Genomic DNA, 58,583 nt, shown 5'->3' with positions numbered 1-58,583 from the left:
ATACAACCAGCCAAAGCCAAACATTTGTATGTATGTGTTTTTATGATTTAAACCTGCATTAACTGATTTTAAACAAGGTTTAAACACAACATTGACATATTACAGTGCAACTATGGCCAACCTTTTAGCAAGCACTTGTATTTTCGCATCCAGCAGACATGGGGCTACAATAGCATTCCAATAGCATTAATTTGTCCTGTTTCTGGCCACCTATTGAATTGGGTCTCCACCAACTCCTGACCAAAATATCCGGTCCTTTAGCTGCTAATCGCTCCACGTGTTCACCAGCTAGCCGCTAACTTTGCCTACCAGGTAGTTTCATGGATTTCGCTCAAAAGCTGCCTGCTGCGGCTGAAAATGACACAGATGAGAGTGAACCAAAACAGTAAGTTGCTGGTCATAAAAACCAAAACAAAGTGCTGAAAGAGACTGAAAGGGAGCTGAGGGGAAAAGCAGAGTATAAAACTATTGATTAAAGACTGTACATTTTGTTGGGGAGTGCCAAGAAATGTCAATTACACAATAATGCACAAACGAAAACTATCCTGAACATCATTGTCTTCAGGATCAAAGGAAACTTGCACAAGCTATGTTGATGAATATCAACATAAATAACCATGATATAGTCATGTTTTATTTTGTTTAAACATCCTTGTGACATCTTTGACTTGACCAAATAAGTGAGAACTGTTTTCTTAAATATCTTGGTAAATGTCTTACCTTGGCAGCTCCAGGAATTAGACAGAAGTTAATCTACTGAAAATGTAGCAGCATTCTGTGATGATAGACTACTTTTAGTTTCTGACTTAGACCGCTGAATAGGAGGTTTGACAACTGCAAACCACACTTACAAGTTCAAGTTCACCTTACGGAGAATGAGACTGACTGAAGGACTGAGTTCAATAGTTCCCCTATGAAGACTCACATGTGAAAGCAGGACAAAGCACATATGCAAACCATCATTTCTCACAAGGAGATGGCATTTTCACCTGAAGACCCAGCTGCTCAAGTAGTTTATCCCTCTGATGAGTCCATGTTAGAGTTTTATACATATATGCTAATATGATAGCAGGTGAAACTGTTACGACTGCTGTCATTTTGAATATTCATCTCTACAAGGTTCTATAAAGAAACACACAGGAGAAATAAAGAATTCAAAGATAATAAGTATGCAGATGAAAAAAAGTCAGAAACGAATAACTTCAAGCTCACAAGAGTGCTCGTCCCTCTGGGTTAGTGGGCATGACAGCAAGTTGGCTGCGCTAAAGTTTAGAGAGACCAGCCATCAAAAGTAAAAAATAAAAACAATAACTCAACTGATAAAATAATTGATGAACATCTGAAACTATTTCAGCAGGTAAATCCCTGCTGTTAGATAAATCATGCTTAAATTATGTCATAAAAATGGGAACTCATTCAGCTTCACATTCACTCCTTTCCCAGTTATGTAGCTGGACTTATTTAATATCAGCACTTTTTACACAAAAAAAACATCAAACGCATAAAATGAACTTCTTTAAAAAAGGTGTGAAATAAGGTTTGCTACAGTAACACAGAAACCTCATGGGCTACAAGCGATCACGTCACATCAATGAGGCCCCAGCGCCACCTGCTGACACCAGGTGAAGATGACAAGCACCTGCAGATAACTCTGCAAACATGACGGAGCTACTTAATTCCCAGGATCAACACTTTCAAAAGGGTCTCAGTCACTGGATTAGTTCAACCAACTTCTGGACAAACAGCATGACAGATGATCGATTAGCCTTTTTCACAAAACACTATTTGACTTGCCAGAGTATGGCAAATGTGGCTGAATTCCATTTCGCTGCTTCAGTTTCAGGGTCCTGATATTGTTCTTGCTGGTTCACCGTCACACCGCCATGGTTTACTGGGGCATGTGAATGGAACAGAGCCATTGTTATAACACCTGTGCTTCTCCTACTAACAAGTCAAAATGCCTCTAAGGAATGATGAACACATCATACATTCAAAACAGTTGGAAGATACAGAATACTACTACTTTAAATATTCATTTTCATTGTTATTGGCTGAGTCATTTTAACTATTATATTAAAATGTGCTGAGGGTACTTGGCCTAAAAACAGCATTGAAAGGAACATTTATATTCTGCCATATCTGGTGTCATATCATTGTATTGGTCATGGTCATTGACAGTCATCATGTAAACCTTTAATAAATGGTTTATAACGTAGTTGTAAGCAACTGTTTATCAATGTATTTGTCAACAACTATAACTCCTCCTGTGGACAACCATAAGAGGAGGCTGGTGTATAAACAGATAATGAATGACAATATCCTGAAACACTGTAATTATATAAAATATATCTTCATAGGTGAAGTTATAACAAATACTGTACCACGTACAAATGTCCTTATATCTGCTTACAACTACATTATGGTGTGTTATATACCATTTATTAAGTGAGTGTATACTATAAATGCTAAATACAGGGAATTACATTAGTAATGTTACCAAAACGTCACCAAAAAGTGTTATTACAAGGCTAATAGAAAATATGCTGATGTTCTTTCCACATTTTGTGTTAAGGTTTCCAATTTTTTGTACACGGAGTACACTACAGTAAATGATCAATCACACCAATAAATCAAAAATATAATGTGTTTTCTCCTCCAGTTATCCCAGTCTGGTTGTGTTTCATAAGTTTATTTATGGATGGTTATATTCCACGTTCCAGAGGTGCCACCGGCGACTGTCGGGGCGATGATCACGCTTCCATGCTGAGCCGACAATTTGGCAGGAGCAGCAAACTCAGCGGCAGCAGGAGGTGCCACGGCAGAGGAGGAGGTGGAGGGTGTAGCTGGTTGTCCCTCTGCAGATGAAAAGATACAGATGCAGAGAATCAGTATAGATGCATGTAAAAAACAAACAAACAAAGAAACTGCAAGACAGATTTTGGTTACTTTGACTCATAAGTGAGTTTAAGGATCTCATCATCCACTGCACCTGCGTATGTGTTCTGTAACCTCACTGCAGCGCCGTTGAAGTTCATCTTCTTGAGAATCGCAGCAGTGACGCTCACAGCCGACTCCTCGCCGTAGCTCTCTGACATCCTACTCACAGTTTCTGCCCGGGATGCCGTCTCCAGACGGGACTTGGCAATTGGTTTGCAGCCGTCCAAGATTTTCAGTGAGAGGTACCACTTGAGCATTTTGAAGTCATCATTGCGCAGCTCTTCCAGAGTCTCAAGGAGAAGCTGTTGAACCAGCATGTCTGGTCATTGAACAGGTATAAGAGGGGAAATTAGTTTCCAGATTAGCCTCGAATGTTAAAGGAATAATTTGACTTTGAATACATAAATTGCCAAATGTTAGGTGAGAAGATCGATACCACTCTCATATCTATCCTATTTGCGGTTTTTACAGGGGGTTATGTGCTCGACCAGGGCTGCAACTAACAATTATTCTTATTATAGAGTAATCTGCTGATTAATTTTTAGATTAGTTGATTAATTGTTTGGTGTATGTAAAGTCCAGAAATCCACCTCAGTCTGTCTAAGTTATTCGACCGCTCTGCTCAGGACTACTCTTGTTTCAGACAGAGGGTGAACTGAGGGGCTGCATAAAGGGCCAGCAGAAGATAAATAAGGACTTTTTTGGACTGTGAATCATGCAAAGCTACTCTAGTGGAGTCCCAGAATAAAAATATAGAGCTGAAATGAGCATAATATGGGACCTTTAAATTGTTTGTCTCAATTTAAAACCAGAAAATATTAAATTCACTATCACAGAGGAAAACTTGCAATATTCTAGGAAGTCACTGGTGGTAATCAATAATTTCATGTCAAGTTCATTATTCATTAAAGGGGCACTCCAAGCATGTAGATCAGTTTACTTAGCCTGGTAAGGTGTCAGTTGTTTGCGCTGCTGTGTATATGTCTTGTGTCTTGTCTGAGAAAATAACCCAGCCTGCGTTACAAACTGTGGGCATGGAGTTTGAAAGATGTGGACGTTGAGCAACCAGGGAGGGTCTAATGAAAAACACTACTGAGTTGCACTATGGGAAATGTAGGATTCAGTATTTTTTGGAGCTGGACCTGTAAGTATGTATGTAAGGATAGCTCAACCTACGTCGCATTTGACCATTATCCAAAATGTCCATCTCTTCAAAGTCCCACCGTTTAATAGAATTACAATACAATTGCTGCGCCTTTAATGTTGTTGTGATACAGAGCACCTGCAGGTTAATGTGGAACATTACATTTTGTGAGCTTGGCATCATCAAAGCTATGGTGGTGCAGCACTTTAAAGTCCAAGTTTAATGTCTACTTCTTCTTTAATTCTGACGATAAACAACCATGTAAACATAAAAAAACAAATCAACACATAAGAAATGTTAAGGTTTAAGGTTGCATCTGAAGTGATATGTAGTGACAAATCTCAGAGTACGTGTGCCAGGATGTTCAATCCAATCGCAATGTTAAGAAATCTGGTCCCACTTTCTATAAGGGGCTTTATTACTGGTTAATAAATAATCTAATAATGCTGACGCAGATCAGTTATGAGCATTAAATGGGGACCTATTATGTTCATTTCCAGCTCTATGTTTTCGTTTTGTGATTCCACTAGAGTAGCTTTGCATGATTCTCAATTCAAAAAAGTCCTGATTTATGTTATACTGGCCCTTCATGCAGCCCCTCAGTTCACCTGAGGCCTCTTTAAGGCCCGCCTCCCTAAAAGCCCACTTTCTTCTGATTGGCCGGCCAAGTTCCGGAATTTCCAAAGGCAAACTGTAAACCTAATGTTACTAAGCAACGTTGACATAAACATAAACATCTCGTCTGTGCCTGGAGCAGAGACACCATATAAGGACATCTGTCAGATAGGCACGGTGGTTGAAAAAACCTTAAACATACATACATTTACCTCATTATTTGGCAACTTTGGCAACAATTAGTATGAATGTCCAACATTGTAACATTATCTATATATATATATATATATATGTATATATATGTAAATATGTCTATATATAATGTTACAATGTCAGATATTCATACTAATCGTTGCCAAAGTTGCCAAACAAGAACAACTTGTTGCCAAGCCGTGGAAAAAGTCCTCCTCCAGCGACACACTTGCTTTGTCTTATTCAGCCAGCTCTTCACCGGGAAGAGTTTCTCACTCTCTAATGAGCCATCCAGTCTGCAGTTATAAACGCTGGTAAATCATTAATAAAGTGTCTCGAGCTCAGTGCTTTCTATTGCCCTCGTGTTTGCACAAATGTTAGTGAATCATTCATGAGTTCATCACTTTCAAATAAGCCATCAAGTCTGCAGTTATAAGTGTCAGTAAAGTCAATGATGAGGCTAAAAGGTTTCTCACTCTATAATAAGAAAATATTAATAATCTACAATCATAAATGTAAATAAGGAGTAAAGGGATGTTAGTCATGCTTATTAATGTTAATAAGTTGTTGTTGAATGAATTTTGGTCCAGATGCTCTGCAGCATTTTCACGGAGGGTAAGTGGTTGAAGAGTCCATTGGAGGCGTCTTGCTGATGAACTAAAGGGGACCTCCAGTGATTTAATAGTGCACTTTCATAAAGTTGGGTCACTCATGAAAGGGTAAAAGTCAAAGCAGCAGAGGCTGAGATGTCCTGACGTTTAGGCTCTAGTATGGATAAAGCTCCAAAACCACTGGATCCATATACATTTATAATAATGCAAGTTGATAGCACCTTTAATTACGCGAGGATAACAACATCAGGGTTGTTTTTTCAAACTTTGTACCAGGAAGAACTTTATACTTTATTCTCTCAGGCTGAGTAGTACTCCCCATGATGATGATGATGAGTACATTGAACCCTTTAAAGAGCTGGTTTGAAGAGACAAGCGTCATGCTGAGAGGATTTTCCACCAGGTGGCAACTCACAACTTGTTCTTAATAATTACTCATACAGTAACTAATCTATACAGCATTAATACATTATTTATCAACAAAATAAAGCCATTAATTAGCCTACAGTTTATAAACCCTTCATGAAGGGTGCCTAATTAGAAAGCGGTTACCAGAAATCCTTTAAACCATTACAACAAATAAATAAACGGGACTGAAAGCATCACTCTTCTGGTGCTGCAATTAAGAAATTAATAGGATAAATGATTTAAATTAATTAATCTGAAACAACCACCATTATTATCACAGCAGACAGAACAACAGGCCTACAGTAAACAACACAGCAGTGTTACAACGCTGAGTCAACAGGCGCCGTCAGGTCTCTCACACTTCTGCTGAAACTTTGGTCATTTCATGTGTGTGGAAGCAGCAGCAGGCGGCAAACACACCAGCCAAAGAGCCACAATGACCTTTTAATGAGCGTTATAATCCAAAAGGACTCACCGTGTCACCAGCAGCCCGCAGATATGTCTCCGAGAGAAAATGTACAGAAAATGGCGCAATTTATTACTTTCGGTTTCAACCCGTCTGACAGGAAGTATGTCAACGCTCAGAGCGCAGAGGTGGTGACCGAGAGTTTGATTCTGTTCACCCATGAAAGACCACAAAATGTCACCCCAAATAAATAAATGTAAACCGTCTTCTCAGACGTGTGGATCTGTTGAAGACACGCTGACCAGCTGTTGTAGAAAAGACAACCTTAGAAGAGGATTTGGATCTTGGGTTAAACAAAAGACACGAAAATATCTCGTCTCATATCTCATAATCTCATCAATATTTTCTCTTGAACTTCATTTATTGAATTTACAAGCAAATAATACATAACAAATGGCATGTGGAGCTTCAATTAAAATTTTAAATGAACATAAAACGAAGAAGATAAAAAGAAAGAAAGAAAACAAAATACACGCACACAAAGAAGGATGTGGAACAAGTTTGTTTTCCCACAAAATAGAGGAGCAGAGAATGAGACGTGCTTCAGTCCTGATACAATGGAGATGAATGGACGTCAACAAATTGCTATAGAATTTAGTTATCTCAAAATAAAAGCAAATAAAAGCAAAACTATTTATATGGCTCCTACTAAACAAGCAAAACAATGTTTTCTTGCCAAAAAAAGAAAGCAACTCAAGGTCCACTTACTAGCTTTTACCAGAGCTTCCAACCACATCTCACTGTCATCCTCTGAGGATGGAGTTTACTCAGTTGTCATCACGTATGGAACTTCATTCTTAACTACACTCTCAGGAAATCTGTTTTTAATTTGGGTGAACTGACCCTTTAATAGAGATGGCGGCCAGTTTATAACAATAAAAATAACCATGAACTTTAATCATATAAGACTTTTCAAAACAAAGCTACAAAGTGCTTTTTATCGTACATGGGACATATTTCCCTCTGAAATGTCATGGAGTGGAAGTATAAAGTAGCATGGCATACTTAAGTAAAGTAAAAGTATCTCAAATGTGTACATGTAAATGTACTTGGTCACATTCCACCATATATCATATCACATCTATATCATATCACATCTATATGTATCTTCATTTATATATATTCTATATTATTTTTGGTGATTTTATTTGTGTTGTACGACCTACACAACATTTTAGTTAATTCCACTGTCTATGTGTTTCATAATGTGTTCAGTTTTTATGACTTCCTAGTCTGTTTCTTTCTCTTTCTCACCACAAATTGAGCTGTAAACATGAGCATATCATGAGTCAAACACATTACTTGCTGGTAAATCAAACAAAGTATAAAACAGACAATGACTAAACAGACAGGCAACTGCTTTAGTGGCCTTCAAGTGAATGATTTTGAATAATCTCACATGATGATTCCTGATGATGTGTCACTTAATTTCGTCTGAAACAACACTGAAGTCCACCTGCGCTCTGCTTAGTGTTTGTAGTAATGGTTGTGACGGTAACCTGGTGGGGCTTTTCCAAGTGGTCCAGGAATGTTACCGTTGATAGTCACAGTACAATTAGTGGTGTGTAGGACCATAGGAGCGATGGCACCCCTGGCACCATCAGCAGAGATTCTCTGAGCAGTTGGAAGACTCAAAGCTGGTGAGGAGGTTACGAGTGGAAGGGAGGCTTTTCCTTCAGCTGCTCCTCCCTCTGGGAAACAAAGACCGAGACACAGAGAATCAATAAGACACACTATTTAAGAAAAATCTAAAACAGCATCTACAAACTCATAATTTACTGCACCTGTGTATGTTTTCATTAACTCATCTGCAGCGTTGTTGTGTTTCATCTTCCTCAGGATCTCAATGGTTATGTTCACAGCCATCTCTTCACCAAAGCGCTCTATCATCTTACTCACAGTGTCATGCCGGTGTGGGCTCTCCAGATAGCACTTGGCAATTTTTTTATGGCTGTTCAAGACTTTCTGAGCGAGATACCACTTAAATTTCATGTAATCATGCTCCCCCAGATCCTCCAGAGTCTCCAAAAGCAGTTGTGGAACCAGCATCTCCAATCACTGAACAGCTAGAACAGGAGAAATTAGTCAGGAGGGAACTTTTTATGGAATGAGATTAATAAAGTTCTGGTGGTTCTTGAGCTTCAATGCATCTCCAAGACATCAGCTTTTCACAAGTTAACTTTCATATCATCCAGTGGGTTTTTAAACGGTTTATTTAAGAAGGAGAATTTTCTCAACCCATGAAGTATGGAGGACCACAAGTATCATGTAAATAATTCTATTAATTGATATATAATTGGACAATAAAAATGGAATTAATAAAAGATAACAATACACGTTTTAATCAAGAATTTGCTTTTTCCATTTTCATGCTGCTTTTCCTTTTGTTTTTCTAATTTGAATTATTATTAATATGTTAATTTGTAAATTAATTTAATAATTGCTTTTGCTATTGGTCATTTAAATTTCAGTAAAAAAGACACCTAATAATTGAATCAACTTATTGAGGGATTTATTTATTCATTTGTAAAATATTGTAAGAAATCCAGTTTTTACTGTCCAGTTAGATATCAATTAATATACTTTTTTTTTTACTTTTTATGTGACATGTTTCATATTAAAAAAACACTAAAAAAAATAGCTAAAAAATCTGTCTGAATTTATAGATACATGGTTTTTACTGGAAAAAATATATATTTTAAAAATACAAGTGTACAGTTCAAACATACAGATAAATGTAGGCCTGTAGATTGGTCTGATATCCTATAGGAGCTCTCGCACGTCTTTCAACCATTCAAAATATCAGGCAGGGACGCCTCTCTGCTCGACAATTACCAGAAAAATCACTGCAGAACAAATGACACATACAACACAATCACAGAGCACCTACCTGAAGTCAGTGTTTTGTGAGCTCAACTATCCAAACGATCAGACATCAAACTGAATCTGAAGCACACAATTCATTAGTTTAAGCTTCAGACTTCCTGTTTGTCTGATGTGAGGATTACCGACAGCACAGCAGTGGCAGTCAACATGGGCGTGAACTGAGTATACACCAAGTTCCAGGTTGAAATTTAACAGAAAGCAAAGGCCAGAGAGAAAGAATTTATTGCCCTTTCGTGAAACCATGTCCACAAATTTCCCGTAGGACAGGAATGTTTGCATGTGAGTATATTTGGCCACTTGGGAGCAGTGTTACAAGCTTATTTATACATCCAGCAGACATGGAGCAAAATTAGCATTCAAAGTCGTGTTTGTGTCTACCTGATAAATGTAAGTCCAATATTCTCTTTCCTTTTCACTTTGCTTACTGAAAGCATCACTCTTCTGGCGGTGCAATCAAGAAATTAATAGGATAAATTATTTAATTAAACAAATAAATAAATCTGAAAACAACCAGCATTATTATCACAGCAGACAGAACAACAGGCCTACAGTAAACAACACAGGCAGTGTTACAACACTGAGTCAACAGGCGCCGTCAGGTCTCTCACACTTCTACTGAAACTTTGATCATTTCATGTGTGTGGAAGCAGCAGCAGGCGGCAAACACACCAGCCAAAGAGCCACAATGACCTTTTAATGAGCATTATAATCCAAAAGGACTCACCGTGTCACCAGCAGCCCGCAGATATGTCTCCGAGAGAAAATGTACAGAAAATGGCGCAATTTATTACTTTCGGTTTCAACCCGTCCGACAGGAAGTATGTCAACTCTCAGAGCGCAGAGGTGGTGACCGAGAGTTTGATTCTGTTCACCCATGAAAGACCACAAAATGTCACCCCAAATAAATAAATGTAAACCGTCTTCTCAGATGTGTGGATCTGTTGAAGACATGCTGACCAGCTGTTGTAGAAAAGACAACCTTAGAGGAGGATTTGGATCCCAGACAAGAAAGGACTTACTTACGTGTTGTACAGTTAAAGACAAAGAAAGGGCAGCTGGAACGGCCCACATGCAAGCTCTTTCTGCTTCAAGAAGCACTTTAAAAGTAAAATATCTCGTCTCATATCTCATAATCTCATCAATATTTTCTCCTGAACTTCATTTATTGAATTTACAAACAAATAATACATAACAAATGGCATGTGAATTTTAAATAGACATAAAACAGAAAAAAAGATTGTAGAAACAAAAACAAAATACACGCACAAAAAGAAGGATGTGGAACAATTTGTTTTTCCACAAAATAGAGGAACAGAGAATAACACGTGCTTCAGTCCTGATACAATGGAGGTGAATGGACGTGTTTATGTTGCTCATCGCATCGACAAAGCGCCAAAGAATTTAGGTATCTCAAAATAAAAGCAAATAAAATCTAAACTGTTTATATGCTCCTATGCTCCTATCTATATAGCTCCAGCCTCAGGTAGGACACAGGTAGGACACACTGTGCCATAGCCATGGTCGCTGGCATCTGCAAAGTAATGCAGCTGTGCAGGGTCATCGTAGGTCATGTTTTTTTCGACACATTTCTTGCAACAGCAGTTTTGGTTGCAAGGTGAATGATGACAAGAATCCTAATGGGTCGTAGATGGAATTGACGATTGAAAGAATCCCACGTCTGGTGTGTGGTTTCCTTTCCGCTGCAGGCTTGGAGGTAAAAGTGTGACTTTCGGTGCACCAATGTATTCAAGTGCTGTCTCCACAGGCAGGTTGTCTTGTTCCAGCTGCAGCTGCCTTGTTGTTTTCGATTGCTTTGCCTCAGGAATAGATGACAATACAGCCTGACTGTTGCTTGTCCACTTTAACAGCTGAAATCCTCCATTTAAACATAAGTCAGTAAGGTCCACAACCAACTGCATTTCTTCCTCTTCTGTGGGCAAAGATTTCAGCACTTTTAAAAAATGTAAAAGTTGTTGCAGATTGCGTCGGTCACTTCCACTTTGCTTTGCTGTGCTGCGATCTAAGGTGTGTGTGTTCCAAATGGTTCCAATTATCCAGGCAAGCGCCAGGTTTTTACTTGTGTAACGACTATCCTGACCAGCAATTAGTCCCTCGGCTGGGTGCGGGGGAAGTCCTGTTTTTTGATGCGACGAATAGACGTCTAGGCAGTTTTACAGTTGGCTGAGGTTCCAGTTTAATGAAGATTTAAGTTACAGCAGAATTACTTTTGTAGATTGCAAAACAAAATGTGTATGATGATAAGATGTCTGGTTTGGCTGCCTCAAGTGTAACGTGCAAGCAAGCGAGCGGGCGGTAAATAAACCTGTGGTAAACTTAATATCAACAAATAATAAACAGATATAAATAATGGCTCCAACAAACATATTAGAAATGGAAAAATATAACTTTGGGCTAATGTTAATTGAGAAGTGATTTAAAAAAAATCACATTTTTATAACTCATATGAGGAAGTATTCAGCTCAGTTATTCAATACCACACTGTAAAAACACTCAATCACGTTATGAATAATGAAAGTACAGCAAACTATACGTAAAGTATTCAATGCAGAAAATAAATACATTATGGTTATAATATTATACATTATGGTTTTAGATTTGTATTGCTGATGCATTCATTTGTAAGTAAAAAGTACAATATTTCTCTCTGAAATGTTATGTAGTAGAAGTATAAAGTAGCATGAAATGCTTGCAAGCAAAGTAAAAGTACCTCAAATGTCTAAATGTCTAAATGTAAAAGTACTTGTCACGTGTCACATTCCACCGCTGTTCACATCATATCTCACTTTTCACATTGAATGTATCACCAGAAATTGAGCTGTAAACATAAAGACGAGTCAAACACATTTCTAGTTGGTAAATCAAACAAAGTATAAAACAGACAATAACTAAACAGACAGGAAACGGCTTTAGTGGCCTTCAAGTGAATGATTTTGAATAATCTCATAATCTCACTTAATTTCTTCTGAAACAACACTGAAGTCCACGTGTGCTCTGCTTTTATATTAATAGTTGCGATGGTAAACTGTTGGGGCTGTTATAACTGATCCAGTAATATTACCGTTGATAATCACAGTACAGTTAGTGGCGTTTTGGACCACAGGAGTGATGTCACCTCTGGCACCATCAGCAGAGATTTTCTGAACAGTTGAAAGACCCAAAGCTGGTGAGGAGGTTACGAGTGGAAGGGAGACTTTTCCCTCAGCTGCTCCTCCCTCTGGGAAACAAAGATCAAGACACAGAGAATCAATAAGAAACACAGAAATGTCTTTAGATGTTTAAATGCTCCACTATGTTCATCAGCTTTCTATTGCCCTCGTGTTTGCACAAATGTTAGTGAATCATTCATGAGTTTGTCACTTTCAAATAAGCCATCAAGTCTGCAGTTATAAGTGTCAGTAAAGTCAATGATGAGGCTAAAAGGTTTCTCACTCTATAATAAGCAAATATTAATAATCTACAATCATAAATGTAAATAAGGAGTAAAGGAATGTTAATCATGCTTGTTAATGTTAATAAGTTGTTGTATGAATTTTGGTCCAGATGCTCTGCAGCATTTTGGAGGCATCTTCCTGATGAACTAAAGGGGACCTCCAGAGATTTAATACTGCACTTTTATAAAGTTGGGTCACTCACGAGGTAGAAATAATAAAACTGTAAAAGTCGGAGCAGCAGAGGCCGAGATGTCCTGACGTTTAGTCTCTAGTATGGATCAAGCTCCAAAACCACTGGATCCATAGTTATTACTAGTTTTTGTAGTAATAGTTGTGATGGTAAACTGTTGGGGCTGTTAGAACTGATCCAGTAATATTACCGTTGATAATCAGACGACAATTAGTGGCGTTTAGGACCCTAGGAGTGATGTCACCCCTGGCACCATCAGCAGAGATTTCTTGAACTGTTGGAAGACCCAAAGTTGGTGAGGAGGTTATGAGTGGAAAGGAGACTTTTCCTTCAGCTGCTGCTCCCCCTGGGAAACAAAGATCAAGACACAGAGAATCAATAAGAAACACAGAAATATCTTTAGCAGTTTAAATGTTCCACTATGTTCATCAGGAAGAGGGGTCTTCCTGATGAACTAAAGGGGACCTCCAGAGATTTAATACTGCACTTTTATAAAGTTGGGTCACTCACAAGATAAAAATAATAAAACTGTAAAAGTCGGAGCAGCAGAGGCCGAGATGTCCTGACGTTTAGTCTCTAGTATGGATCAAGCTCCAAAACCACTGGATCCATGTACATTTCCCATAATGCAAGTTGATAGCACCTTTAATTAAGCAATGATGACATCATCAGGGTTGTTTTTTCAATCTTTGGACCAGGAAGAACTATATGCTTTATTCTCTCAGGCTGAGTAGTACTCCCCATGATGATGATGAGTACATTGAACCCTTTAAAGAGCTGGTTTGAAGAGACAAGCGTCATGCTGAGAGGATTTTCCACCAGGTGGCAACTCACAACTTGATCTCATTAAATACTCATACAGTAACTAACCTATAAAGCATTAATACATAATTTATTATCAAAATAAATCCATTAATTAGTCTACAGTTTATAAACCCTTCATGAAGGGTACCTAATTAGAAAGCGGTTACCAGGAATCCTTTAAACCATTAAAACAAATAAATAAACGGGACTGAAAGCATCACTCTTCTGGTGCTGCAATTAAGAAATTAAAAGGATAAATGATTTAAATTAATTAATCTGAAACAACCACCATTATTATCTCAGCAGAAAGAACGACAGACCTACAGTAAACAACACAGGCAGTGTTACAACACTAAAACAACACTGAAGTCCTCCTGCGCTCTGCTTAGTTTTTGTAGTAATAGTTGTGATGGTAAACTGTTGGGGCTGTTAGAACTGATCCAGGAATATTACCATTGATAGTCACAGTACAGTTAGTGGCGTTTAGGACCACAGGAGTGATGTCACCTCTGGCACCATCAGCAGAGATTTCCTGAACAGTTGGACGACCCAAAGCTGGTGAGGAGGTTACGAGTGGAAGGGAGAGTATTCCCTCAGCTGCTGCTCCCTCTGGGAAACAAAGATCAAGACACAGAGAATCAATAAGAAACACAGAAATATCTTTAGATGTTTAAATGCTCCACTATGTTCATCAGCTTTCTATTGCCCTCGTGTTTGCACAAATGTTAGTGAATCATTCATGAGTTTGTCACTTTCAAACAAGCCATCAAGTCTGCAGTTATAAGTGTCAGTAAAGTCAATGATGAGGCTAAAAGGTTTCTCACTCTATAATAAGCAAATATTAATAATCTACAATCATAAATGTAAATAAGGAGTAAAGGGATGTTAGTGATGCTTGTTAATGTTAATAAGTTGTTGTTGTATGAATTTTGGTCCAGATGCTCTGCAGCATTTTCACGGAGGGTAAGTGGTTGAAGAGTCCATTGGAGGCGTCTTGCTGATGAACTAAAGGGGACCTCCAGTGATTTAATATTGCACTTTCATAAAGTTGGGTCTCACAAGATAAAAATTATTAAAACGGTAAAAGTCGGAGCATCACTCTTCTGGTGGTTCAATTCAGAAATTAATAGGATAAATTATTTAAATAAAAAAATAAATCTGAAAACAACCACCATCATCATCACAGCAGAAAGACTGACAGGCCTACAGTAAACAACACAGGCAGTGTTACAACACTAAAACAACGCTGAAGTCCTCCTGCGCTCTGCTTAGTTTTTGTAGTAATAGTTGTGATGGTAAACTGTTGGGGCTGTTATAACTGATCCAATAATATTACCATTGATAATCACGCTACAATTAGTGGCATTTAGGACCACAGGAGCGATGACACCCCTGGCACCATCAGCAGAGATTTCCTGAAGAGTTGGAAGACCCAAAGCTGAAGAGGAGGTTTGGAGTGGAAGGGAGACTTTTCCCTCAGCTGCCACATTCCCTAGGAAACAAAGATCAAGACACAGAGAATCAATAAGAAACACAGAAATATCTTTCGCTGCTTAAATGCTCCACTATGTTGATCAGCTTTCTATTGCCCTCGTGTTTGCACAAATGTTAGTAAAGCATTCATGAGTTTGTCACTTTCAAATAAGCCATTATGTCTGCAGTTATAAGTGTCAGTTGTCACAGTGCTTCCTATGTGTGTTTAGTTCAGTCATTTATGTTTCATGTTTCCTGTTTTATTTTGTAAATTATCTCTCCTCCTCTTGTTTCGTACACCAGCCGTGACAGTATGGTCATAGTGATGATTACAAACAAGCAGCGCTGACCATGGCACACAGGGAAGTGTCCTCTAAGCCTTAGCTGAGGAGATCGCTACCTAAATGGACAAAGGACTTTCTCGACACCCCTGATCTCCAGCCGCACCTCGGCCTCCTTCACTTCAGCCTGCTATCTTCCAGCATACTAGCCTCCAGTCTTCACGCCAACCTGCTAGCCTCCAGCCTGCTAGCCTCCAGCCTGCTAGCTGCCTGCTTGCAACCAACCTGCTGTTCCTGAGCCGGCTAGGCTGCTATCTGCCTGTCCTGCTTAGTTTTTGTAGTAATAGTTGTGATGGTAAACTGTTGGGGCTGTTATAACTGATCCAGTAATATTACCGTTGATAATCAGACGACAATTAGTGGCGTTTAGGAGCACAGGAGCGATGGCACCCCTGGCACCATCCGCAGATATTTTCTGAACCGTTGGAAGACCCAAAGCTGGTGAGGAGGTATTGAGTGGAAGGGAGACTATTCCCTCATCTGTGGCTCCCTCTGGGAAACAAAGATCAAGACACAGAGAATCAATAAGAAACACAGAAATATCTTTAGCTGCTTAAATGCTCCACTATGTTCATCAGCTTTCTATTGCCCTCGTGTTTGCACAAATGTTACTAAAGCATTCAACTAAAGGGGACCTCCAGAGATTTAATACTGCACTTTTATAAAGTTGGGTCACTCACGAGATAAAAATAATGAAAGGGTAAAAGTCGGAGCAGCAGAGGCCGAGATGTCCTGACGTTTAGTCTCTAGTATGGATCAAGCTCCAAAACCACTGGATCCATATACATTTCCCATAATGCAAGTTGATAGCGCCTTTAATTAAGCAATGATGACATCACCAGGGTTGTTTTTTCTATCTTTGGACCAGGAAGAACTATATGCTTTATTCTCTCAGGCTGAGTAGTACTCCCCATGATGATGATGAGTACATTGAACCCTTTAAAGAGCTGGTTTGAAGAGACAAGCGTCATGCTGAGAGGATTTTCCACCAGGTGGCAACTCACAACTTGTTCTTATTAATTACTCATACAGTAACTAATCTATACAGCATTAATACATTATTTATCAACAAAATAAAGCCATTAATTAGCCTACAGTTTATAAATGCCTAATTAGAAAGCGGTTACCAGAAATCCTTTAAACCATTACAACAAATAAATAAACAGGACTGAAAGCATCACTCTTCTGGTGCTGCAATTAAGAAATTAATAGGATAAACTATATAAATAAATAAATCTGGAAACAACCACCATTGTTATCACAGCAGAAAGAACGACAGACCTACAGTAAACAACACAGGCAGTGTTACAACATTAGTTCCTTCTAAAACAACGCTGAAGTCCTCCTGCGCTCTGCTTAGTTTTTGTAGTAATAGTTGTGATGGTAAACTGTTGGGGCTGTTAGAACTGATCCACTAATATTACCGTTGGTAATCAGACGACAATTAGTGGCGTTTAGGACCACAGGAGCGATGACACCTCTGGCACCATCAGCAGAGATTTTCTGAACAGTTGGAAGACCCAAAGCTGATGAGGAGGTTATGAGTGGAAGGGAGAGTATTCCTTCAGCTGCTGCTCCCCCTGGGAAACAAAGATCAAGACACAGAGAATCAATAATGAACACAGAAATATCTTTAGCAGTTTAAATGCTCCTCTATGTTCATCAGGAAGAGGGGTCTTCCTGATGAACTAAAGGGGACCTCCAGAGATTTAATATTGCACTCGTATGAAGTTGAATGACTCAGAAGATAAAAGTCGGAGTAGCAGAAGCCGAGATGTCCTGACGTTTAGTCTCTAGTATGGATCAAGCTCCAAAACCACTGGATCCATATACATTTCCCATAATGCAAGTTAATAGCACCTTTAATTAAGCAATGATGACATCATCAGGATTGTTTTTTCAAACTTTGGACGAGGATAAACACCATTATTATCACAGCAGAAACAACTACAGACCTACAGTAAACAACACAGCTGGTGTTACAACATGGTCCTCCTGTGTCCTGCTTAGTGTTTGTAGTAATAGTTGCGATGGTAAACTGGTGGGGCTATTCAAACTGGTCCAATAATATTACCGTTGATAGTCACACTACAATTAGTGGCGTTTAGGACCATAGGAGCGATGGCACCCCTGGCACCATCAGCAGAGATTCTCTGAGCAGTTGGAAGACTCAAAGCTGGTGAGGAGGTTACGAGTGGAAGGGAGGCTTTTCCTTCAGCTGCTCCTCCCTCTGGGAAACAAAGACCGAGACACAGAGAATCAATAAGAAACACTAAGAAAAATCTAAAACAGCATCTACAAACTCATTGATCTACTGCACCTGTGTATGTTTTCATTAACTCATCTGCAGCGTTGTGTTTCATCTTCCTCAGGATCTCAATGGTTATGTTCACAGCCATCTCTTCACCAAAGCACTTTATCATCTTACTCACAGTGTCGTGCCGGTGTGGGCTCTCCAGATTGCACTCGACCATTTTTTTACGGCTTTTTAAGACTTTCATAGTGAGATAAAACTTAAATTTCATGAAATCATGCTCCCCCAGATCCTCCAGAGTCTCCAAAAGCAGTTGTGGAACCAGCATCTCCAATCACTGAACAGCTAGAACAGGAGAAATTAGTCAGGAGGGAACTTTTTATGGAATGAGATTAATAAAGTTCTGGTGGTTCTTGAGCTTCAATGTATCTCCAAGACATCAGCTTTTCACAAGTTAACTTTCATATCATCCAGTGGGTTTTTAAACGTTTTATTTAAGGAGAATTTTCTCAACCCATAAAGTATGGAGGACCACAAGTATCATGTAAATAATTCTATTAATTGATATATAATTGGACAATAAAAATGGAATTAATAAAAGATAACAATACACGTTTTAATCAAGAATTTGCTTTTTCCATTTTCATGCTGCTTTTCCTTTTGTTTTTCTAATTTGAATTATTATTAATATGTTAATTTGTAAATTAATTTAATAATTGCTTTTGCTATTGGTCATTTAAATTTCAGTAAAAAAGACACCTAATAATTGAATCAACTTATTGAGGGATTTATTTATTCATTTGTAAAATATTGTAAGAAATCCAGTTTTTACTGTCCAGTTAGATATCAATTAATATACGTTTTTTAAAACTTTTCATGTGACAAGTTTCATATTAAAGAAACACTAAAAGAAATGATAAAAATCTGTCTGAATTTATAGATACATGGTTTTTGCTGGAAAAACAGTTCAAACATACAGATAAATGTAGGCCTGTAGATTGGTCTGATATCCTATAGGAGCTCTCGCACGTCATTCAACCATTCAAAATATCAGGCAGGGACGCCTCTCTGCTCGACAATTACCAGAAAAATCACTGCAGAACAAATGACACATACAACACAATCACAGAGCACCTACCTGAAGTCAGTGTTTTGTGAGCTCAACTATCCAAACTGCCGCGCCAACGATCAGACAGAAAACTGAATCTGAAGCACACAATTCATTAGTTTAAGCTTCAGACTTCCTGTTTGTCTGATGTGAGGATTACCGACAGCACAGCAGTGGCAGTTAACATGGGCGTGAACTGAGTATACACCACGTTCCAGGTTGAAATTTAACAGAAAGCAAAGGCCAGAGAGAAAGAATTTATTGCCCTTTTGTGAAACCATGTCCACAAATTTCCCGTAGGACAGGAATGTTTGCATGTGAGTATATTTGGCCACTTGGGAGCAGTGTTACAAGCTTATTTATACATCCAGCAGACATGGAGCAAAATTAGCATTCAAAGTCGTGTTTGTGTCTACCTGATGAATGTAAGTCCAATATTCTCTTTCCTTTTCACTTTGCTTTTTTTTTTATCTCCAGCGCGAAATATCTTTAGCTCTTTAAATGCTCCACTATGTTCATCAGCTATAGTTGCTGGTCTGTCTGCTGTTTGTTGCTGGGCAGGTAGCCCAAAAAGTAGTAAAGTTGCGGTCCAGAAAACCAAAACAATGAGCTGAAAGATGTTAAAATGCTCTGTAGAGCTGCGAAAACATGTCACTGCTAATTACATCCTTCAGATACACGTACACGTCATTTTTTACCATTGTTATTATAAGAATATTGATTTTAGTAGCTTCAAGGAGATATATGAAATGGAAAAATACGGAGATGTGAGGTTTTAACTGGACAGCAATGATACATAGATTATTTTAGCCATATGGTGGAAATGGAAACACTGACATTTCAACAACAGCTGTCATTGTATTCATCACGCTGGGTTTTCTGTGATAACACATCATCTTTGAGTCTGCTGTTTGGTTTTCTCAAAAGCTCTACAGCAGCCCATCTGTGTATAACTACTCACACACAAACACACACACACAATACACACTCATTCTTGCCCTCGGTGCTGCAGCACTTCACTGCATTAGTCTTGACCCTCCCTTCCTTCCTCTCTTGATATACCAACAGAAAACGCCCATGGTGGGTTTCAGAGGCCAAAGCAAAGGAATCGCCTGATCATCAGCTTCAGACACACAAAAGCAGAGCACACACACAAAAAAAGCAAATACATTCACACCCACATTCCCATAAATACCTGAAGTAGCCTGTGTTTCCTCAGAAGCCTCCGGCCGTGTAACAGTCAGCATCACACAGCCAGTAACTGGTGTTTGAGAGAGACGTCGTATCAGCAGCCAATATTTTGAGAGAAGGAAACTGACGAAGGATGTGCGCATCTAGAGGGCCAATCACACTTCTGCTGTTTTGCCTGATCGGCTCAGGTGAGTGAAATGACAGCTCGATGAATGGTAGGCAGGTACAATGAGACGAAACACGACAAGCAAATCTGCTCGGAGTGGAAACAGTCATGGGTAGAGCAGATGACGCAGACTGGTAATTTAAAATAGAACTTTTTTTGGCTTGCGATCCCTCACAGTAAGTTCTGCCATGAGGGATGTCCTCGTGAGCCCTCGTCACAGGTTGTGAAGGTCATTGTGGTGTGAGCAGTTCAACCAAAGAGGGAGTTTTACTTCTCTTCCTTGATATTAGCAAGGACTTATGGTTTATGGGCAGAGGATGTTGTAGAGTTTGTAAAGCCCTCCGTTGAATTTTTTTCACTGTCTGATATCATCTCCCGATCCCTCACATTTATTTAGAGACCCTGTGGAGGGGGGGGGGGGGATACATCACTATGAGGGCATTTAATCAGTGGTGCATGCAAAGTATGTGTGCGTCGTAATTGGTGAATGACAACACATGCAGTGTTGCAAAGTAACTAAGTACATTTACAGTACTTAAGTACAATTTTGAGGTATTTGTACTTTACTTGAGTATTTCCATCTTATGCCACCTCAAATGCTACTAAGTATCATACTTTTTACTCCATTTACAGACAGCTTGTTACTCATTTCTTTGCAGATTCAAAGAAATTCAAACTAAATATATCATCTCATAAAATTTAAAGCATTGTTAATCTACATAAAGTAGGTAAAACGTTGCTCTAGCTCAACCAGCTACAGCATTAAAATGCTGGTTGCATGTTAATGCATTAATACTTGATATAATCCAAAAATATAATACATCGTAAACCTGAAATAGACGTGAAAGGATCCATTCTGCCTAAGTAGTACTTTTATTTTGCTACTAATACTTCCATACACTGTGAATTAAGTTTTTTACACTGATATTGTTACTTTAATCTAAGTAAAGGATCTGAATACTTCTTCCATCGCTGAATACTAATGAATCATGAAAAAATAGATTAATTTTGATTTTTGACAATATTTAGGCCCATGGCTGAGACTGTCGGTGTACGGGCAACCTAACGGTCGTCTTATTTCACTCATTTTGCTGAGTGGCATGTTGGAAACAACTACAAAACACTCACACACACACACACCAGTGAGCTACTGTGAGTGAGATCATCTGATAGGCAGGAGAACAACCACAGGATTCAGTGGAACAATGGTCATAGAAAAGAGGAGCGAGTTCTTTGACTTGGGCAGGGTGTCCTTCCTTCCTCAAAGGAACACACTGGGTGTATTCAGTGCGCTACGAAACAATGGTTCACAATAGATCAGCTAAAAAGAGTATTATTTCACGAGATGGCAAAATTCAATTGACCCTTGCCTGCATTATGTAAAGACAGGGGAAAATGACTCATAAGTTCATACAGCTTACAGCAGAAATGTAAACAAATGAAGAGATATACTTTCTTTTCTGTAATTGGATTTAATATATACCGCTAATACATATACAGGTCAGCTCCAATGGGGCAAGTCCTTAAATCTTGTATTTTATATTCAGTGTTTATACTTTAGAAGATTAAAGAGAATAAAATGTTTTAATCGTTAAATGTTGTGTATTCTTTGAGCGTCTATTCTGAGCATTACTGTTGTGAAACTTCTCTAATCCACAATGATTTGGATGGAGCCTTTAAGGTATATTTATTTATGTGTTTACATATTCAAGTGACTTATTGCCTTTCTCCCTCTCCCACTCCCTGACCACTCCTGTGACCTCAGCTACCTCATCCCCTGTTTCCATTTACACACCTGCCCCACCTCTTCCATCGCAAATTTCACCTCCCTTTCCAACAATCCTCCCATCTCTACCTTCTCGTTCTCTCAGCATCCCGCCCCCCGTACCTCCCTTCATTAGCAGCTCTGGAGAGTCAACAGAAAAGGGCCGCTGCCCTCTGATGGTGTCACCCTCCACTGTGGTGGTCAGGTATGGGAGGAACAGCTGGTGATTATTTCAGGGCGGTGCGGCAGCTCACTGATTAAAGGGTCTGCTCGATTTGATAATAACATTCTCTCATGTGTCTTCCTTGTGACTGAGTGAAGTGTAGAAACATGAGATGACAGAGTGTGTACCAAAGTAATGAGACATATTATAAAAGTGCTTGGTAGAAAGTGTTTTGAAGTTGCAGACATGTTACCCTGAGAGCACTGGACTCCCGACACAGGGACACAGCCCCTTTTTATGCAGTCGATGACTAAAAGTCAAGCAAAAACAAAAAACGCTTGGACTAGCAGCTACTTTGAACGGATCCCCCCCTTTATTCTTTCTGTTACCGCTGACCTGTTTTTGTTAAGCAAACTTCTTCCATGTTTCTGTGTAAACTAATTGTGTGTAAACTCTTCTGCCACAGGTTTGGGGATCCAGTCACAGCCAACTGCTCCGTTCAAAGGATGGGTTTCTTCCCTCTCGGTTGGGAAGTAACACTGGTAGGGGAATCACTGCTCTTTGATATATGACCTGAAAACCTTAAAGTTATTCTTTAAGCTAATAACTAATAAACTAGTACCACCCAGATAACATTCAATCATAGTCACCATTTAAACAGAATCTTAATAGCTTTGTGACTTTTTGCAACTCTAGGCGGCTCCTGAAGCCACTATGAATCGTTTTCTGGTCTGGAGTGTGGACAGCATGACTGAGTGGAGCATCAAGGCCATGTGCTATGCACTATCTGATCAAGGCGGCCAGTGTCACATTAATCTCCCTCTGATAGTCTACAGTGAGTTCATAATTTTGTCTTTCTGACATGTTAGAAAATGCATCAAGCCTGTTCTGTGTGGTTTATCTGTTGATCTGTGTCCACAGAGCCTCCAGATAATGTGTCCATCAGCTTTATAAATCACACCGGGCCGATGTTTGAGGGTCATCAGTACACTCTGCAGTGTACGGTTCAGGATGTGGCTCCTGTTGAAAACCTCATTGTGACCTTCTACAGAGGACAGACAGCACTGGGTCAACTGCAGTCCAACAACAACAACACTGAGAAGACACCAGTGACTGAGATCTTCACTTTAAACATCACCCCCAGTAAAGAAGACGATGGAGTCCAGTATTGGTGTGAAGCCAAGCTAGAACTGGGACCTGAAGGACCTCGGCAACCTCCAGCGGTGATGTCTCAAAACCTCACCGCCACTGTCCTCTGTGAGTAAACACTTTTTAAAACACGTTTAAAGAACTTCCCTCCTGGTTTTCCCCCTCTCTACGTCTCTGGGTGTCTTTACAGTTTTAAGATCTCTCTATCCTCTTTTCAATATCCCACTTCCTCTCCCCCATTTCTTTATGTTTAACATACCAACCTTGCTTTTCTATAAACTGTCTTTTCCTCTCCCTCACTCTGACTTCTCTTTTCTCTCAGTTGGTCCACAGCTTGTTTGTCCTACAAAGCTAAAGGTGAGAGAGGGAGAGAGCCTCAGCTGTGAGGTGAGAGGAAACCCTCAACCATTAGTCACCTGGTACAGAGACGGACAGGTGATTGCCCTGCCCACTCACTCGAGCAGGAAGAATGCTGGGAAATACACAGTCTTGGCAAAAGGACTTCTTGGACAGAAAAACTTTACAATAGAGGTGGAGATCCTCGATGGCAGTGGTAGGTTTCTGTTATCTGCATTATTACAGAATTAATGTTGTTGCATTTCCACACTGAATTTCAAACAAAAAGAAATCAGTGCAAGCATGAGAACCTGGCAGCTAGTTTTTATGTTGATATGTTCTAATTAACAATGTTTAAATGTGCCATTGTTATGAGTCTTCCTGAGAAATGTCGTTTTGTTCTACTATTATAAGATCTTGCATGATCAAAAGGGGATTGGGGTCAAGAATTAAGTCAAAAGTTTAAAGTCATACTTGATTGGTGGAATAATTCATAATTAATTTGTCTCTTCCTCTTTCTAGGAACTGCAAACAGCTGTAATAGACATTTCCTCTTGGCTGTCTTGCTCATTCAGATGATTAACTGGCTGTAAAACCTCCTAAAATAACTCAACGTGGTCTGATTCTTCTTTCCATGCTGTCTGGATGAACTGCTCCTGCTGTGAGAAATGTTCGTCAGGGAAGACTCGTTGATTTGTGTCTCTCCAGTTTTTTTTTGTATCTTCATTTTCAAGACCCCAATGGGGTTTCATTAGAAGCAGATGAAGTTCTCTTTTTGAGAGCTTCTGCCCAGGTACATGTTCTTATGTTATTAAACTGAAATGTCCATGTAATCTGCACAAAATGTACATTTAATATCTTCCAGACTGAAAGCTGCTAGAAAGAAATTCACATTATAGTCTTATACAATTTAATAATCAACAATCAAATGTCTGTGACAGTGGTATGCTTTCTCCCTTGCCTGTTTCTTTTAAGAGGATGTTTATGAACTGTCTGAACCCTTTGCCAAACAATGTTACAGCGTCTTTCCTGTGTACATGTGTGCAATTTTCTGTAGCATGGTGTCTACACTTTTAACATTGCAAAGCATCAGGCCTTCCGTCATTAAGGTTATGTTCTGTCTGCTGTACATTAAAATGCTGAAAACAAAACCTTGTGTCCCACAGCAGTACTTTGCTTTAGGCTCACATTTACAAAATATAACCAAAGTGAAGGCAATTCAAGGTCAATCACTGATACAATGTCAAACATGTGTGGCAACAAATTTGATTATAAAACATGTTGAAACTGGTCAAAAGTGAAACCACAACATCCTTGACTTATTATAGCAGGTAGTGCTTCAGTAATAGAGAATAAAAGGTGGACAAATCTCAGTGACAGCGATGTGTGTGACCAAGTCTTTAAACGTTTTGTTTGAAAATGCAGTCAGGCCACTTTCAATAAATTTACCCTTTTGAGTGTGGATCAATACTAAAACTTCAGTTGCTGCACTTCACGTTAAGACAATTAAGCTAAAACAAACGGCTACATGACATGTAAGCTCTTTATTATTTATTAATTCAAAGAAATCAACATACATTTCAAATACAAGTCAGTTAAAGGTTCATTATCACAGGTGATTCTTTGAGTAGAGGTCAAGTTTCTCACAAGGTTTACATCAGAAACAGATCAGGGGTGGGGTGTCAGATCACTCATCTGCTCAATGGTAAAAGTGCCTCTTCTCCTTTCAGGGGTCAAAACCACTAACTAGTATTACTCCTTATAGTTTCTTCCCATCTCAAATGACACACTCATTCAAACACAAGTAACGATGGCAGAAAGCACATGACAACACATCTTGTGGCTATAGACATAAAGTCAGATTGCTATTAGTTTATTAACTTTTGCTGGGTAGCTCATTACCACTGCTGATTTTGGTATTTTTATTTTGGTATCGTAAATCTTCTGTTGGTTAGAATCCCATCAATCATCATCATCATCATCATCATGTGTCCTTCTCCAAGCAAACTGCTCCGATCTGGAAAGACAAACGCATACGAGATGTATCTGTCCAACTGACAAAATGTCACTGAACATCATGCAGCTGTGAAGCAAATCATTAGAATCTACAAGGCATCTTTCAGTACTTGATATTATATATTAGTGTATTAGGACAACATGAGGTCACCAAATGTGGAGGATTAAATTCCGTTTTTCACAGCTGAAATAAAATAATGTGAAACTACAAAATCTACAAAACAAAACAGTTTGCTTGCTTTGGTTGTTGAGGGTCTAACAAGTATATGCTGGTTGCTGTTGCATTATGGGAAATGCAGGTTTTTGCTTGATCCATAGTAGTGACTAAAAAAATGCTGCTTGGATTGATTCATTTTTTAATCCCAATTTTATAGAAGTGCAATACTAAATCATTGGAGTAAATAACTATAAAAAAGGTCACCCAAAGTTTTAAAAATAAATAAAACTTACTGTGTGTAAATCTGCATTGGGAATTATTGTATAGTAATGTCAGCCTCATCTGCGATGATCTGCACCTGGCCAGCATCCATGTGCCTGGCGAAGTCTCCGACCTGCAGCAGCTGGGGCAAAACAATCTGACACACCCCACTCATTGGGAAACCGACTGGGCTGGAGTGAGGAGGCGGAGGAGGAAGAGGAGGACTTTTGGTGTCCATCCCAAAGCTCCACTGCTGAACTGAACGTTTGTATTTTGCAACAGCTGCTGCTAGGAGCTCCTGGGAAACCGAGAGAGGTTGCTCCCGAGCCAGCGCTTGATCGGCAAGAAGATCCAGAAGTGAATGAGTTATAGCAGATGTGGCGTTGACCGGAGCTTCGTCTGACTCCGCAGGTGTAGAGGATCCAGCATCCGCTGCCACCCCTTCTCCTATTTTACCCTCCACCTTTTTCAAGGCATCAGCTTCCATCCTCACAGCACCAAGTGACATAGAATTGGAGATATTTGAGCCTTCAATAAAGACATCGTCTGCGTCTTGGGGGGGTCCTTTCAGCGGTGGAGATCCTTGGAGAACGCTGCAGCCATCTGACGTAGTGGGAGGAGCACTGATAGATGGCTGCTTCTTCTCAGACTTGGCCCTCTTTACTCTGAGTGCACATGTGAGACATCCAGCGAATTTGTAATTCGACTCTTTACAGCAAAAAAAAATATTTGGAGCTTTTAACTGCATCCAGAAATCTACAAATTAATGCCAATAAAAAGACAAAATTATAGATTATAGTTCAGCTCTTTATTGTACTCACGGTAATGACGTAAAGAGACTTAACATTTTCCTGCTCTCCCTTATCAGCACCCTGAAACAATAAATGTCTACATGTACAATCTGGTAAAAAAAAAAATCAGGTTTTTATGACTGAAGGTGTGAATTTGCATCACATACCTAGATTGCATCCACCCTTTTGGCCAAAGCGGTTTGACCTCATTGTCCAACAAGGTCTTAAGGTACTCCTCTATCTCCTGGCTCCCTTTCCTTTCCTTTTTATATCTTTCCATTTTCACCCTCAACACATGACTCAAGCACTCCCTGTATGAGAGAGAAAGTGATTATGTGAGAGGGAAGTATGAGACCATTTCAAGTGTTGTAGTGATCTTTATTTTATCTGACCTGATCTCCTGGTTCCATTTGAACAACTTCTTAGGACCTCCTCTTTTACCTCCTTTCTCCTCCACATTGTCTTCTGAGCCAACATCCACCTTCTGTTTGCCTTCTTTGTCCTCCTCTGTTGCCCTGATATGGACATAAGCAGAGTTCAAGATGGGACAGAAAAAAAAAATGCATTACCAGTGAACCCAAACCGTACTCAGAAAAAAGGAATACATGTACTGCATCTAGTTATGTCTACAGCCATCTTTAGATATTAGCTGTTTAGAAAGGTTTGTTCATACAACTTTTACGTCTTGTACGATACAAGGCAAACAAATAACATTTTCATGCCATCCCATAACTTCTGATATTTTGGTCAAATTACATTTTTCTAATTTTCATTGTTTTTAATTTTAAGTAATTCAACTAATAAATAACCACAAGTAATCCAACTGTAAGTAAGTTAAAACCAGTAATCTTTTTCAAGTAATTTCCTTCGAACATACACTGATGAACTCACTTTGAAGTCTTGACATATGCTTGGCAGTTTTCATGGAAACTTGCAATCTGCTCGGGCATAGCTTTGCCGATGGCCGCCTTAAGTTTGTGCATGGGATCCTCCACATCGGATGGTTCCTCCTGGTCAGTGTCAAATTCAAGAAGAGAGTCACATGCAAATACAAAACTTCAACAACCCATATTACCTGTAATAAGAAGACAACCCCAACATTAAAAACACACTCACCATGTGTGTGAGTAACAGTTTCTTTACACGTTTGAGGAGCGTCTCTCTGCTGCAGGGCAGGAAAGATGACAGGTGTGTGTACACCTTGGAGCGCAACTGGCCACCTTGTTCCCGACACTGCAGCTCAATACTGGACAAAGACACAGTGAGAGAGCTGCACTGCTTTTTATAAGTGTAATCTGCATTTTACAGTTTAAATGGGTTTAAAAAAAAAGGATTCCAGTGTGCGCCTGGCTTGAGACAATAGTAGACAAAATGCAGCAAAGTGTTATGTTATGTCACTCACTCAAGCAGGATTGAGTTGATTTCTGGAGTGAAGAACTTGAGTTTTGACTCCCCCTCTGAGGTCTTGGCAGCCTGAAAAATGAGTGTACGTCACCTGTGCATCCATCATGCACCTGTCCATTTACAATTGATGCCATTGATAAGTGTTAAATCTGTCAATACATTCACACAGAGACATCTTCCCTTCAGCATACACAAATAACAAAATTGAACTTACCACCATGAGTTTCCGAATGCTGTCTTCCAGTCCTGGGGGAAGTCCCTCTGGCAGCGGGACACACTGGAGCTGGATTTGTTCTGAATGAGGCTTCAGCTGCATGTTAGTCTTTGTATTTGGAGGTTGGGCTTGAGTGTGAGGAGTGTGACCAGACTGGGTCTGATCAACTGTTTTGGGTTGGAAAACCAATTTTGGTGACGAAGTCTCCTCACTGACGTCTAACAGTGAGTCCAAATCAATATCAAAATCCACTGCGTTGGCTGCTTGGATGAGAGCGTGGTCATTGGTTGATCCAATTAAACTGAGGAGAGGGTCGGTCAACCCGGAGCCTCCGCCCCCGGCTGCATCTGCAGGGCACAGAGGGATTTTGGGTGCACCCATGAAGGCAGCCGCCTTCTGATTCGCTTCCGTCATCTTCTGTCGTTCCTTCTCCTTCTCTCTTTGAAACTTTTTCAACATGCTGGTGACACTTAATGTGCCAACGGCCTTTTTCTTCTTTTTCTTCTTCATCGCGTCATTTGGTCCAACTTCAGACAAAGTGCTACAAGATAAACACACTACACTTAGGAGAGAATTATTTTTAAGAATCATTAACTCAAATGTTCTGGCATCAAACTGGCTCTAGAAACAAGAGGTAAAATTGCTTCGCTCAGCCTCACCTTGTCTTGAGACCCACACTGCTTTTCAGCTCTCCATCTTCTCTGCACGGCTTCTTCTTTGGCTTATCCTGGCCGCCATTGAGTTTACGTTTCTAGAAATGTACGTTTGAAGGTGTGATGTCCCATCAGATACGGTTCAGAAGTCTAATCATATCGAAAACTTTTTAGAGACATGAAACACTGGTGCAAAGAACAGCTTCGGCCTTCAATCACTCATGAAACAGCATTAAAGAATGTCTCCTTGTATTGAGATCTGTTCACTGAGATTGACTAAACATCCATTACAATACTTTGCATGCTTCTTAGATGCACTACTTACTTTCGAGGGCTCAAGCGTTTTCTCCTCTGCCGTGAGGTCCTCGGTGTCAGAAGCCTGGCGGAACTGCAGCACGCCCGAATTTACATAGAATCCACCAAATTTGGTTGTGAGGGAGGCGGGCACAAATTCATCGTACTACAGAGACCAGACAGAAGCAATATTATACTTTAATTAAGACAGAATTTATCAATGAGAAAAATATTCAAATAAGCCAAAGAAAAGGCTGACACAGATTGATGAGCTTCTAAATGTCAAAACTGGGAACAAATGTGAAGGGAAACAGATAAACACAGCGACCACATTTCTGAGTAGAGTAATGGAACATCATGTGTTTTGATTTTGAGACACAATGAATGGCTACTACAAGTAATGAGCCACTGCTCGAGCAGAGAAGATACATTTCCTAATAACTAAGTTAAAAACAAGGCCTAGGTACAGTACATCAAACTGTCTTTGCACAACACGACAGGTCTTCAAAGATGCCGATATAGGACATATACAGAAATATGAATTGATAACAATTCAAAATGTGTGACTTAATACTGACTCACAGCCTCAGAGTTATCAATGAAAGAATCCTCGTCATCATAACCGTAACCGATGTCAATCAAGTCCTGAATACGGTCCTTCTTTTTCTTAGGTTTGCCCCCCTGCAATGAGAGGAAGCAAAATATTGTTGCTGCATTTGCATGTTTGATTTTATTTAAAAGAGATAGACAATTTCAAAATGGTGGGGGGCACCAGTCTAATTAAAGGGACCCTTTAGTTAAATGAAGACTAATAATTCAGGTTCGAAAGAAAAAGAAAAAAAAACCCCACTCACATATTTTTCCTCCAGCTTCTTTGCAAGAGCAGCAGCCTCCTTGTTCTCTCTCATTTCTTCCTCCTCAAATCTGCTCAGTGGGACTTCCTCTTTTGTGTGTTTCATCTGAAACATGTAAAGCTTCGCATCAAATCATACATTTTACACAAAAATAAAAAATACACAGTTCTGTGTCCTGCAGTCACACATTTAGCTCGGTTTTAGCCTACGTGTAAGAGGTTCGTGAATTTCACTTTCTCATTCATTACCCTCCAGTGCCATCATGGGCTCACTGGGGCTGGAGCCCATCCCAGCATGCACTGTACACACTGCACAGCAAAACAGCATGGACAGGCTGTCAGTTTGTCTCAGGACTAATACAATACTTGAAAATATGAACTAAGGTAAATTTTGTAATAACGGGTGTTTGAAAAAACAACATTTAAAAACAGTCAAAAAAAAGTAAAGTCACCTCATCTTTTTAATTTCACTTATATAATTATATAACAAAGACAAATGTCAACTTTTGTCTTAAAATTTCTTATTATAAGTATTACTTTTTAATTATTATCAATCATTATCATGAGGTGACATGCACATAATGAGTGTGTAGGCCAGTCTTGACCCCTTTAAACATTTTTTTTTATATTAACAGGTTGTTTGTTTTGTTTTTTTTATGCTCTGTACAGTAGCTGCAAGATATTAAGATTGATATCTTGTGACCTAAAATAAACTCTTCAGGGTGAGGAAGGGATGTGTTTTGTGATTTTCCCACTACACTTGACTATTCAAACTATCAGTGAAGTCAGAATGAAATAAAGTCCCACCTTGCTGTCAGCGAGCTGAGTGTAGCTGAACTCTGGGAAGCTCCGGTCATCCGGCTCAAACAACGCGAGCACCAGCCGGACTGTGCCGGTGTCAGCGGGTCGGTCTGAGCGGTTTCCTTTCCCCTGCAGAACACCTGATGAAGACGTCTGGGCCGGGACCGGCTTGTCAGAGGATGAAGGTCCATCACAAGACAAAGTGGTCAACTGAACTCTCCGAGATTCAGCCATCACTACCGATTACACGCGCGGACTCTGTGGTCGGGCCTGAACGAGGCATGACGGGATCAATTAAGCAGAAATAGATGCAGGTGTGCACGTGCTCAGCGGTGCCACCTCTGCACTGACCGGAAGCCAATCCTCTTCACACACTGCTGAGTATTTGTTGTGAGAAAATCAGTGTTTATACCAGTTTGTTATTTTATCTTTATGTTGTTATCACATTAACAAAACCTTAAATAAGATTTACAGGTTACTTAAATTAAATATTTAGGCCTACCTGCCTACCTAACTCCCACTTAATAATGACAATTCAAATAAGAAAACATGTAACTAAACTAACTAACTAAAGGAGTGCAATTTTGAGCAAAAAAACGAGGTATAAAAATTAAAATTCACCGTTTTAAGGGGAACTTAAAACTTATTTCTTGGCGCAGGAACTTCCTGGAGTCTCTGCTGGTTGCCTGGCAACCGCTCAGAGCCAAGAGTAGTGGCCTACTCCGGAACACAACCCCGTAAAACAGTGAACTGTCGTTTTTACACCTCGGTTTATGTACGGAGTAAACAAACGAGATGTCTTAATTAAGGAGCTTTAGGTGTGCTGTTACCTTTGGACAGAGCCAAGCCAAGACAAGCGGCTTCCCTATGTTGCCAGTTTTTGTGCCAAGCTAAGCTAACCGGCTGCGGCTTCATATTTAGCTAGCTTACATCCTCTCATCAAGATAACTCTCTGCCTGACAGCGAACAAGTAACTATTTCCTTAAACACTATCTGCTCTATGCACTCATTCTACTGGAAAGTGCAGATATAAAAAACATTTGACATAAGCTTTGTACAATCCCTGCTTTTGTTATAGTTTGTTTTGTCCAAACCTCAAAATTATAAAAAAAAAAAAAAAACAAATTAAAATAATTGAAAGGAAAAGCAGCAAATCCTCACGTCTGTGAAGCTGGAACCATGAAATGTTTTTACATGAAAAATTATTTCAACATTATCGAAACAGTTGCCAATTAATATGCTATTAATTGATTAATTGGCTAATCATTTCAGCTGTATGACTACTTGTACATTTTCATATGTGTTGTGTACAAAAGTCTTAATCTGTAAAGTAACTAGTAAATAAAGCTGTCAAACAAATGTAGTGAAGTAAAAAGGACAATAAATAGACAGTGGCATGAAAAGAAAAGACTCAAGTACAAATACCTCACATTTGTATTTAAGTAGGCCTACAGTACTTGAGTAAATGTACTTAGTTACATGGTGGCTGAGGGGCCATAAGCAGCAGCCTATTTTCCTTTATGCCTCAGGCGCTAGGTCTACTTTTGTTTACTCTTTCATAGATCTTGTTTTTGTAGTTTGGGATGCATCAGCAGGGTGTCTAAGATTGCCAAGAGTGTCACATGCCACCCCTGAAATCTACCCCCCCCCCCCCCCATTTTATACTGTTAAGCCACCATCCATCCGGGTAGTGAGGTGACTGTTGCTCAGTGAAGGAGAAGCGGCAGATGCTCAACACCAGCACGAAGATGCAGCTGTGGCGGATTTGTGACGAAGCCAGGGGCTGCTGCCACCTGTCAACACCTGAGGAGATGGAAATGATTCTACAACCAACTCGGTTTTAGAGCTTTGAATGTACGGTATGCAACAAACTACATATCAGTTAGTTGTAACCACTGTGCACACCTTCAGGGTCTCAAAAAGCTCTGCAGGTTCACTGTGTGCCAGTCGCTTTTTTTGGTAATTTGATTACTTGCAAATTAGTTTGCAAATATGAACCAGGTCCTGCATTATTACCCCATGACCCTGGGCCTTGTGTCAAAATCAAACATGTTTATTATTTAGTTTTTTTTACTGTGCTCACATGGTGCTTTCTTTGCTAAATAAGGTTTTGTTTAATCAAACTATTACAAACTGACTGACACATAGACCACCTGAATACTACCTGGCCTGTTAGTTTCTGGATATCTGAGCAGAATATAAGAAAGTTACCGTCTATAGTGTGCTGTTATTTTAACTTAAAGGTTCAGTTACTCTTTGTGTCAGTCAATAGATGTTATTTTTATACAGCAGCATACTACACCAGTGCACACCTTCATGTGCTACTGAGGTAAGCCAGGTGATGGTCATTGATCTGTTCCCTTCCCTCTCTAGTTGATGCTCGGTGAGATGAAACGCTGTGGAGTTTGGAATGAAAATGTCTTTTGCTTCTGGTTCATAATTGAAAATCATCGACGGATTGTTGCAATGCGCCTGGTTCACCACACGGGGTCGCTGGAGATCCATGAGGATGAGCCCCTCATCACGCACATGCAGGATAGCACATATTATGTTTGACAATGAAATAGAGAAGTCATTTGAGAATTATCTTTTACATTTTGAAACTTGTTGGACATTTTCAGCCAGTTAATGTGACAGAATCCTCCCTTAATTTGACTTAAAAAAAAACCTTTACCTTCACCAGATGCTACAATAATTGGCCAACATCTGTTCAGAACAGAGAAACTTAGCTAGCTTAATTCATAACTGATAAATAAAGTCAAGGCCAACCTCCAGTTCCAGCTCTGCAGCGTGTTTGTTAAAACTGACTGGATTGGAAAGAAAAGAGGAAACACAACCAAATGTAAGTCGTGTGTGAATCCTGGTCTTTTTTCTTCTTCTTTTTTTTACATGCAGCCTGCACTCGGCCTGCAGTGAATTGACTTTGACAATTACAATAACGGGATAATTGCAATCTGTCACCATACATACCGTGTTAGCATATCACAAAATAACCAACCCGAGCCATTCGCTCCACACACACATGTCCCTGATCTGCATAACACACACAGCACCCCGCTTTGTAATTATAAATGAATTTCACGGTGCGAGGCTTTTAATGCAAATAATATGGATCTTTTTTTTTCTCTTCCTCTTTGACCAACAGCACTGTGAGTGTGTGTGTGAGTGTGTGTGTGCGTGTGTGTGTGTGTGAGAGAGAGAGAGAGAGAGAGAGAGAGAGAGAGAGAGAGAGAGAGAGGATCAGATTGCGGCCAAGCTTTGTTTGACTGGCCTCCCCTCTCAAACGAGTTAATGGGATGGAAGTTATTTGCCACCCTGAGTTGACGACGCGAGGTCGAACAGAAGCGTTGAATTAAAAAAAGGCGTCAATAAATTTGCTGGAGACAAAGAAGTAAAATACACTCGAGCGGGACAAAGACAGACAGATGGAGACGGCAGGGGTAGCCTCGGTCTCCGCGTGTGTGTGTGTGTGCGCGCGTGTCGTGGTCTGGTTGCTGACAGGGACCCCATCAGTGCAGGATCAGAGTGGGGAAATTGGAGGACAATGTTGGGAGAGGGGTGCGGGGGATAATTTAAACCGATTGGGGAGGCGGTGTCCCAGAGGTGCATAATTCACTCATTCATTAACTAGACCAAACAAGAGCCAATATTAATTAACTCGTTCCTCGTGCCGGGGCGCCCCCGAGAAGCGCGGACGTGCTTTGTTGTCAATTGGCCACAACAGTTCTTGGAAGTGAAGGCTTTAAAAAAAAAACCCCAGAGCCGACAGGCCAGAGGGTGAAGGAGTGTCAAACCTCCTGTCATTGTGTTCCTCCGTGTAGATGTTTATGATTTTAAAACAATACATTAAATAATACTCATAAATAGGTAGGAAGTAACTTCCTACTACTGCAGGCTACTTCAGTACAATGTAGAGGTACTTTACTGGAGTATTACCTTATAATTTTACTCATCCCATTTCAGAGGCAGATATTGCACTTTTTACTGTATCTGTATAAGATGATGCTTTTGTATAGATTAAGCTATAAATGAACACTAGCTCCACCTCGCTGCTTACTGCATCACCAACAGTAATAATGTAATACTGGGAAAGGGGCCAACATGCATAATGCCTACTTTTATATTTTGCTTTTGTACATTTACTTAAGTGAAAATATGGATGCAGGACCTTTTCTCATGACAGAGTATTTTTACATTGTGGTATTACTCCTTTTACTTCAGTAAAGCAGCTGAGTACTTCTCATACTATTACTACTAATGATAATGATGGTAATCATCGTTTATCTTTGGTGGAAATTAAATCAGTATATTTACTCAAGTACTGTACTTTAGTGCAATTTTTAAGGTACTTGTACTCAAGACTGGATTACCAACCAGACAAAGGGGACAACTGCCCCAGGGCCCCAGACCCCAAGGGGCCCCTAAAAGCCCCAGGTTCATTGTGTGGCAATTGCTTTTCGGTATTTGAGTTACACAAAAAAAAGCTTGAAAAAAAGTTTCAAGCTTTCGTACCAACATATGAACACTCAGAGCTTCGGGTGTTGATGTGTTTCTTTATCTTACTAGAAGTTCAGGCCTGTGACATCATCAGCCCAAACAATACAACTGAGCAATCAGCTGGCACACCTGGTGTTCACCTGCTCTACCTTTACCTGCTCCTGGTGAGGGTTTTAATGTGAAACTGAAAACTGAAAACTTCAAACGCCTCTGGTCTTTTCTGGAGTAACTCTTAATTATTGTGCATAATATGAATTACCAAATCAAAATATCAGCTGATAAGATTCACGCGGGCCCTATTTTATCACCTGACCTTCACGCCCCGTCTGGAAGGAGCTCTATATCAAGATGTTATCAGAACTTCATTATTTCAGCTGATATTGCGCTTTCATGGTGGCACATTTTCCTAAATTAGTTAAATTATTATTTTATTATTTCGAAGAGCCACACAGCAAACCTCGGGCCACGTAAAGTGACAAGATAGAAATACTGTCATCGCTCAGAGAGAACTGGGAGGTTAATGAGTTAGGGCGGCCGAACAGTTTAATCTGGCCATGCTTTACTTTTTATTTACATTATCTACGTTATAGTTCAATTAAACAACATTTCAGAGGGAAATATTGTATTTTTTACTCTTCTACATTTATTTGACAGATGTAGTCACTTTGGAGATATGAAGTAGTATGCATAAATAATAATAATAATATGTATTGATGTAATACTCTGCATAATAAGTGCTTTTACAGGTAACAGATTAATTTTACACTGTGGTATTACTACATTATTTTTACTTCAGTAAAGGATCTTAGTACTTCTTTTGCCACTACTAATACTGCTGCTACTACTGCCACTGCTCCTACTTGATAATAATGCAAAATGTAAAAAGCCATTAATTCTCATTCTTAGAGCAATACCAAATAAAATAACATTTAAAAAATAATAAATAAAACTGTCACACACACACACACCCTGAGGGACTCCTCCTCCTCCTCTCCTCCACTGGGGGGCGCTCCTCCACTGATCCTCTCTCTGCTGTCAGGCCCTGCTAACTTTGATTAAGGTTTAAATTGGCTGAATTTAATGAACGTTGCCTAATTAGGCAGGATAACAGCTTTAATTGATAAGTAATTATCTGCCACAAATTGTTATTAATTCTCCAGCTCTGTCTTATAGTGTACCGACTCTCCTCTACTCCCCCCTCTCTCCCCCCCTCCTCCCCTGCAACATTGTGTATTTATGTAAACAAGCAGTAGTAAACAATTAGGCATATGTTAGGATGGATATTCCAGAGGGTATCATCAGGCTGTGCGTGGTGGACTGGCAGTTTATCTGGAATTATTTTACTCACTGACTGATATCTTTGAGCCTTAATTGCTTAAACTGTCCCGTCATTTTGGCTGCGTGCCTTCGACTGCATGCTGTCATGACATGTACAAAAACACGCTGCAAGAGAAATAGCTCTAAAAGTGGTTGTTTGACTAATAAAGAGAACAGAACTTTAGAATTAGAAAGCGCTTTAATACCAGGATAATTAACCAGGATAATCTTGCAACCACAATATTGATGGAAAAAGTTACAGCTTCAGTTTAACTGAAAGCACCTGCCTGTATGAGTGAATGCTGCAGCTGTGTGAAAGATCTTTCACATATACTTGAATGTTCAGCAGAGGAAAATGTAAAGTACTGACATTTTTAAGAATACACATCAATTCCTAAAGGAAATGTGAACAACTGTATCAGTCAGGTTTCATCTGGGATGAAAAATATCAGAAATTCAGGGGTTCTTGTAGCGTCATAGTTCTTAATAGAGAAGCTTTAGGAACACAATTCTGACTTTGAGTCACTTGAACATCCAAACAGAACATTTAAAGTAGGGAGAATCATAAATGTAGTTCCTGTAAAGTACATGCAGGTATTTGGAAACTCATTGAAACTCAAAACGATGTGGTTGTGGTTCACTGAAACTGAAACTACAAGTAGTACAGATATTTTTTGGGAGAAAGCGTTTATCACCACACTTCAGTATGGAGAAGATCATCGAGAACCTTTGAATACCACATGAATATGTAACCACAGTATCTTATTCTGCTCAGCTCAGGCCCAGTTTGTCAATACGTTTGCACGGCCCAAGGTGTAGCCCATCAGACTGAGCTTTTGTTGCTCCGATTTAACGCGAAAAAACATACAGTACAAGAACTGGTCAGGGATGATGCTGATATTATATGGGCAAACCCATGACAATGTGTGTCAGTTTGGCTCAAACAACCCCAATAAAGCATCAAAGGTCCCATTGACTGACTAAAGTCATCATCTAATCTATCATACATGTAATTATGTCTGTTTTACAGTGATAGGAATATCACGTCTTTCTACACACTGAAAACATTGGTGCATTGAGTTAGTATCTCATATAAGCAATTGAAAATAGATAGTTATCCCTAACTATGTGCAATGCCTTAATTTATGAATATGTGCCAGAATAAAGAGCATACACAGAAGTCTTAAAGATAAATTTACACATCTCTTCCAGGAATAATTATGCATGAATCAGCAAAGTGCAGCCTGCACATACTTGACCTCTTGTTGTCTCTTAACAGGCTACATGTGATCATTATACTGCACTGGGTGTTCCGGCCTAATGTTCAGAGTGCTTAACTTTATGTAATCCAAATGTTATACGGACACACTTAAACCCCGACATAGAATAGAAACAAAAGTCAATATATTTAAATGCTGAGTGAACTGAAATGGTGCTTATACTGTAAATTGAAATTATAAGGGTTAGGAGACACGAGGACCCTGGTGAGCTGAGAAAACAAAACATGAACTCAGTGCGCCAAAAGAAAACACCTTTGTTTCAAACAGCAGCAGTCCCTTCATGTCAGTGCACACAGGCCACTCTGACTGAGCCACTCATTAAAGTCATTTAAATGAGATGCGCGTGAACTTGCTTCCTAATTAAAACATCGTTCCTCGTTTACAGAGCGGCTTTAAGCTGAGCTCTTTGGGGGGGGGGGGCTTTCTCCTCCTTCACTCCCGGCAGATGGTTTTGTTGGGCTCCAGTAGCCAGCCAGTGGCCGAATAGGCTGATCCATTCTTCCTCTGTGCCCATCAGATCTGAGCATTTGCTCCCTCCCCTCCACACACATGCACGCACGTACGCGCACGCTCCAGATGATCAAGAGATGAAAAGTATTGATTGGGCTGCTAACGTGTATATGCAAATACTTCGAGCCAGTGCGTGAAAAATTGGCGTCACCACTTCTCAAATTATATCATTACTATATTTTGAAAATGTTAATTTGCATAGCGGATTTCCCTGTGGGGTAGGGGGGTTAATTAGGTCTATTTCCGTGCGGCTTGTGCCAAGACAGCCAAGGAAAAGAGGGGGGGTGGGCAGAAGAAAGAGGGAGAGGGAGAGAGAGAAGGGGGGAGATCCGACTCGCTGATAACAATTAAAATGGCATTTTGGACTCTTTCAAGCATTGAACATTTTTGGCATATTAAGCACGTTTTAGGAAAAGGTGATAAGTCGCTTTTAATTGAAATGGAGTTATTGCCCCAGAGGAAGTTTGGCTTCTGTTACACTCATTTTAAATATATATAGGATACACAGGGAGACTTTGAAGGACTTTAAAGGCATCGCGCTCAAGAGGTGAATCAAAGAAAATAACTTTAAATCAATCACAACTTGCTTTGTGATTCTGTCAGACGCACAATTACGCTCATAATTAGATGGAGGAAAAGTTTCTAATTGCGCGGAGAGAAGCAGCAAACGGAAATGGGTGCTTTGCTTTTCTAAACTATCAAAGCTTCCATTATATGTCAGGAAAACGATTTGTGGAGTAAAAAAAAAAAAAAAAACTAAACATCAATACATTAAATCCCTTCACTTTTAATTGGAATCGCATCCTTTCCTGGTTTTAGGCTGCACAACGCGCACCGCCGGATCAAAAGCCGCCTCCCAACAATTAATTTAGATTAGACTCTTAATTATCAACCAATCGCCTAAATAATGGCTGACTTCATTTCAGATGGTTAAAAATTAACTTGTTCGCGGTAATTGAGTAATTAAGTCTCCACTGCTTCACCTTAGTCTGCTAATTAAAAAATAAATATGATTTGATTCCTCCTCTCAAGAGGCACATTGAGGGTTTTGCCGCTCAAAAGAGATTCCCATTCTTCTGTGCAGTCACCTACATGGTCAGAGTTTTATTATTTCCTCTGTGAGCCATGTTTGAAAAAAGGGGAGAAAAAACTGGAGGTTTCTTGGGCAGCAGGGGAGTTTCTCCTGAATGTCCGGGCCTCATGTTTCTATGTCCTTATGGCAAAGTGCATGTAACAGGAGGGGCCTATTGGATTGTGGAGGGCATGTATCCCCACAGGACAGGTGACCCCTAGGTGAGGGACAGTATGCTAACTGGTTACCTTGTTCCTTTCAAACCTTTCCTGGACACATACAGACAGTTTTGCTGAAGAACACACCTGAAATGTAAGTCTGAAGTGAGCTTAAAAATAAATATCAGATCAAATGAATACATCCTAGCCTAAACATTAAATATTTCCAAACCTCCTCCCGAAGTAACCCTGGTTAGAAATAGGCTGAGTTTAAAATTGTTTTAGTTTGGGAGCTTTAATGGGCCGTCACAAGTGTAGCTTTCATTCTTTAGACATATATATATATATATATATATATATATATGTATACACACGTGGAGTCAGGCGGCAGTAGTGGTCTATAAATACGAGGGAGGTGGGGTTGTGATAGGAATGTGTCTGGACTGGCAGGAAAAACGGGTGAGGAAGTAGAATACTAAAGCTTACCCCTCCCTCAGGACCAAAAGTTTAAAGATTAAAACCCCAAACTCCTCCTGTGGAGCTACTCAGTGGCCAACAGTGTGAGACTGTGGTTGTACTGCACAGCCTCTATGTGCAAACTGATTTACCCAGGGCAAACTGTGTGTCTGTGGCCAATCCAGATGTGGGCCATAACTGGCACTATCGATCATCTAACAAGACTAAGGAGTCTACAACCATGCTAACAGCTCTGTGAGGCTGGATATGGGCACAGCAGTGCATGCTAACATGCTGATGTTTAGCTAAGTTCAGCTGGGGCTAAACAAATTGTCATTTTGGGTTAAGTTAAGGGATCACCATAGTTATTGTAATTCACCCTGTGGGGGGGAAAGTCTGAGCCACATTTCACGGCAATCCATCCAGAAGGAGACATTTTCTTTAAACCCAAAAATGTGAACCTCATGGTGGCGCTAGAGGAAAAGTCGGGGGGGTCACCAAAGTCAGTAGGATTCATCATCAGGGGACCATGAATGTCCGTTCATCCAATAGTTGTTATTTCAGACAACAACAGACCGACACACAGACCAACAAACAAAGAACTGACACAGCAAAGACCAGATTCATCATCGTATTCCACTTGATCATCTCTAAACCACCCCCATGCACATAATGGTGATCTCTAGTGCCCCAAAACAAACTTAATCTATGAAAAATCAGACTTGGTCTCCAACTTCAGTTTGGTGGCTGTTTCAAGAGGTTACTTTTTTTCAACTTGGCTTTTTTCCCAGTCTTAACACTGCATTTATAGTTGGCTATTAATCATTAAATGGCAGAATGTAGAATATAGCATATACCGTAGCTGTTTGCTGATGCAATGGCAGTTTGTTCGTAAGCACTGTTACTTAACCTCAAAGAGCTAAAATCAGGGCGTGTGTGTGTGGGATAGATTATTCCAAAGAATATAATAGGCTGCACATGTTAGGTTAAATATGCTCCTTTGGTATTTCTGTCTTAAGTGGATGTATACAGGTCTCTGCTGAAAGCACATTATAGCTATAACTGTGGGAGCGTGCCAGCATTTTAGTCAGAAACAATACAGTTTATTTAGCTAATTACAGATATCACATACAATGACACACAAATACATAGAGGGGTACTGAGGAGGAATCAGCTGGATGTTGTATGTTATTATGTTTTGTACAGTAACAACGTGAACATTGGTCTATTTATAGATACAGAAAACACCTGATTTCATTCAGACATCAGCTGAAAAAAGTGAAAGCGGTCTGCTGGTCTTTGTTTGGGGATTCCCTGTAACTCCACAGTGCTTCTGATAACTATTTGACCAAATTGAAAATATAAGTGTCAGGATTGTCATTCCAAGATCTGAGGTAGCCTATCACCTCAGTGGGGACCAGTGTTTTGTCTTGTTTTTTTGGTCTTGTTTCCCTTAAGTGTGGGGCTGGTTGTGTTGCCTGCACAGAGAGATGAGAGAGGGGAGGAAGGCTGGAGGCGAGGCAAGCCAAACCCTGGCCTGCATGAGTCGCCCATCTTATTATCAAATTAATTAAAGCTAGCATCTGACAATGTCACTCGTGCCCAGCGAAAAGGGAGGAGGAAGGAAGAAAAGCAAATTTAAATGCTGCGGTCTCTTAGGACCTCATGTCAAGGGCTGCTTTTCATCGAGCACTGCATGTGTTTGGCTCGCTGGGAAAGGAGGGAGGGGGTCTTTTTTTTTTTTTAAAGGGGTTGCTTTTATAAGCAAATGACAAGAAGGCGTTGGGTTTTGATGTTCAAAAATGGCAGCAGGAAAATAAATACACATCAGAAAGGGCAGCAAAGAAATAAAAAGGGGATAGAGAGAGCAGGAGAGAGAGATAGAGACGGGGTGACATCAAAAGCGCCTCTCAAGCCGTTCAAAGTTGCACTAAGATTGGGGAAAGGGGGTTTATAACAGCCCGACAACCAGCCGACATTAAAGAGTCCATTTAAAAACTAGACATTGAAATGCAGAAAGCCTGCTCGTGTGTGGACTCGGGGTCAAGTAACTGAGGGATTATATGGTTCTTCATAATAATATTAATTAAACAATTTACATGCTAATAAGGTAACAATTATCGGAGCTTCTGGTGAAAGATTCAGGTTATTACAACACGCCAATCCCAGGGCTACGGGTCACAGGCAGAACAGCAGAGAGAAATCTCAACTCAAATTAACATTCTGTCAGCTCCAGAAATTGGATAAATAAAGTCGAATTAATTCACAGTAATGGAAGAGGGAGGAGGGAGGCACTTATTCAACCAGCTCTGATTACCATTCAGTATTCACCAGCACGCGGGTGGCTTTCTGTCAAGAAATTTAACACAAAATGAAGCAGTCACCGCCTCGGGCAAGATTCGGCCCCTGCGACACCGTTTACAATTTATATGTATAATCTTTCTCTCGCTCTGCCTCCATCGCTTCCCCAAAGATGTCCACCTGGACACCCAGTTGCTCCTGGCCTGTGCCATGATTGTAAATTTCAAAACCTTTCATTTTCCATTGCACACTTCAATTTGAGCACCATTTCCCCTGCATTAGACAAGACCCTTAACTCGATAGGATAACTTGAAATTTTAATTGCAGTTATCTTTTCTTTTTTTCTTTTTTTTTTTTTAATTTGCACCAGACAGGCACCACATAGTACTCAAAATGTCTACATGTTACTAAAATGTTGGACATTGGAAAAGGCAGTGTCCATTGTTTAAAAAAAAGACGTGAAAGAGAACCAAATTTCACTTTGTCATTTTATGTTATTATGAATTCTTCAGTGGGGTAGCTCTAGGGACGCAATGTCAGCCGGTCCACCACTTTGTGTACTTTTGTGTACGTTTATAAAGACATTGATGTTCTCCAGAGGATAAATTCTGATGACTGGTGATCGCCTTCTTTTCTTTTAGTCCCACCATGAGGTTGAAACATGTAATTTTGAGTGAAATATCTTCAATGGATTGCCATAAAATGTCTGTCTCCCACAGGATGAACTATATTAACTTTTCATCTAGCGCCATCATCAGGTTAAATTTCTAATCTAACTTTTGTTTAACACCTAATTCTAATTAGTTGTATAGTGAAAACTGACAAACTAGCAAAATGAAGATGGTGAACATGGTAAACATTATTCCTGTTAAACGTTAGCAGGTTAGCATAGTCATTCTGACAGGGGTGGATCTAGGATTTTTCTAACTCAGGAGCCACAAAGGAGCTAAAATTTGAGTATTAGATTTAATTTCCTGCATTCTGGTGACTTTTTATGCATGTAAATAACTGCAAACTTTATTGAACAGAAAATCAACTGGGGCGCAATTGCCTTTGAAAAGGCGAACATGAAATTCAGGCCAGATATTTATTGGACAAGTACAAGTCCCCCCAATCCCTACGCCTATGTTGCAGACTCTTCTCCCATTTTTGGCCAATATAGTGCTCTGAAGCGAACAGGGGCATTTCAGGGGCCAATCAGATTTCAGCTGGGGCCAATATGGTCGCACCACTGGATCCGCCCATGCATTCTGACCATATTAGCATTAAGCGTTAGCACTTAGCTCAAAGCACCGCTGTGGCTACAACCTCACAGAGCTGCTAGTCTGGCTCTGGACTCTCAAACTCTAATTCTGCTTCTCCGAAAGATACTCATAAACGTCTCCGGCGACCTACGCAGAGAAGGGTGTTATGGGTAACAAAGATGAGCCGACGTGCACATCTATCAAATCTCAATAGCGCGTCATGCGGACGTCAAGTTGATTGGTTGTTTCAACTCCTGTCAGGAGGTGGGATCAAAGCCTAAAAGAAACCATCACGCAAACGTATCTGAGCAACCTTGAACCTGCACGTGCAGCCTTGATAAAAATGATAACAAATGTTCTATCCAGTGATTGTGCTTCCTACCTGAGTGTCCTAGATCTAAGTAAAAGTAGAAAACATGATTACCACTGAAGTTGTTATAAGCCCTCTTAGAAGAGCCTACACAGTAACTCAGTTGACTGTATCTTTGGGTTTTCCCATCCCGAGGGCCCACAGATGCTAGTCCCCTTGTCTGTGACTGTGAAGGCCACTACTTTGAACCAACTGTCCAAATTATTCAACGTTATCTTTAAGGGTTCTTCAAATTGGCCCGATTTGCTCTCAGGTGTGATTTTGTGCTCTTTCTCGGAGAAGAGTTGTACAAAGAAAGAAGCCAGATTTCATGCTTGCTCTGCTTGGTGTTCTGACCAACGAGCTACATCATGATTAGTTGTTGCAATGTTTCTTAAACTGTACGTGGTGGAGCAATAATAGCGGTTGACTTAATACCACCAGGGCCCACTAACTCCATTTTGCTTGCGTTTTGCCATTCGTTAGCCACTGAGACTCATTGTGTGGTTGATTTTTTTTTTTTTATTCAAAGGAGATCATCATTCAAAGAAGAGGCACGACACTAAGAGGAACACAAACCAAAAGGTTGGGCTAAACACAAAGCATCCAGAAGCCCCACCAGATACACGACAGAAAGGTCCTATACATCCACTCAAATGTACTATTATCTTCATATATACGACATCCATGATTTACATAATATGGTGTATAGCGTTAGTAAGCCAACACTCTATACTCTATCTAGTAACAGAAGTCATTTCAATCAAGTACAACAGGACACAGAGCTCAAGACTAAAACAGGCAAGTTTTCTCCAAACTTCTGTGTGACATAACCGTAAGTTGTTTTAGTTGCAAAGCTTCAACTGTAGCATAAGTCTTTTTTATGCAGTGATTGAAAGACTGACCATATACAGGTGTAGAATTTGTAAAATTATAGCAAATGTAAAACAGTCATCATCTGTGTGTGTTTTGTTTTATAGGGATCAAATACTGAGGCCAGTATTGTACACGCAGGATTTGTTACTTGGGTTTCGATTTCACATTAGTTAGGTCTCTACAACAATTACTTTTCATTCTACGTAGTTGTACGTTTACTTTTATCTTTTATTTGTCGCTTAATTTCTCAGAATATACCATAACTACCAGATTCAATGTAAAAATAGCGTAAAACTATTAATCAAGCTGGAGGTAGGTTGAGTTTTTTTTGTATCATAATGGTATAGCACAGCAAAACATTTATTCATCAGCATTAATACATTAATATATAGATTATTTTAACTTAATTTGCGTTGCTCTCTACTTCCATCTATTGGTGGAAGTAGAGAGCTGTGGATTTTACTGAAATACCTGCTGAGATTCACTGTTTGGACTCCATTTGTTTTGGGTCTCTGTTAGTTAATAACTGAGTTTTAAAGTTCATTCCTGACCTTAGAAAGCTCAGATGACAAAACAATCTCACCTCAAGGTCCATGGTAGCTGTTCTGGAGCTTCATATGATCTTCATCAGCAGGTGGGGTTGTCACGTGATATAAATGAAAGCTCCAGAACAGCTGCTGATTGGACCTTGAGGTGAGGTTATTTTGTCAGTTGCTAATAAGTTAATGAGTTTACTTTCTCATTACTGATATCCTGTGTTACATTTAATAGCTTTACTGTTAATTATATTCATGTTCACCCGCTGCTAAGTTTATTGTCCTTTTTGTTTTGTGTGTTTTGGAAAGTGCTATATTATCAATATTAGGCTGATTAAAACTTGAAAGCATTCCAAGACGTATGGCTGCTCTTGTTTTACTTTTTACATAACCTTGTTTGGGGAATTCAGTCAAACTGCAATAGTCTTGTTACAAAGGATTCCTGCCCAAATAATAGACTGAAGGGTAAAGTGCAACGATACATTAAAGCTGAATGGAGCCTGCACGTGAGGCGAGTATTGAATTCTTGGAGGCGTTTACGTCATTTACAACTAAACATCGGTGTAAGCTGTTCAGGTGAAAAATCGAGATAATGATGCGGAGTTTGGCTTTGGTAGGACGGCTCACACATTGGATATGGTGTGTGTGTGTGTGTGTGTGTGTGTGTGTGGAGGGGGTGACTGGGAGATGGAGAGAGGCTTGTAGTTTAAAATGCGATGTGACAGCTCAGGAAAAGGGGGGATGATAAAGGCGCTGTTATTGGATCAATCTGGCCCTGAATGCCCCTGTAAAACACTTACACACGCATGACGCGGGAGCGCGCACGCACGCACGAGCGAGCGAGAAGAGAAAAAAGACGAGACACGCGGAGAAAGGAAAGAGTCATTGCTGCTTAAAGTTAGAAGAAAGCGTGTTTCTCATAAGAGATGTACGTGGGTTATATTCCTGAGAGTTTAATGGAGTCGGCCTATCAATCACTTGGCTGTTTCCACGCGCCGGTTTAGCCTCGTCCTCATTGTTTTGACAGGGCTGAATTAAAGGACCGCGCCAGGTGTAATTAGCGATCGATCCGGAAAGAAGAAAAAAAAAAACCTTCTCCCTCTTTCTTTTTTTTCCTCGTGCTCTGCCTTCCCTTACTCCATTAACCGCGTCTCTGACGTCACAGGGCGATTAACGTTTCTTATTGGTCCCGCGAGCAGATGGAGGAGTCCTAATGAGCTGGCTCGAGGAGAGAAAGAGCAGGGTTGACATCTCGGCTGGACCGTAAACGTGAAATACCTCGTATAGCCTGATCTCCGCCGCTCCGCTACAGACCGTACCGTGGCCGCGGGAGACGGCCGTCTGCCTGGGTCCCCTTCTCTCCCCCTCCGCCTTCACCTCCTCCTCCTCTTCCTCTTCGCAGCTTCTTCCTCCTCTCCCTGACTTTTTTTGACTGCATGTTCAGCCACACTGCCTCCCTCTGCATCTTCACTTCGGCCCCGCCGCAGCCCGGGCGAGCATGGACAGTCGGGTACTCGAGCATCCTCACGCCCAGTTCGGAGGCTCCTTGGGCGGGCTGGTGGGCTTCCCGTACGCGCTCGGCCCCCATCACCACCACCACCACCATCACCAGCACGTCTACGAGCTCGCCAGCGGGCACCAGCTGCAGTCTGCGGCCGCCGTCCCCTTCTCTATAGACGGATTACTTAACGGTTCCTGCTCGGCCTCGGTGGTCAGCTCCAACCCGCTGCTCTCGCCCGACAGCCAGCAGTTCAAACTCTCAGGTAGGGCTGGTTCTTTTTAGTAATAGACCTGTGTGGAGACAATGCATTGTGCCAGGAAGTGTGATAATGTAAGTAGCTTCTTTTATGGCCAAATAAGGCCATATCTAGAGGACTTTGAGGCTAAATTAAACATTTTTTTCAGCCTTTGAGGACAGATTTTAAAAGAGAAAGTCAGTCTGCAGAGAAAACCGTGTTGTCTAAAAGTTTTGGAGTTTGGTGAATTTAAAAATAAATGAAAAAAAGTTGATGTGCAACCTAATTTTTAGTAATTGTGCTGTAAAAACTGCACTGGAGGTTAAATAAAGGAAACAGCTTTGTCATTAATCTCGATGACACTGATGCTGGCTGCTAAATATTTGATATTAAATGGTCAAAACTGAATTTTGCAATTATTGTGAATGTTTTTAAATAACAAATATAGCATCAAAGTGCGTTAGGTCTACATTTTGTGGCATGATCAGAGTTCACGAGCAACAAAACATGTAAAAAGAAAGGTGTGACAGCGGTCAGTTTTACACTAAACTGCTGCTTTACAAGCAAATTCTGGCATGACAGTCTCTCCTCTCTCTCACTCACACACACACACACACACACACACACACACATTCATAAACACACACTTGCACAAACACACACACGTCGACCACTGCAGATTCTGGGGATCCAGATAAGGACAGTCCCGGTTGTAAACGGAGACGCACGAGGACGAATTTCACCGGGTGGCAGCTGGAGGAGCTCGAGAAGGCTTTCAACGAGAGTCACTATCCGGATGTGTTCATGCGGGAGGCGCTCGCGCTCAGGCTTGACCTCGTGGAGTCCAGGGTTCAGGTAAAGACACGACGAAACCAGTCAAATATCTTAATAAGTATTAATTCATTTATTTAGTTGTTGGAGGAGAAACACATTGTTGTGAGTTACTGTTCTGATTTTTCATTTAAATCTTACTTCCATGTCAGAATCCACAAAACATACTATTATAAAGAAAATGTCAGAGGGGCGTTTGTTCTGTGATGGCTCATGAAGGCCTACCCCACTCTGACAGCTATTTGTCAATTATCAAAGCATCAATAAAGGGTCTCTTTTGAATTATGCATGGAGGCAACCTATTGATTTATGGGCTAATAAAAACAAGGCCATTTACTGAGCAAACCAAAGGATGAAAATGGTAACTAGTATTGTTCCTTTTTGTAATATCGAATTATTCGACAGCTTATTCACAATTCTACCCTAATTTTAATGATCCATTTAGGCCCATATATTGAGGTGGTTCAATTTAAGGTTTAAGATCATTTAAGACAAATATATTATTATCATATTGTTATTTATTTAAAGCAATTATTGTAATTATTGTTGTTATTATTATTATTATTATTGTTGTTATTATTATTATATAGATAAAAACAAAATACATAAAATGATAGTAAAAGTACGATATTTTATGATTATGCTATTTTTGTTAAAAAATATTTACAAAATGTATCAGATAATAATAATAATAATAATAATACTAAGAAGCTGAATAATAAGTACTATTTAACAATATGCAAGAGCTTGAGATGATGTATTTTTGAGCAATTAGCCTACTTTAAAGGAACTTAATACAAAATACGTATAATTTTGTTAAAGGATATTTCACGATTAGAGATTTATTTCATTGGAGTAATAATAGCCTAATAGCATAATAATAATAATGATAGTAATAAAAGAAAGACAGGCCTATAGGTTTAGTACATAGGCTATTATTTGCTCAGTATGTGGAAGATGTGTATCCATTTATGATATTCTATGTAATTTAACGTATATTCATGTATTTCTAAATGAGCCTGCATGCATGGTTGGATCGAGTAAAAGCGGGACAGAGGCAGAGCTCGCCGTTGCTGTTGTTTGGGGATTTCGCTCCTAAACCTCAGATTATTGTTCCCTCAAGCTGCTTAGCGCTCCTTTATCACCAGGTTTTGCGGGGGAAAGATATAACCAACATTAACAATTCATAAGAAGCGCCTTTGTCGCACATGATGTTGGTGCCCCGTCCTTATTATGCAATGTTCGCGGATCCTACTTCTGCATGCTAAACTCCTGTCGTTATCAGCGCCGAACATACGGCCCTGAGCGCGCCCAGAGGCCGGGCAGTGAGAGCTGCAGGCGGGGGAAGCTCCCTCTCTTGGCTCGGTGCGGAGGGAGGAGAGCCGGGGATTGCCGTGCTAAGTGTTAAGCCCCATATGAGCGGAGGGCTGGGTGTGAGAGAACATACAGAGAAGGAATATGGTTGATTTAGCCACGGTACAATTAAATGTAATTGGCGAAGTTGCCCATTACACAGTCTCATTGGTGGTAATTAACACCGGCGCATGTGTGCATCTGCTGGTCCACCTCTGTGACCTATAAACCTAATGTACTCTTCAGATGTTCCAGGCTGCAGTAAACAGTCGCAGAAAGGCAGAGGACAAAGGTTTCACTTGTTTCAGGGCTTTGTGGAATTTGTTTGGATTTGTAGGCAATCTGGTTTTGTCCTCACCATCTGATAACCTCAGTGACACTGATTTATTGTCATGGCAGGTGTGAGGTCTGTTGTTGTCTGAGGTTGTCTAAACACAAACCATAAGTGACATTTTGTCTAATACAGCCTTCTTCAGTGTATTCATTTTATTTGTGTGTGTGTGTGTGTTACCTAAAATACACAAACTCATCCTCAAAAATGACCAAAGATTTTAATCAAATCATCTGACACAGACCAGTGAGCATTATATCTCCATAAATGATGTATTTGTTGCAGGGATTTTGTACTGGATTGCACCAGATTGTGGAAGTGTTCATGTTAATAGCGTGCAAGATGTAGTCTTACAAGTCCAGCCAAAAAGGAATAAAGGCCCAGCTTTATAAAGCTTGTGTTATCATTGATGTCCAAACTAATGCTGCAACTAACAATTATGTTGATTGCAGATTAATTGATCCATTGTTTTTATGATTATCTAGTCTGTAAAACGTCAGAAATGTCCATCACAACTCTTATATTTGCTTTTTTTGTCAAACAACAGTCCAAAACACAAAGATATTTAATTTACAATGGTACAAATTAGAAAAAAAAGGTAGAAAATTATCGTATTAGAGAAGCTAAAAGAACCAAATCTCTGGCACTCTTACTTGATAAATGATTCAAATTATTGATTGATTATCAAAATGACAATTAATTATCTGGTAATTAAACTAATCCATTAATCAACTCAGTTCAGCACTAATTCCAACAAAACTGCAAAAACAGATTGACATGAATATTCTCATCTAACATGTGACCTTATAGATGACGACAGATGTTGACATGGAAGGAAACTAAACTAATCACCTCACCTGTCAATGTTCCACCTGTGTATGTGTGTAATTAACGTGTGTGTGCGTTTGTGTGTGTACCTGTGCGCAGGTTTGGTTCCAAAACCGACGTGCTAAATGGAGAAAAAAGGAGAACACAAAGAAAGGGCCGGGGCGGCCTGCCCACAACTCCCACCCCACCACGTGCAGCGGCGAGCCCATGGACCCCGAGGAGATTGCACGCAGGGACTTAGAGCGAGCCGAGAAGAAGAAACGGAAACAGGAGAGGAAGCTACTGAAGTCACAGAACAAACTTATCACAGGTGACAGCTTCCACACACCTGGAGGTTCAGAGAGCGACAGCGGGGTCTCCCAGTTCACTGACAGCGAGCAGCAGTCTTCAAGCGTTAACGGGACTATTCACATTGAACTGCCAGCAACAAAGGGCGCAGGAGGACACCAAACTGAATCCAGCTGTGACCAAACACGACACAACTTCAGCCAACTAAACCACCAAAACCAAAGAACCGCAGGAGAACCGGAGCAGGTTTCTCCAGGCAGCACGCACAGCTCCAGTCCTGGAGGCCCGAGGTCCTCTGCCCTGCAGAAACGCAACCCTTTCAGCGTGGAGAGCCTCCTCTCTGACGCCACGCCTCGACGGAAATCTCAGCTGGACTTCCCCTCGTTGCCCAGTCAGAGGACACTGGTGGGTAAAGGCCACTTCTTGCTTTACCCCATTACCCATCAGCCCTTGGGTTTTATAGTGCCCCAAACAGCCCTGAAGGCCTCACCATGTCAGGACAACAGCATTAACAGGCTCAGCCTGGGACAGAGGTGTGCGCCAAGTGAAGGGAGCCCTGCTCCCTCTGACCTCTCCAGCTTTGTCACTAAGCCTCTAAACTCGGATCATATGGAGCATAACACGCAGCACCACCACAATCACATTAGCAATAGAGTGGATGGAACGGACGAGGAGGAGTGTGGTGGTGACTGCAGTAATGGAAGATTCCCCGTTTCTCCTCCACCAAACAGCGTGGCTCTGGCCAGGCTGAGCTCCACACAGTGCAGCGACAGCAGCGAGGAGAGGAGTTTGAAAGTTCGAACGGAGGCGGCGTCCAATGGCTGCCAAGCTGCTGAGCTGCGTGCAAAAGAGAAGGGTGCAAGAGAGGAGCGAGCGTCTCCAGACCTCTCCGAGCGTCTCAAGACAAACACAGACTGTCAAGAAACACCCGGAACAGATGGAGAGGATGTCGATATGGACTAACACTTGCAAGGAGCAAACATAAACAAAGGACCAGGAACACCGCTCAGACTATTCAAACATTCCCAAAGCTCTGCTGAGACACTCTAAAACATATCAGGAATCAGGAGACTTAATTCTCATCTATTTTTTAATCATAATGTGTGATCAATCCAGATGGCGCCCAAAAAGCTGTGGCCATCCTCATATTCAGGCTTTAGGCCTAAACACCTTTAGAAGCAGGTTCTTTCTCTCTTTTTTGGTGACCAACTTGTAACAAAAACTAGGCTACAATAAACATCTTACACACAACAAAACTCCTCAGATATTGTAAAAAAAAAAAAAAAAACGAGAAAATGATATTTATATGTAAACATTTTGATAAATAAAGTTATTGTTTAAATTGAATCACTGTCTTTCTAGGGCCATACTGATGGGGGAAAGGTTAAAAAAAAGAGGGGGGAGGCTGCTGTGTGGCAGAACCTTGGATCATGGCGGCTGGAGTTTTGTCGTGTTACAGCAGATAAATCCCCCCTTTTCTCTGTGTAGTGAGCCGGAGCTGGGGCTCAAGTCCGTCTGGCTGTTTGTATTTATTGCTTTAACAAATTTATTCATTTGAAAGGCCGAGCTGGAATGAGGTTAGTGGCCGCGGGCTATAGGACCCTGCGCCTCCTGCTGAGTTTTGATATGAAAGTAATTATTTTCCCACTGGCTGCCGCGGGTCTCGAGGCAGTTTTTTCCCCTCCTTTCAGCCCAAAGGGTTATTAGACATTACCGATTTCTAGTGATATGGAATCACATAAACTTCCTACAATAATAGAATTAGCATGAAAGGCAGGGGTGTCAAATTGAAATGGGAAAATAATAGCAGCGCCAGCTGCATCGTGTATGTGTGCGTGTTTGCGAGTGTATACGCGTGTGTGCGTGAGTGCGCATAGTCTATTGAGCGCGAGGAGGATGAGGAGGAGGAGGAGGAGGAGATGGTGGTAGATTCGTGGGGCGGAATTTTCATGAGCTGCCGCGGTTGTCAGACGGCCCTTGTAGTCGGCTATATTAAGATAGATGTTCGATGATATCCCTCATTGTTCTGTCGCTTATATTGATGTTGCTGCGTTATCGCCCTATTGATCATGTGTCGCACATAATAGGACAGGCGCGCGCCCGTCTGCCTGCGCCTTTTTACAAAAGCGCCGGGGCCCCTCGTCATTTGTTCTAATAGGACTGTGAGTCCCTCGGGGGGAGACAGATAAAGATATAGCAGAGAGGAGGCGAGTGATGTGCCAGCCTTGCATTAATAATTTTTTGACCAATTGTTGGCTGAGCTAAAAAAGAAAAAAAAAAAGTAAGGTGGGAAGAAGTGAAGAATGGCTGAATTAGAGATGTTTAGGGACAGAAGAGGAAACAGATTCTCCTAGATGTGCACACGTGTGCACACGTGCACTGGCTGGACGTGCGCGCGCGCGCGCCGGTTTAGGAAAGAGTGTGTTTAGCTTATGAAGTGTAAACGCCACCAATTCCCTGGAAACTGAAATCCCAATTATTAAAACCATTAATTCTGGGGAGCCAGCGCACGAAGGAGCCGTGTTGACAGCCCGGCTAAATATCCCTGATCCCTCCCGGTCACCTCGCCTTTATTTGCAAATAAATTGAGGGGGATCCGAGGGACAGAGCTTTACTTTGCTGCGCCGACCTAAAATGAATTTCCGTGCCTGAGTCCCTTTAATAATATTTACATAATTTTCGCTCAGTGACTCTGCTATTTGCGCTGTAGGAAGCGGGGGGCTTATAGGAAAATAATTAGACAAGAGCACGAGGAGGGAGCGAGAGTGAAAAACAGCAGGAGGAAGATGGGTTAAGACCGAAGCTGAACACTAAATTCCCAGACAGCTAAAATCAATGAAAGTAATAACCCTATTATTTAATTCATAAGGACATTATTTTCCCATAAGGCCTCAGGAAACGTCCCCTTCGACCGAAACAATCACATTAAATCGTTCATTCCGCGTGCGCTGTGTGAAATTTCTACTTTTATTCTCTCTCTTTTTTGGGGGGGAGAAACGCTTTATTATAATCGGTTAGTTTCAAGAATGCGATTAATTAGAAAATATAGGTTTGATCTCCCTTCAGCAAGGCCTTTATAGTGTGTGTGTGTGTGTGTGTGTGTGTGTGTGTGTGTGTGTGTGTGTAGCGTGAGACTGTAAAACGCGCCTTTGTTATAGATCGTGGACAACGTTTCCAAATAATTCAAGAAATAAGCTGAAAAACAGGGTTAAAGACGCTTTGGACATATTGGACATAGAATGGGCCTCAATGTTATCAGAGGCAACATGTCTGATCCTTCACAAGCACTTTAACCCGCTTTAAGATCCAAGTGAAGAACCTGAATGTGAATATAAATGATCATAATATTTACTTGTAGCCTATATCTGCAAGCATCACACTGTACCTGCAGTGTGTTTGTTTGGACCTGTTTTATTAAAGGTGTCATAATCAGGGAGGTGTAGCTTATGTGTCTGTAGCTTTAATTAACTTGGAAACAATGATGATCTCATTACCCCAAACTGCATTTTAGAGGTAGAAATTTCACAATTTATAGTTATATAGTGAAAATCAGCCCTAGAAACATGTGATTTTAGCTGCTTTTGGACATTGATTAGGTATTTCTGTTTTCAATAAGAAGACTGTCATTGAGCCGCAGAATAAAGAATTACTTTTTCTGTAAATATTGGGATCCATCCGTTAAACTCTCTATCTATCCATCTAGTTTAGAGGCTACATCATGAAACACTGAGCTGAGAGAGAGAGAGAGAGAGAGAGAGAGAGAGAGAGAGAGAGAGAGAGGTGTGTTTTGGTGGCACCAACACAAACGACCAATCGATCAAGCCGAGCCTGGACCGGGCGGGCCCTCCCGCTGTGTCCGTGCCGCTCATGCATCACACTTTATGAATTCAATTTCAACCGGGAGAAATTTTCAATTTGAACGCGCGATCATTACGGCGTGGGGGGATAGCGTAAATTGTTTTTGCTCTATTATGCATTCGGACGCCATCATTTTTCTTTCTAATTACCGAGGTGTCAGTGCGGCCTGTCACCCGGGCGCTGATTTTCAATTTAACTGATCATCATACATTCATTTTCCCATTTGATAAATCTGCTATCTAGACGCGCCCGCCATGCCCGGAATATTAAGCGGCGCTGGGGCGCAGTAATAGGGGGATGTGTATGCGGCAATGAGCGCGGATCAGCCAGCTAATTTAGCACCTTCCACATTCCCCGTCTCCATCCCCCCATTTCCAATTCTCAAGAGGAGGCAAGGGGGAAAAAAAGGAGAGGAGAGGAGTCCAATGGCTGCCATCACCCCCAAGAGTGAAGGAGAAAAAAAACCCGAGGTTAGAAAGAATCAGAGAAATAATGTCAGAGGAGAAAGTCCTCCAGTCCGCCATGTTTTTTTCTGACGCAATTTAGAAGCAGGATTAATTAACGCTAATTGAGTTCTTCAATAGGCTGCGTGTTATTCTTATTTAATAGAAACAAATTTGCACAATTAGGCTAATTATCAGCGTAATTTCAAGAACCTATTAAACCTCCCCCACCCTCCACCTCCACCGCCACCCCTCTCCATCACCTTCCCATCCTCCGTCACGGAGTAAAATAGCAGCTTGTGTCATTAAGTTTAGGCGACCAAGGTTCCTCCGGTAAACCCGCTACAGGCTCTAAATTGTGGGCCTGAACCCCACCTAACAGACAACACTGGGCCCTCTATGTGAGGTGACTTTATTACAATTCATAACAGTCATTTTTAACGCAGGTCTATGGTGCTTAATATTATATTCAATCTTATTCAGAGTCAGAGATTTACTCTAAATCACTTTTGTTGTTCAAACATATCAGTTATAGACTCAATGCATTCATGAGGTACTCAAAGTCCACTTACTAGCATGGTTTCCATCATAACTGTAAATCACTTTGTAACTTTGGTTTTGAAAGGTGCTAAACGATTAAAGTTATTAATATTATTGTTCATCTGTGGTTAACTGATCAACACTGATGAAGACTGTGAGATGTGGCTGAAAGCTCTGGAACAGTGGACCTAAAGCTTCAACAAACAAGAATGGACTTAAGGTGACAGACGTGACAGATTTAACCAAAAATAAAACTTCTCCGCGACATGAAATCAGGCATTCATTTCAAATCACTCAATCAAATGTATTTAATAGATCAGAAGCACCTGATCACTAAACACTTTCAAATCAATATACACCTCCCACACACTGAAGGGAATCTTAATTCTGTCAAAACTAATTAGAGGTAAAGCCAATTAAAAGTATTAGGCTAAAGTATTTGACTTATAATTTCTCTGTCAGCCAAACTTCAGAGCTTCATAGTTTTCTCTTTTACGTCCGAAGCTTGGTTTATTTTTAATCCTGGTGTTCTGTGTGTGCTTCTGGAGACTCTAACAGCTCTAAAAACACACTTAACAATGTTTTATCACCTTGATACTTTTGTTAATTTTATGAGAACTGCTTATGAACATGGTTTTATGGAGGTCACCTGGAGAAAGTGCCACATTATTTCTGTTTGGGCTGTAAAACACGGTTAAATACAAAGAATGCATAAAGCTTATACGTGTTAGAATAAGTAAAGTCACTGTGTAGGAAAACATTTCATTGTCTGTGATTGAAAGACGTTTAAGAAAACAAAGACAATATATAGTCGGTCAGCTGACATATAAAACATGAAATATGTCCTTGTTTGGTGTCATAACAAGGCTTTGTGGTCATTTCTGCATGTTGTCCTCCTTTTACCAAACATGGACGCTCAGTTTGTGACAAAGGGAAGGTTTTAAGAAGTTCAGAGAAAAAGTAAAAACATATTTAAAGAAAGATTTTGCAGCAATTATTGTTAATTTTACACATAAGGCCTACAGCTTTGGAACCACAAACAATGAGGAAGTAAAACCAACATCAACACACACACACACACACACACAAAGGTTCATTTATTTTTGTTTTCAAAATCCACTCATCAAAAACCTCCTTTGTTTTTTTCCTAGATGCTGACTGAGACACACATATCCCAATAAGCCCACCTTGTTTAACTGCCAATAAGTACAGTGAGAGGCTGGAGAAGATGTGTGTGTGTGTGTGTGTGTGTGTGTGTGTGTGTGTAATGAACGTTTATGGGCACAAAGCAGCTTTGGTTTTGTCGTGTTCTTTGTTTCATTAGCCCAGTGGTTGTAATAAATGCCAACGAGCCAACGGGATAGATTTTAATTAAGTCAGTGAGAGATGAGTGGAGTGACACAGAAAGCGGGGCAGGGCGGGGAGATGGAAGTGGAGGGGGACAGCTTTTCAATAAATCGGTTCGCTCAGGGGTTAGACGGTGATTTCCTCGGCAAAGTGTTGGGGCCGAGCAGGACTCGCAGTAATTTGGTTGATAAATCAGCGGCGTTAGGGGCATGAAGCTTGCCGCTCGACCGGTTGGTTCTGCGCGTGATTTATGTGTTACCCGGGGGTCGTACACAAGCCCATGACAGTCCAGGATGAATTAACCAGGAGCCAGGCGGGCTCCTAATGAGCGGGTATTATTTCGCACACACCTCTCCTTTAAAAAAAAAAAAAGTGTGAGGAACGAGCCTGGCATACGACCCTCCCCTCCCCTTCCCCTTCCTCACCCCATCCTCCCCCTCCTCCTCCTCCACTGTGCCATCCCTGAGGTGTCGCATTGATTCAGCATCAGAGAGTTAAACACACACATAGAGAGAGAGATAGTGTGTGTTATTTATCTACAGTGTATGAGACAAATTGTTCAATAGAGGTCTGGCACCAACTGATTGGGGTTAACTGAAGCATAGAAGTGACAGACACACGTCCGGACAAAAGATTCAAACACACAAAACAAATTCATCACATATTGATCATCAATACTAACCCTGTTTTTATCTGGTATTTGACTGTTTAGCTAGAGTGCCCTTTAAAAATGCTCATAAGGACCTACAGTACAGTGATGGAGGAAGTATTTAGATCCTGTACTTGAGTAGCGTAGCAGTACTACACAAATACTATAATGAAATCCCTGTATCCAAAAATAAGACATATGTAGAGAAGTGTTTAGAAAGACTACGACACTACAAAATACTACCCTGACTGTTATATATATTCAGTGGTGGAGGAAGTGCTCAGATCCTTTACTTTAGTAAAAGCAGTAAAACCACCATAAAGTCCTGCATTAAAACTGTTGCTTAGAACAGAAAAACAGACTTAAAGTACTCATCATGCAAAAGAAAAAAGCCCCCTGTGATTGTTACATTATCATATGTTAAATTATTGGATTAACTGATGCATTCATGTGTAAATTAAAATAGCATTTTACTGTTTTCACTACTTTATATTCTGTTGGCTAGTTTAACCTATAGCAGTGCATCACATTTTATTAGCTTATCATATATTTGTATGTAAAATCTGCATTTGTAAAGTAAATATAGCTGTCAAAACATGTAATGGAGTATTTCCCTCTGAATAGTATAGATAAGCATGAAATGTCAAGTACAATTACAAGTACAAGTTAGAGTCATATGTGTGTACAT

The 58,583-nt window shown here is 40.4% G+C and overlaps 4 protein-coding genes and 2 long non-coding RNA genes across 6 annotated transcripts; 2 read left to right on the top strand and 4 right to left on the bottom strand.

Moving 5' to 3' along the window:
• Nucleotides 1–2,138: 2,138 nt before the first annotated feature.
• Nucleotides 2,139–6,455, bottom strand: LOC139297981 (NACHT, LRR and PYD domains-containing protein 10-like). The gene is made up of 3 exons (XM_070920802.1): nucleotides 6,383–6,455; nucleotides 2,990–3,256; nucleotides 2,139–2,855 (listed from the first exon to the last, which is right to left on the bottom strand). The coding sequence occupies exons 2-3, from the start codon at nucleotides 3,252–3,254 to the stop codon at nucleotides 2,689–2,691; spliced, it is 432 nt and encodes a 143-aa protein (XP_070776903.1). The 5' UTR covers nucleotides 3,255–3,256; nucleotides 6,383–6,455; the 3' UTR covers nucleotides 2,139–2,688.
• Nucleotides 6,456–12,181: 5,726 nt separating this feature from the next.
• Nucleotides 12,182–15,126, bottom strand: LOC139298000 (uncharacterized). The gene is made up of 4 exons (XR_011598490.1): nucleotides 15,042–15,126; nucleotides 14,159–14,314; nucleotides 13,092–13,247; nucleotides 12,182–12,494 (listed from the first exon to the last, which is right to left on the bottom strand). It is a non-coding gene; the product is annotated as an uncharacterized lncRNA (long non-coding RNA).
• Nucleotides 15,127–17,054: 1,928 nt separating this feature from the next.
• LOC139298008 (uncharacterized) lies at nucleotides 17,055–17,978 on the bottom strand. The gene is made up of 3 exons (XR_011598491.1): nucleotides 17,840–17,978; nucleotides 17,594–17,749; nucleotides 17,055–17,099 (listed from the first exon to the last, which is right to left on the bottom strand). It is a non-coding gene; the product is annotated as an uncharacterized lncRNA (long non-coding RNA).
• Nucleotides 17,979–22,626: 4,648 nt separating this feature from the next.
• On the top strand, nucleotides 22,627–24,790 carry LOC139297972 (vascular cell adhesion protein 1-like). Its single transcript, XM_070920789.1, has 5 exons — nucleotides 22,627–22,708; nucleotides 22,863–23,001; nucleotides 23,088–23,423; nucleotides 23,638–23,868; nucleotides 24,174–24,790. The coding sequence occupies exons 1-5, from the start codon at nucleotides 22,673–22,675 to the stop codon at nucleotides 24,242–24,244; spliced, it is 813 nt and encodes a 270-aa protein (XP_070776890.1). The 5' UTR covers nucleotides 22,627–22,672; the 3' UTR covers nucleotides 24,245–24,790.
• A 1,350-nt stretch (nucleotides 24,791–26,140) lies between these two features.
• LOC139297900 (ubinuclein-1-like) lies at nucleotides 26,141–31,329 on the bottom strand. The gene is given in 13 exon segments (XM_070920713.1): nucleotides 26,141–26,750; nucleotides 26,907–26,957; nucleotides 27,044–27,187; nucleotides 27,269–27,391; nucleotides 27,768–27,886; nucleotides 27,993–28,122; nucleotides 28,279–28,371; nucleotides 28,481–29,035; nucleotides 29,154–29,245; nucleotides 29,473–29,607; nucleotides 30,024–30,122; nucleotides 30,296–30,400; nucleotides 31,102–31,329. Coding segments are annotated over 13 exon segments (2,484 nt in total).
• Nucleotides 31,330–47,189: 15,860 nt separating this feature from the next.
• Nucleotides 47,190–52,021, top strand: LOC139297942 (homeobox protein unc-4 homolog). The gene is made up of 3 exons (XM_070920758.1): nucleotides 47,190–47,454; nucleotides 48,107–48,282; nucleotides 50,870–52,021. Exons 1-3 carry the CDS (start codon nucleotides 47,190–47,192, stop codon nucleotides 52,019–52,021), a joined length of 1,593 nt encoding a protein of 530 aa, XP_070776859.1.
• The last annotated feature ends 6,562 nt before the right edge of the window (nucleotides 52,022–58,583 follow it).

This window comes from Enoplosus armatus, chromosome 2 (assembly GCF_043641665.1).
Source record: "Enoplosus armatus isolate fEnoArm2 chromosome 2, fEnoArm2.hap1, whole genome shotgun sequence".
Classification (NCBI taxonomy): Eukaryota; Metazoa; Chordata; class Actinopteri; order Centrarchiformes; family Enoplosidae; genus Enoplosus; species Enoplosus armatus.
Note: the sequence above shows the minus strand (reverse complement) of the source record. Positions and strands in the feature narration are given on the sequence as shown.

Coding starts and splice junctions, on each gene's coding strand:
- LOC139297981 (XM_070920802.1), bottom strand. CDS start 3,254: ATGCTGGTTCAACAGCTTCTCCTTGAGACTCTGGAAGAGCTGCGCAAT. Junction 2,856..2,989: donor GTTACAGAACACATACGCAG/GTGCAGTGGATG, acceptor TTTCATCTGCAG/AGGGACAACCAGCTACACCC.
- LOC139297972 (XM_070920789.1), top strand. CDS start 22,673: ATGGGTTTCTTCCCTCTCGGTTGGGAAGTAACACTG. Junction 22,709..22,862: donor TCGGTTGGGAAGTAACACTG/GTAGGGGAATCA, acceptor TTGCAACTCTAG/GCGGCTCCTGAAGCCACTAT. Junction 23,002..23,087: donor TCTCCCTCTGATAGTCTACA/GTGAGTTCATAA, acceptor CTGTGTCCACAG/AGCCTCCAGATAATGTGTCC.
- LOC139297942 (XM_070920758.1), top strand. CDS start 47,190: ATGGACAGTCGGGTACTCGAGCATCCTCACGCCCAGTTCGGAGGCTCC. Junction 47,455..48,106: donor CCAGCAGTTCAAACTCTCAG/GTAGGGCTGGTT, acceptor CGACCACTGCAG/ATTCTGGGGATCCAGATAAG. Junction 48,283..50,869: donor TCGTGGAGTCCAGGGTTCAG/GTAAAGACACGA, acceptor ACCTGTGCGCAG/GTTTGGTTCCAAAACCGACG.